General features: G+C 54.3%; 11 non-coding genes and 1 pseudogene across 11 annotated transcripts; 7 read left to right on the top strand and 5 right to left on the bottom strand.

Annotated features, from left to right (window-relative positions):
- Window positions 1-653: 653 nt before the first annotated feature.
- On the top strand, window positions 654-906 carry LOC120376482 (annotated as a pseudogene).
- A 12,021-nt stretch (window positions 907-12,927) lies between these two features.
- Window positions 12,928-13,001, bottom strand: TRNAT-AGU. Its single transcript has one exon. It is a non-coding gene; the product is annotated as a tRNA-Thr (tRNA).
- A 5,039-nt stretch (window positions 13,002-18,040) lies between these two features.
- Window positions 18,041-18,113, bottom strand: TRNAK-CUU. The gene has a single exon. It is a non-coding gene; the product is annotated as a tRNA-Lys (tRNA).
- A 1,249-nt stretch (window positions 18,114-19,362) lies between these two features.
- TRNAQ-UUG lies at window positions 19,363-19,434 on the bottom strand. Its single transcript has one exon. It is a non-coding gene; the product is annotated as a tRNA-Gln (tRNA).
- Window positions 19,435-22,251: 2,817 nt separating this feature from the next.
- Window positions 22,252-22,324, bottom strand: TRNAR-CCG. The gene has a single exon. It is a non-coding gene; the product is annotated as a tRNA-Arg (tRNA).
- Window positions 22,325-23,493: 1,169 nt separating this feature from the next.
- Window positions 23,494-23,566, top strand: TRNAF-GAA. Its single transcript has one exon. It is a non-coding gene; the product is annotated as a tRNA-Phe (tRNA).
- A 1,646-nt stretch (window positions 23,567-25,212) lies between these two features.
- Window positions 25,213-25,284, top strand: TRNAQ-CUG. Its single transcript has one exon. It is a non-coding gene; the product is annotated as a tRNA-Gln (tRNA).
- Window positions 25,285-26,080: 796 nt separating this feature from the next.
- TRNAI-UAU lies at window positions 26,081-26,174 on the top strand. Its single transcript has 2 exons — window positions 26,081-26,118; window positions 26,139-26,174. It is a non-coding gene; the product is annotated as a tRNA-Ile (tRNA).
- A 1,810-nt stretch (window positions 26,175-27,984) lies between these two features.
- On the bottom strand, window positions 27,985-28,066 carry TRNAS-AGA. Its single transcript has one exon. It is a non-coding gene; the product is annotated as a tRNA-Ser (tRNA).
- Window positions 28,067-36,699: 8,633 nt separating this feature from the next.
- TRNAD-GUC lies at window positions 36,700-36,771 on the top strand. Its single transcript has one exon. It is a non-coding gene; the product is annotated as a tRNA-Asp (tRNA).
- Window positions 36,772-37,933: 1,162 nt separating this feature from the next.
- TRNAD-GUC lies at window positions 37,934-38,005 on the top strand. Its single transcript has one exon. It is a non-coding gene; the product is annotated as a tRNA-Asp (tRNA).
- A 10,850-nt stretch (window positions 38,006-48,855) lies between these two features.
- TRNAS-AGA lies at window positions 48,856-48,937 on the top strand. Its single transcript has one exon. It is a non-coding gene; the product is annotated as a tRNA-Ser (tRNA).
- The last annotated feature ends 4,910 nt before the right edge of the window (window positions 48,938-53,847 follow it).

The raw sequence follows: 53,847 nt of genomic DNA on the forward strand, positions 1-53,847 counted from the left end.
GACACCCTGCGAGCAAAGGGCTACGAGGTCTACACCGACGCTCTGATCGTTGGGGCCTTGGGTGCCTGGGACCCCCTTAATGAGCGCGTGCTGCGGACCTGTGGGGTGGGCCGTCGCTACGCGCGGCTCATGAGATGCCTAATGGTCTCGGACGCTATTCGGTGGTCCAGAGACATTTACACAGAGCACGTCACCGGCCACCGTCAATACCAAGAGTGAGCCGGCGTGACTCCACGCACCCGCAAGGGGGAAGAGACCTGTAAACTTCCCCTGTTGGACTTTATCCCCTGAGCCCTGAACCAACCACACTGAACTCTGCCCTGTGAGGGGCACCCTATCATCATTACCCAGTCCGCTCATTTACTCACGCCCACGACTATCCATAACCTGTTTGTATGAGTGATGTGCCCTCACTGCTTGCTGGCTGTACCTTGAACTCTCTCACCGTATACCCCGCATTGGGGACATGACAGACTGTGTATCTGTATATGCTGCCTAACACCAAAATGCTAACATCCCCCCACAACCTGTATGTTACCCCCAATGACACAATAACTAACGCTTCAAACACTTTGTATCGTTTATTTTAAATATTCTCTAATAAAATTTAAATCTGTTCTTATCAGTTGGCTCGTTGAGCTCAGATGGGGTGAGTAGTCTCTTGGCCTATCCAAGGCCGTGATCAATTGTCTTGATGTTATTGGTCTTTTGGCCTCGAGATGAAAACCTGGTCTGTGTCTTGGGAACCTTGAAGAAACATTATCTAAAGTTGTATCTGATAGGTCCTTTATTTGAGGACTGTATATTAAATTGATTTTTGAAACAAGGGGATGGAATAGGGGCTTGCTCTGTCCACCCCATGCATTGACCTGGTATTGCAGTGTCTCCAGGACCAGTGCCTCTCCTTCTGCGGAGAATTGTCTGGTTAAAAAGCAGAAAAAGTTTCAGTTTAAAGATGCTGATTTGAGAAGATTTTTTTAAAGTAGTTGAAAAATCAGGTTTCTTTATCACTTTGGTTTCTTCATAACAACATATTGTTAAAATTTCTTGGGAGTGTTTTCTGAGTCTACAGATGTGAGTTTCTTTGTCTTGCTAGAGGATTGTTTTAAAAGCTGGGATTCTTCTGTTTCCTTTGAATCTTTTTAACAATATGAGGGATGAATGCTTTCCGGACTGAGGGTCTGTTTGGGAGATGGTTGGTTGGGGGGGGGGGGGTTGTGTGTGGGGGGACACACAGATTGGTAATATTTGAGGTCACATGTATATCAATAACTGGATGAGTTACACAGACTTCTCCCCACCCAGCCTACGTTCCATGTATCTTGACTGAGCCTGCCGCCCACCATCCCAGAGCAGAAGCCTGAAGCCTGAGCCCCACCGCACTCCCTCAGTTACAGCCCGGGAGGCTGTGGCCACAATAAAAGCCCCTGGTGGCCACATGAGAAATGCTGGAGCCTCACAGTAAACAAATCCCAGCAGGTTTGTCACACCCTGTCCCCCACCCTGGGGATTTCCTGCCCTCTCCCACCCAGACCAACCTTCCTGGAAGTTCCCACCCCCTATGTATTTACGGCCCTTTCTCCCCGCAAAGGGAACCCGCCAGCAACTCCCTGCTAATCCCTCCCTCAACTGGCTCCACCGCAGCCATTTCCCTTCCCCGGCCCCTGGGAGGACGGAATGAGCTGGAGCAAAACATGGATGTTGCGCTGCAGCCTGTTAGGGCAAAAAGGGCAATTGGGGACATGTCAGAACAGGAAACCATTTCACAGCACAATTCCCCCCAGGCTCCTGCGACTGTGGGGCTTGTTTCCGATCCTTAGTCCGTTCACGTATCCGGGCAGAGTTCCTCTGGGCGGCATCCGCTGGCTCCCTTGACGCCTTCGAGGAGCAGTGGAGGCTGCTTCTCTGCTTCTCTGCTCAGTGTCCCCGTCAGGCTCCCTTCTTATGACCCTTTGACCGCACTCCTGTCCCTGTTCTTTTATTAGTTGTCCCCCGCAATTAGTGGGTTTCTGAGGCCCTGTGGAACCTCCCCTTACGCTGGGGGGGGGGATGCGTTAGCATGGGGCGGGCTTTGGGTTTTCCGGAAACCCAATAGACACAGCTATTCCAGCTTGTCCTGCATGTGACAGAAAAATTCAAATCTAGGGCTGTCAATTAATCGCAGTTAACTTACACAATCAACTTTAAAAAAATCACGATTAATCTCTTTTAATCACATTGTTAAACAATAGAATACCAATTTAAATTTATTTTTGTTTTTCTACATTTTCAATATATTGATTTCAATTACAACACAGAATCCGAAGTGTACAGTGCTCACTATATATAGTTTTATTACAAATATTTACACTGTAAAATATAAAGTACTGCAGTGCAATCTCTTTATCATTAAAGTGCAACTTGCATATGTAGATTTTTTTTGTTGCATAAGTGGACTCAAAAAGAAAACAATGTAAAACTTTAGAGTCCAGTCAGTCCTACTTCTTGTTCAGCCAATCGCTAAGACAAACAAGTTTGTTTACATTTACTAGAATAATGCTGCCCGTGTCTTATATACGTCACCTAAAAGTGAGAACAGGCTCTCTCATGGCACTTTTGTAGCCAGCGTTGCAAGGTATTAACGTGCCAGATATGCTAACATCCATATGCCTTCATACTTCAACCACCATTCCAGAGGACATGCTTCCATGCTGATAACGCTCGTTAAAAAAATAATGCGTTAATTTGTGACTGAAGACCTTGATGAAGAACTGTATGTCTCCTGCTCCATGGTTCTATCCGCATTCTGCCGTATATTTCGTTTTATGGCAGTCTTGGGTGATGCCCCAGCACATGTTGTTCACTTTAAGAACACTTTCAATGCAAACTTGACAAAACACAAAGAAGGTACAACGGGAGATTTCTAGAGATAGCTACAGCGCTCGAGCCAAGGTTTAAGAATCTGAAGAGCCTTCCAAAATCCAAGAGGGACGAGGTGTGAAACATGTTGTCAGAAGTCCTCAAAGAGCAACACTCTGATGCAGACACTACAGAACCTGAACCACTAGACAGGAAAATCAATCTTCAGTTGGTGGCATCTGACTCAGATGAGGAATATGAAGGTACTTTGGATCGTTATCGAGCAGTACCTGTCATCAGCATGGAAGCATGTCCCTGGCCTCTGATTGCTAGAAGCTGGGAGGGGAGAACAGGGGCTGGAGCTCTCCATGGCCGCCAGGTCTGCTCACTCCCTCTGAAGCCCATAGCCAGGGCCAGCCTTAGGGGTGGGTGCCACCAGGGAATTGCCCAGGGGTACCATGGTCAAGGGCAGTGCTGTACGGTAGCAGAGAGGCGTGTGCTGCTGGTGTAAAATCAGAAACTGCTCCCGGCTGGCAGGGGAGTGCTGCTTGGGGTGGTGCCCAGATTTCTGCCTGCTCCCTCCCGGCATAGGAACATGCGGGGAGGGAGGGGAAGAGAAGGGGTAGAGAGCGGTGATGAGTGGATACTGCTCCCCCCAATGTTCCTCCATGCCCCCCTAGGGGGCTGTGAGAGGGGGAGCAAGGAGCGACATCAGGGCTCCCTGCATCCAGGTCACCTTCCCCACCTGGGCTGCATAAGGGGAGGACAGAGAGCAGCAGCCCAGGTGGGGAAGGTGACCTGGATGCAGGGAGCCCTGATGTCGCTCCTTGCTCCCCCCTCACAGCCCCCTAGCCATGTGCAGAAGAGCAGTATTCAGGGGCGGCGGGGGGGAGCGAGCAGCAATGCCAGCTACTCCGTGCATCCAAGTCAGTTTCCCCAAGTGGGCACAGGAGGGGGTGCAGGGGTTAGGGGAAAGGGGTCTCTGTGCTGGGTTTTGGGGGGTGGGAGGTGGCTGGGGTTTGGGGGGCAGAGCTTGGGGTGCAGCGCTTGGGGGCACCAGAGGGGGTTCAGGGGTTGGGTGCCAGAGGGGGAGCGCAGGGGTTAGGGGACAGGAGTGGGCACAGGGGTTAGGGGTGAATAGGTTAGGAGGCAGGGTGAGGGGTGCAGGAGGGGGATGCAGGAGGGTGTGTAGGGGGGAGCACAGGGTTAGGGGTCCAGAGGTTGGGGTGCCAGAGGTTGGGGATGTAGGGGTTAGTGCAGGGGGGAGCACAGGGTTAGGGGTGCAGAGGTTAGGGGTGCCAGAGGGGGGCACAGGGTTAGGGGCGTGGGGGAGGACGCAGGGTGAACCGTGCAGGGTTAGAAGCACAGGAAGGGGCATGGGGCTCGCCTGTGGCCCAACCCCATAGGAGATTGACCCCATGTTTAAAGAACAAACCTCTATACCAAGGGCTGCAATATCCACTGGGGTGAGAAAAACTGCATCAGCTCCTTGCTGCCCAGCCTGTGAGAGTTTTGACCGTGCTTATGAAGGGAACAGCGAATGGAAGTTAAATTGCTCCGGTACGCGCTCTCCTGTGCAGGGCCAGCTCCAGCTTTTCTGCCGCCCCAAGCAGGAGGGGGAAAAAAAAAAGCTGTGGCTCTTCGGCGGCAGCTCAAGCACACTGCTTCTTCTACGGCAGTTCGGCGGCGAGTCCTCCCTCCCTTCCTCTTCGGTAGACATTTGGCAGCAGCTCAAAGACTAAGACAAGGAATGAGGGACCCGCCGCCGAATTTCCGCCAAAGACCCAGACGTGCTGCCCCGATACCGGACGGGCCGCACCTCTGAATTGGCCGCTCCAAGCACCTGCTTGCTTCACCGGTGCCTGGAGCCAGCCCGTGACAAGCAGGGGCTGGTGCAGAGCGTGGCAGGGCCGGGAGATGACATCTCCCCTAAGGGCGGGGCCTTTTCACAGCAAGGGCAGCACCTCCCCGCAGTAGCACAGACCCCACCTACTCCTCCTGCTTTCTCCTGACACCAGCACCACCCTTCCCAGCACTGCCTCATGGCAGCATCTGCTTCCAGACTCACACCAGAAATGGGAAGTCTGGGCTGGGCATGGCAGCGGCTGTCAGGAAATGGAAGCAGGAGACACAACCACTCCCATGGTGCTGTGGGGCCCGTCGTGGCTGGTGGGAGATGGAGGCAGTGGACACTACCACTCCTATGGTGCAGGAGGGCCCACCCTGGCTGGTGGGAGATGGAGGCAGTGGACACTACCACTCCCATGGTGCCGTAGGGTTTTCAGGTGAGGTGCCCCCCTCCAGGGTTGGGCTCCAGGGGAGGTTTGGCAGCTTAAGGGACAGCAATGAGGTCTCCCCGAAGATAGGGGGTGGGAGGAGCAACCCCCTTATCCTGGCAGGCAGGACACATCCTTCCCAGTATGGCAGAGACCTTGCCCGTGGGCAGATAGACCCAGCTGAGCCCATAGGAGACTGGGGGAGGGGGAGCAGAGGAAGAGGATGCAGGCAACTGAATATGACAGGTGTCCATGAAAGGAGAGAGAGAGTTTGAGTGTAAGTTGGCCAACACAGACAGAGAAACCTCGGAGGAAGAAAGAAACTCAGAACGGGGGGAGTCACCCTCATGGATCCAACTTTCTGCTAGGGAGCACACACCACTCCGGGCCAGAGAGATGATCAGCCCCCGCAAATGGCAACATCATCTCCCTTGAAGCCACAGCTAGTCCGGAAACCCACACCCAGGTAACGGGACGTCCCTGCCTGGAGCCAGGGGGGCTGTGACCAGAGCCCTTCCCAAACCAGATACTTCTCTCACCGATAGAGACAGCTACTCTCATCCCAGCTGGGTAGGTCTTGCCTGGCATCAACAGGATTCACGAGGTTACTGCTCTCGCTCACTTTCCATCTCACCTCGGGGCTGGACTCCGTCCCCGCGACTTCTTTTCCCTTGGTATGAAACACAACACAAAAGGAAAAGAAAAAGCAATGGTGGCGAGGCTCCTCTTCTCGCTACTCCGGCACCCCAGGGCTCCGGCTTCAACCCTCCTCCCATTCTGCCATCACAGCTACAATTAGAAATCTGAGCCCTGGGCTCACACCTGGTTGTCTCCCCAATCCTTGGCGCTGTCCAGCATGTCTCCCTCCACAGAAGTCACCTGGCCTCGTCTTAGACTCCATCTTCATATTGCTCTTCTCCTTCCCAGAGCTGCTGCTCTGCTCCTCAGACCTGTCTGTGCTCAGCTCTGCAGGTTGGGGGGCAGCAGAGATTGGAGATGAGGAACCCCCCACCCTGGGGATGGACTGGGGCAGTGGGGGGATGGGAAAGTGGGGCCCAGCAATGGGGAAATGGGCTGGAATCAATTCGGGGCAGGGCGCTGAGGACGGGGAGGGGCAGGAGGAAGGGGGGATGGGGTGCTGAGGACAGGGGGGAGGAGGAGGAGAAGGTCATCGGGGGTGGGGTGAGAGGAGGAGGTCGGCGTCGGGGCACTGAGGATGGGGGGAGCAGGGGAGGAGGAGGAGGGCAAAGGAAAGGCCAGGCAGAGTGTACAGGATGGGGAGGGGACGCTGGGGCTGAGGATCCCCACAGATGGGGTGGGGCTGGCGAGAGGTCACAACAGAAGGGGAGACACGGGGGCTGTCGGGGCCCTACAGAGGGGAGGAGGGGAGGAGTGCTGAGGATGGGGATGGGGGAGGAGGAGGAGGAAGGGGCCGGGGTGCTGAGGATGGGGGGAGGAGAAGGAGGGTGGGGTGCTGGGGCGGACGGGGAGGGGATGTCGGGGTGGGGCGGGAGGAGGAGGTCGGGGCGCTGAGGGGGCAGGGCGCTGAGGACAGGGATGGGGGGAGGAGGCGGGGGCGAAGGACAGGCCGGGCAGAGCGGACAGGGTGGGGAGGGCGCCGGGGCAGGGCTGGCGGGAGGGTCACAGCGGGGGACACTGCGGGGCAGGTTGGGGGCTGAGGGCCCGCGGCCCCAGGCTGCCGCTTGTGGGGCTGCTCCCAGGCAGCTCAGCCCCCCCCCGCTGCTGCCCCCCAGGCCCAGCTGGGGGGGGTGAAGCCCTTTCACTCCGCGCTGCCTCTGCCCTGCGCCCCCCCAGCCCGGATCCCACGCGGTTCGAATCCCAACGGCCGCAGCGCGCCCGGGGCGGGGCAGCGGCCTCGGGCGAGGAAACGGGCCTCCCCCCACGCGCCGAGTCTCTGTCCCGCGCTCTCTCCGCCAATCAGGGAGCGGGGAGGGGCGCGGCGAAGTGACGAGCTACGGCCCCTCCTCCAATAGAGGCCGGGCGTGTGAGAGAGAGAGAGAACTACGCTTCCCAGAGTGCACCGGGAGGGCGCGTTGTCTCAGCTCCCGTTCCGTCACTTCCGCTCTGAGACGAGCCAGGAACTACAACTCCCAGCCTGCCCCGGGGCGCCTCCTTCTCTCCAGCCCAGGTGAGGGCGGGTCCCTGGGTCAACCTGACACCTCCCGCCCAACGCAACTCCTCATCCCCGCCCCGCCCCCCAGAGAGCCCCGGCCCCGCCCCCCTGCGGCTCCTGACGCGAACTCGCGTGTCTCGGGTCTCGGCCCTGCCTCCCCCGCCCTGCAGCGCCCTCCCCCCACCTGCTTCTCCCCTGGCCTCGTCTCGCCCCACTCGTGGGGGGGGCAGCTGTTGGATGGAGCCATATGGAAATATGGGGGAGGGGCAGGGCTGGGAGCCAGGACTCCTGGGTTCTCCCCCAGCTCTGGGAGGGGGGTAGAGTGGGGGAGGGGCTGGGGTGCCTGCTGCCCTCGCGGCGACCAGCAGAGCCCCCCCCCTGCAGCTTGCCCCCCCCCCCCACACCATGCCCTTGGTGTGCTGGTGCCTGGAGCCGCCCCTGGTTCCAGCCCCTCTGCCCAGGCAGCTCCCCCAGCCTGACACACACACACAGCCCCTGCACCCGCCCACCCCAGGGCTCCTCAGCCCAGAGGGGAGCCCCCCGGCTGAGTGGGGAATCAGAACCCCCCGAAATTACCCTGGGACCAGCATGATCTGCCTCCGCCCTGCCCTGCTCCACATGTATTCGGAGTGAGTCAGTTTCCCTGTCCCAACATGTGTCCTGCCCTGTGTCTCTTCTCCTCCCCAGTTCCCTCCAAACCAGCCCATTTCCCCTGCACCCTGGGCTGGGTCTCTGCCAACCCCCCTTCTCTCCTCCTGCCCCCTATATCTCCCTGCTCCTACAGGTCTATGGGGCTGGATCCCTCCCTCCCCCCTTCTCCCCTCATTTCCTGTCTATGGAGATGGGTGTCTTCTCTGTCATCCCCTCTCCTACCCCGCCCCATATCCCGCTGCCTCTAGGGGTCTATGAGGCTGGGTCTCTCCTCCCTCCATCCCCTCCCCTGCCCCCAATATCCCTCTGGGGCTCTGTGGGGCTGGGGCTCTCTCCCTGCCCCTGTGCTCGCCCCTGCACACGATGTCCTGGGAGTGACTCAGTTTCCCTGGACCAACAGTTCACACACCCCACCCCCACCCGACATGTCTCCCTCCACCCCACCCCATTTCCCCTGCACCCGAGGCTGGGTCTCTGCCAACCCCCCTTCTCCCCCCCTGACCCCAAGATCCCCTGCTCCTGCAGGTCTATGGGGCTGGGTCTCTCCCTTCCCCCTTCTCCCCCCAACCCCGCATCCCCTCCCCCAATATCTCCCTGCCCCAGGCTGTCTATGGGGCTGGGTCTCTCCCTGAAGCCCCGCCCCCAGCGCGGGGCTCACAGACAGTCCCCGCCCGGCAGCTGTGACGTGCGCTGGGGCTGTGACGTGCGGTGACGGGCTCACTCCCCGCAGGCAACTCATTCACTAGAGACCAAAACGACAGAAGGTGTCACGTGTCCATGGGCGGGGCTATGCAGATGAGCAGTGTCTGGCGGCAGGACGGGGAGCAGCGAGAGGAACCGAAGGAGCCCGGCGGAGAGAATTCTCTGCGTGTGGACAGAATCCGGTGTGGGGAGTTCGTGCTGTGGGTGCCTGCGCCGGAGTCACTTCGGGGCAGTGATTGCTGCATAGTGACCAAAGGATTTTGTATCCTGCAGCAAGTGACACACACACACACATTGACGCACAACGGGACTCTCAATCCCAAGAACACTCACACACAACGCACCCAGAGGGGCATGCTAGCCCAACCCCCAAAGAAAGAAACAATCACACCCCCAGCCACACTCACAATCACACACACACACACACCAGAATATTTGCAATTGTGCTCAGAGACACAACTGCACACATTTCACTCCCACTCCTCCCAACACAAGGACCTCCTGCCCCACACAGCCTGTGCCGAGGCCTGTGGAACTCACTGCCACTGGACAGCTACCCATGAGAATGGACCTTTCCAGGAGACCAATAGACATGGCCATGGCGACAGAGGGGGCTGGGCTGCCAGGGTCTGACCCGGGCTGAGACTGGTTCTGACCTAGAGGGGTCTATCCAGCAGGGGGCAGCGTGACCCACACACAGACCCACCAGAAGCGCCTTTCTTAGCGGGTCTCCCAGGCCATCCCCCACCCTGCCCTGGGTTGGGTAACAAAGGGGCAGTACGGGACTCTGGGCTGTGTCACAACCCGGCCCCAGCCCCTCACTCCCACACGCTGGTGAGTTGGGTAACTGCCAAGGGATTGCACAAGAGAGAGTCAGAGCCAGGGAGAGAACCCAGGAGTCCTGGCTCCCCCCCCGACACACACCCTAACGACTGGACCCGCTCCTCCCAGGGCTGGAGAGAGAACCCAGGAATTCTGATCACCAACCCCCCTCCCCCGTTCTGACCACTAGACCCCACACTCCCCTTTTAGATTTTAGTCCCGCTGCCTCTTCTATCCACCCACCCCACCTGTCCATCCCTTTGCTGCAGGTTTCTGGGGTGTCACCCCTGCTCTGCATTCCCCCAGTGCAGCCCAAGGCTTTTCCTCCCCCCAACCACACATCCTCTCCCCCCTCGTGCTGGATCATCTGCTTGGCCCCCTGTCCCCTCTCGGGGCGCGCTGTGCGGCGTGGCTGGGGATTGTGCAATGGCCCAGCACCAGGCAACGCAGAACAGACACCACATGCCCTACCCCACCTCATCGTAGCTGCTTTCCAGGTGCATCAGAGCCCAGTGCCCCACACCTGGGCCCTCCTGCCCCACAGAGGGTGAGCTGCAGCCCCCGCCACACTCCACAGAGGGGAGAAGGGTCAGGCCAGCCAGCCCTTGTAAGATGGGGAAATCACCACCGGAGTCGACGGTATGGGGGCTGTGACATATAGAGAAATGGTTGTTGCACCGGCAGAGGGCAGCTGAGCATTCGCACACACATACACACACACACACAATTGCAAACATACACGAACACATGCATGAATCCAGCCACACACACACACACAATTGCTAATATACACAAACACCCACATAAATCCAGCCAAAATCAACACAACTACTAACAGATGCAAACACATGCACAAATCCAGCCACATGAACACACACACATTTTCACAGCCACAAACACAACCCCCAGAGCTGTAATAACACCTCCCCCGCACAAAACCCTTGCAGAAAACCACACAAACACATGCAGAAATCAATTCATCCATCCATCCATCCACCCACCCACACATACACCATCCCCATTCTGTGCACACACCTTGGGTCACTGTGACACTGAAGACTTCAGTTGGATTGGGGGCTCAGCACCATGTGTCTTTCCAAGCAAGGTTGAGCAATTCCCCATGTGTGGTCTCATTCAGGTGATGGCTGTTTCCCCAACTTACAGCCAGTGGTGAGCTCCAGCCAGTTCACACCCATTCACAAGAACCGGTTGTTAAATTTAGAAGCTTTTTTAGAACCCGTGGTTCCGGGACAACCGGTTCTAAAAAGCTTTTAAATTTAACAAAGGCTCAGGCAGCTGTCTGCCGGGCCCCAGCTCACCTCCCTCTCTCCCCTGAATGCTCCGCCCTCCTTCTCCTCTGCTTCCCGCAAATCAAATGTTCATGGGAAACCAGAAAAAAGCAGCAGGCAGGTAAGCTGGGCGCGGGGGCAGAATGGCTCCCTCTGGTCCTGGCCAAGTGCCCCAGCCCGGTCCCAGCCAAGCACCCCCAGCTCAGGCCCAGCCCGGGGAGTTGGGCCCCGCGGCTCCGGCCCCGGTGCCGGCAGAGCGGCTCCGGCCCCGGTGCCGGCGGAGCGGCTCTGGCCCCGGTGCCGTCCCGGCCTGGAGAGTCGGGCCCCACAGGGCCGGTTGAGGTCCCAGCGGAGTGGACCCGGTCCCGGTCCCAGGCAGTGTGGTAAGGGGCAGGGAGCAGGGAGGGTATTTGGTTGGCTGTGGAGGTGTGGATAGGGGTCAGGGCGGTCAGAGGGCAGGGAACAGGGGATTGAATGGGGGCAAGGATCCCGGGGGGCAATCAGGAAGGAACAGGGGTTGGATGAGGTGGTGGGGGCACTCAGGGACAGAGCGACGGGGTGGTTGGATGGGGCAGGGGTCCCGGGGGGCCGTCACGAATGAGAGGAGGGGTTGGATGGGGCTGCAAAGGGCAGTCAGGGGACAGGGAAAGGGGGGGATGGGTCAGGGGTCCTGGGTGGGGTGTCAAAAACATGGGGGGTTGGATGGGGCATGACCTCCTGGGGGGGCACGACCCCCTCGTGAGGTGAGAAGGAGGGAACCGGTTGTTAATATTTTGGCAGCTCATCACTGCTTACAGCATAGTGACAACCATACTACACAATTCTCATAACTTCATATGCATGAATGGTATACATCTATGGGTAGAGAAATGACTTTCAGCAGATCATATCCTCTCCCCTGATACCTTACAAGTCATGCTCTATATGTAAGATCACGATTATATGAAAATGAGGAATATGGGGGTTACAGCCGCTCCCCGAAAGGTCTAGAATGTCACACTAAGATTCTATTTTCATTTACGTAACCAGCTTTGACCTCTCTGCCTAACACTTATAATCACTTACAATCTATCTTTCTGTAGTTAATAAACTTATTTTAATGTTTTATACTTACTTGTGAAATTGTCCAAAGTGCTTGGGAAAGCTGCTCAGATTAAAAAGGCTGGTGCATGTTCACTTTCTTTTTGAGGAAGTGGTGAATTAATTAATGAGCTTGCACTTTTTAAGAGGTTTTGAGCAGTGTAAGACGGTACATTTCTGAGGTGCAAGGCTGAGGGCTGGGGAGATATGCTGGTGTCTCTCTACGTATAATTGAGGAGTGGCTTATAGAGCATTCATGCAACTTAGCAGGGTGCATTGCTGCATGTTGTTGGCTGAGTGATCACAGCACATGGAGCGGGTTTTGCTGCTTGCTACTAGTGCAGCATTGTAAGACACAGCCCAGGCTGGAGAGATAAGAGGACAGAGCAGTTCCACAGTTTGGGATTGTACCCCACGGATCCCCCCACACAGAGATCCTGCTGTGACCAGCCGTGCTAATACTGTGCTTAGTGCTCTGCCTTGTAGCTTCAACAGCTGCACATGCAAGATGAGTTACAGTGACCTTGACCTTGTTTCCATGTTTATCCAAAGCCTCCTTTTGACAGTTGTCAGCAAAAAGACCCGTTTCTTTTGCAAGCATTTGTATGGCTAGCCAGAGTCGGGCTTCTCCATTAACAAAAAAGATTGACCAAAAGGTGACAAGAGGAGGCACGTTCAGCAAGGCAGCACTGGATGCTGGATCCTGAATCTGCTCTTTATCCAGCAGCTCTCTTGGCAAGCTCTGCCATGGTGCCACGCTCTGGGACTTCTCCCCGAACTGCTCCATTTTTCATCAACAATAACATGAAAAGTGAAAGGACAGTCACTCTCCATTTCCTGCAAGCCCTGCAGAGAACCCTCTAGAAGGGGCTCTGTGCACAGATATCCCCAGTGAATTGCATGGCCGCACAACACAGGGTCTCCTGTCACAGCAAATTGCAGCGGAAGCAACCTCCTTGCCAATGCCAATAACCTTTTCATCAACACCAGACTGAGGATTTTATTCTCTCCAATGCTCCGTTGGAAAGAAGCCTTTTCCTTCACAAGCAATTACTTGGATTGTCAAGGGAGGTCTCTTCTGTTTCCTAGGAAGACACAGGAAAATGTGAGCAGAGGAGACAAAAGCTCTAGAACAAGGCACCACTGGGAGTTGAACCCAGGATCTCCTGTTTACTAGACAGGTGCTTTAGCCTACTAAGCCATGGTGCCTTCCCCAACAGCCCCTTTGTAACCACTCCACTTGATGGTCCAAGACTACACCTTCAAATTCCAAAGTAAAAATGTTCCCCATTTCCCTCAAGACTTGCAGACCTTGAGCAGGCTGGCTCAGTGCACAGAAAGCCACAGCTGAGCTGACAGAGGGCTTCTAACATGCACTTCTCCCACAAGCTGCTGTGATCAAATACTGATTAGTGCTCTGTGTTTCAGTCACAGCAGCTTTAGCTCAACTCTGAGTCATGGTAACCTTTCCATCAGCTCCAGATTTACCACTTAACACTTTCCAAGACTTAGTTGCAAGGAAGGGTCTCTGTGTCTTGGACAAGCACTTACAAGGACTGTGCAGTGAAGTCTTTTATTTTCATTAGAAGAAATAAAAGAAAGGAGCCTGATAGAAAAGCCAGATTCAGCAAGGAAGAACTGGCAGGCCAAGCCAGGATCTCCTGGTGAGTAGGAAGGCTCTTCAACCAGGTCTTCCCAAAGATCACTATCCAGAGGCCACTTCCCACAGAGTCCAGTTATGGTTACAGACCCATACTGAAATTAGAGCAGGATATTTTAAAGCTTATTCTCACAGTAAAGTAACACAATTCAGCCATGTTGGCACAGAGGAGAAAGCACTCCGTCATTTCATAGTTATTGCTACTGATCTCACTGACAAACTTCCTTTTCTCAGGGCTGCTCCCAGCACTTTAGGGAGTTTTTCCTCTTCTCCCTTCCAGCTGTGGTGATGGGACTGCAGCAGCTCCCCAGATGGCCAGCTTTGCTCTTTCACTTATATCCTTCTCTTCTTTGGCTGAAGCTGTGTTTGCCACCAGTTTAATCCATAGCTGAGACCTCAGGTACCAGCAGCTAGTTACAAAGGCTCAATTCCCATTGTCATCAGTGGGAGGTTATCCAGGGCTGCAGGATTTGGCCCATGGACAGTCAAGGTGCTACAGCAGCTACATTCTTACGTGGTGAGTCCTGCAGCCTATTACCAAACTGCTCTGCCATAGTCTGCAGGGGGCCTGACTTTTTGAGAATCTGGCAGAAGAGAGACCCTGGAGCAGAGAAGGAAAATGCCCTCAGCAGTCACAGCTGGCAGCAGCAGCAAAGACTGAATATCAGACACACTTTTTCACCAGGACAATAAATGTGCACAACCCCCTGATATATTCTCAATTCACGCCCACACCCAAGGAAGCCCTATTCTGCTCTATTACACTCTCATGGGATAAGAGGGAAGGTCCTCTCATGGGTAAATAACTGGTTACAAGGTAGGAATAAATGATCAGTTTTCAAAATGCAGAGAGGTCAATAGTGGTGCCCCCCAGGGGGTCTGGGACAAGTGCTATTCAACATATTCATAAATCATCTGGAAAAAGGGGTAAACAGCGAGGTGGCTAAATTTGCAGATGATCCAAAACTACTCAGGAAAGTTAAGTCCAAAGCAGCCTGCGAAGAGTTACTAAAAGAGCTCACAAAACTGGGTGAAAGGGCAACAAAATGGCAGATTTGTTGATAAATGCAAAGTGATGCACATTGGAAAACATAATCCCAACTATACATATAAAATGACGAGGTCAAAAATAGTTGTTGCCACTCAAGTGAGGGATTTTGGAGTCACTGCGGATAGTTCTCTGAAAACATCCACTCAGTGTGCAACGACGGGCAAAAAAGCAAAGAGAATCTTGGGAATCATTAAGAAAGGGATAGAGAATAGAACAGAAAATATCATATTGCTTATGGCCGACCACATGCATTGGCCTCCCCTCAGACAGGGGACTTATAGGCCCTTCTGTCAGTTGGTGTTGGCAGCAGCAAGGGCTGGGTTCAGTGTCTAGGGGAGGAGAGCAGCAGAGAGGGAGGAGGAGAGAGAGTCCCAAGAGCAGAGTGCAAACCAACCAGCTGAGGGTCTCACAGGAGTCCTGAAATAACAGTAGCTCCAGCTCCCATCAGGGCCGCCCAGATGGGGGAGTAAGTGGGGCAATTTGCCATGGTGCCCACAGGGGCCCCCACAAGAGTTTTTTGTGGCTCCTGGAGCGGGGTCCCTTCACTAATTCCGGGAGCTCTGGAAAACTCTCGTGGGGTCCAGGCCTCCGGAGATTCTTCCACTCTGGGTCTTCGGCGGCAATTCGGCGGCGGGGGGTCCTTCATGAATGAAAAGTGACTTCATTGAAGTGTTGAAGGGCCTTAATGGAGAGAAAAGATTGGGCGTGAAAGGGCTCTTTAATCTCGCAGAGAAAGGCATAACAAGACCCAATGGCTGGAAGGTGAAAAGAGACAAATTCATATTACAACTAAGGCACAAATATTCAACAGCGAGGATGAACAAGCTACGCAGGAACAAGCTACCAAGGAAAGTGGTGGATTCTCCATCTCTTGATGTCATTTAATGAAGACTAGCTGCCTTTCTGGAATGTGTTGCCCCCAAAAGTAGCTCTGGTGTCATACAGGAGGCCTGTGATATGCAGGGGGTCAGATTAGATGCTCTAATGGTCTCTTCTGGCCATAAAGTCGACTAATTTCTGAAAAACTGAGTGTAGCTTTGGGAGCAGTGTCTGATGTTTTCCTGTCTAGCCGGCTTGCTTCCTAGAACGAACCCTTCTTGAGTGGGGTGATCCACAGGGAGCAGCTCAAACCTCCAAAGTGCCTGGCCAGGGGCAGGACATTAGCACAGCAAGGGAGGGGTGTGGCAGTGACATCACAAAGGCCTTTTGCAGGACCTCAGACTATTGGTCAAAGGTGGTGGGGAGGTGGTGACCTCACAGAGAGATGCTGACATCAGCCAGGCAGGACAGGGGTGAGAGGCCAGGGAAACCTCAGAGACCCTGTGGCTTTGCTTCAGCAAGTCTCCTTCTCCAGGTCTCTCTTTGAGGACTGAGAGAGTATTCGGGTTCACGGACGTGAGCGCCAGGAGGAACCTCTTTCGAGTTTTCTCCTTCCCTATTAGTGATTTTACTAGAAAACAGACGTCCCTGTTTAGAAGGTAAGAGCCTCCTTGATGGAAGGGGTGTCATGGGGGCATCACAGTTCGGATGCTGGTGCCCCCCCCCGCCACTATGTATGGAAGTTCCCGCCACCCTGCTCTGTGTTCACAGTGCAGGAGAGAGCAGCATCCATGGCAGTGATTTGCTCCTGGCTGCCGGAGCAGAGCAGCAGGCTCAGCTGTCAGAACTTCCCAGAGCGATGAAAGGGGAGGGGCCCATGGCTCTGTAGCAGGAATGCAGGGCAAGCGAGTTCACGGCAGGCATTGTGGGATACTGGAGGAGGCCAGTTATGGTGATATAATGAACAGCAGCGTCTACACTGACACTCTGTCACTTTAAGTTTGCTGCAAAAAGCTCTAGACCTCTCATCGAAGTCGTTTTATTTTGTCAGCAAAACAGGGCAGTTTTGTCACCAGACGTGGCATTGCAGTGTGTACACCAGCCACAAGCTGCCAACCGAGGGAGCATAGTGTGTTTTTCACACACCTGAGCAATATAATTCTGCTGAAACAACTTTGTAGTGCAGACCTGGCCAAAGATTGACTCACACACAACTTGCAAGGAAAACCTCACCTGCTCCTCTGCTTTGCAGAAGCCAAACACAAGTAAAGCTTGTCAAGCCCTGGTAGAGATGGCAGGGAGTCAGGTGTGGGCAGGGCCGGCTCTGGCTTTATTGCCACCCCAAGCAACAAAAGGGGGGTGGGGCCACCGGAGCAACAAAACAGCGGGGAAAAAAATGGCACGGCTGGAGCGGCAAAGCAGGGGGGGGGATACAGCGCGGCTGGAGCGGCAAAGCGGGGGGCTCACGGTGCAGCTGGAGTGGCAAAGTGCGGGGGGGACAACACAAAAACGGTGGGGCTGGAGCAACAAAGCAGGGCACGGGGGGGAAAAACAACGGTGTGGCTGGCAAAGGAGGGGCAAAACAAAACAAAAAACCCCACAGGGCGGCCGGAGCCAGGGGACTCCCTGTGCTGCAGAGTGCGCGCCCGGTCTAGTGGGGGGGAAGGGGAGGGAGCGGGAGGAGAGAGAAGGGGGGCGGCCAGTGCTTCAGCGGGGCACTCACCACGCGGCCCCGACCGCTGCGCCGCCTGGCACCCTCACTCCCTCTCTAGACTAACCAGTCCTAATATACTGTAACATGGTTATATTCCACCACCTTCACTGGTTACACCCAAGAAAATTAATTATACAGCAGACAGAAACAATCACAGAACCAGACAGAGACCATGCAAATAAACATACAAAACAATACAGAAGGGAGGATTTCACAACTACATCTATACAGACATAAGGGTTTTCCAGCTGTGTCTATTGATAAGTGAGTTCTTACCAGACAGGAGGCTACCAAACTAAGTTTCCCTTTCTCTGGAGGTGATGGAATATCAGGACAGGATTGTATTCCTAACAGCCCAATAGCACCTTATTTCAATGTGACTAGTTGGGAATGTGAGGATGTGACCATACACTTCCCAGCTCATGGCTGCCTTTGCTGCTTAGCCGAAGAACCAGGCCTCAGACTGTCACAGTAAGAGAAGGGCATTACACAGACAGACAGTGATTTTTTATTCTTTCTTTTATATCTTTATAACTAGCTAAGTGATAAAAATACACCTAAATTCTTAAAGTACAGGCCTTTGCAGACAGGCCTGAATCTCTGTATCCTAACAGTCCTCGAGGTCAGGCAACCTCTGGGTAAGGGGGTGGGGACTCAGATCCTTCCGCTGGCCAATTCCACCAGGGTCGTTTATAAACCAGGGAAGTTCCCCACAATAGCCAGACCAGATGCCCCCTGTACACTTGTGCTCTGTCCTCATTGCTTCTCTGTCTCTCTTCCCCTCATCTCTGCTGCTCCCCCTCTGGGCTTTCTCAGCACCTGGCCCCACAGCACTTCCTGGCAGCCAGAGACTGTGTGTTCTAGGCCTGCTCCTGTGGATGTGGCCTCTCTCCTGATTGCTAAGGAAAGGAACCTTTCCAGGAAATGGCCACAGCTTCTGGGAATCCGCATGTGGCTGTGAACAGAGTTTGGCTCCTGGCACACAAGGCAATTTAAAAGCTGAGCGCCCAGAGAGGGGCTTGAACCCTGGACCCTCAGATTAAGAGCCTGATGCTCTACCAACTGAGCTACCTGGGCTTGTTGGAAAACATATTCATTGCTCACCACAAGAGTGAGCAGGCAGGCAAAAGCGAGGCAAAAAAAGTCCCTCCTCTTTTTCTGCACAGCCACTGCCTGTCAGCAGGATTCCTCCTCCTCCTCAGTGCGACTAAATCTCCGCACCTAGACAGCCGCTCTGTCCGCTGCACCCCAATCCCCCATGCCTGAGCCTCCCTGCCAAAGCCCTGCACCTGGCTCCAGAGAATTAAGTCTCACGTGTCGCTGGGAACTCGGATTCTTGTGCCCAGAGCGTCTCGGCCCCCTCAGTAGATGACCTGAGAAACACAGTGTCCGGCTTTTCCAAAGAAGAGCTTAGACCCCCCTCATCATGTGGCCTAAAGGATAAGGCATCTCCCAGTGGATCAGATGATTCAGGATTTGAGTCCCCTCATGGTTGTGCTCACTTTGTGCTGCAAGTCCTGCTCCCTTCAGGTCTGGAACCTCTTCTTGGTCACTCAGGCCAATGCTCTGGCTTCAGCTAGAGCCCCAGGAAAGAGTTGTGGGGTGGGCGTCACAAAGGCTGGGGCATGAGTCCCAGGTGCTTCCAGTCTCGGCTTTGCCATTCCTGATTTGCCAAAAAAATGGGCAGCTCCACTTCCAAAGTGAGCACCTTGAGTGGGAACGGTCAGACGCCCCATCAGGGGGCCTGGCCCTGCTTTCCTACCCTCTTCTGATGTTGGCCACAGAGCATCAGCAGCCGCCCTGCATGCTGGCCTGAGGGTGGCCTTCAGTGGGGGTTCGGCATGGCAGGAGCAGCCTGGCCAGGTGTCTTTGTGGCTGTCTGCTGGCCACGCATAGGCATGGTCCTGCCCTCCTCTTGCCCTGCCTTCCATTGCTCTGTGGCTTTTAAACCTTCCCTTGGAGCTGTCAGCACCAGCCGCCTCTTCTCCAGGTGCCCAGAGGAGGAGAGGTGCTGGGCTCCAGCCTGGGACTCTTCCTCCATCCTGCCCAGCCCTGACTATGAAGTCTGGCCCTGGCCCTCCTTCCTTCAAGCGCCAGGTGGGCAAGAGGAAAAGCACAGAGGCAAGTGCCAAACTTGCGAGCAGCAGGTGAAGCCCTGAGAATCCCAACCCTCAGGTGTCAGTAGCCAGTTCTAGAGCCCTAACCCACTGCAGCTGTCCCACCCCGAGCCTGAGGCACCCAACAGGATGGGAAAAACTTGTTCTTGTACAACAGGACAGAGAAGTTGAGCACTGTGAGCTCCAGGGCTTTACCACAAGCCAACACAAGGTCCCACTGAGATTTGAACTCAGATTGTAGGATTCAAAGTCCTGAGTGCTGCCCATTACACCATGGGACCAGCTCATGTTGCCTTCTCTGCACATTTGTGACTCTCTTGGGGCTGGCTTGTGTTAAGGCCTGTTGGCCCCTTACTAAAACTTAGTGGGGGGGGTATTGGTTGGCTAGTTCCCAGTCCCAGTAGAAGGGGGAAGGGCCAATGGGAAATCAGGACCCTGAGACTGACAGTCCCCAGGGGCAATGGGGAGAGACCAAAGCTCCAAGTTAGCCGCACTGACAGGACAGGCAGTGTAATGAGGGAGTCACCAGGCCAGGGGATCCCATCCTCCGTGGGAGCTGGAACTGCCTGGGTCAGAGTGGGGCAGAGCTAAGGAGAGAGCAGGAGCCCGAGAAGAGCCGGGGAACAGAGCTGTGCAGGTGTAGTGCCAGAAACTGCTCCCTGTAGGACTTTGCTACCTGCAGCAGTTACTGAGACCTGAGGTTGTTCTTATTTGCTGACTTGTCCTAATTGGCTAAAACTTGACAGTGGTGGGGGATGGAAGCATAAAGGCTTCGTCCTCCAAACGACCCTGCCTGGTGTCCATATGTATCTATTACCTCTTAATACCGGATTGTAAAAAATAGAGTGAGGTCATTTAAACATCATTTATTTTGCAGCTTCATTTACTGTGCTAACAATGTAGCATCCTGACACTGATACTTCTGCCCACGTGCCCTGTGGGTTGGATTCATTTTAGTGGGACGTGGAACGTGTGAACGATAATTTAAACTCTGCAAAGAATCCTGTGGCACCTTATAGACTAACGGACGTTTTGCAGCATGAGCTTTTGTGGGTGAATACTCATTTCTTCTTGCATCCAAAGAAGTGGGTATTCACCCACGAAAGCTCATGCTGCAAAACGTCTGTTAGTCTATAAGGTGCCACAGGATTCTTTGCTGCTTTTACAGATCCAGACTAACATGGCTACCCCTCTGATAATTTAAACTCTTAATTTCCTTAGGGTTTCCCTTCAATATATTTCTGTGCTGGTGCGATTTCTGACCATTCCACGTCTATTGTATTTATTACAATAGCACAAGTAAGTCACACAAGTGACATAGTCTAGGGCAGGAGTCGGCAACCTTTCAGAAGTGGGGTGCCGAGTCTTCATTTATTCACTCTAATTTAAGGTTTTGCGTGCCAGTGATACATTTTAATATTTTTAGAAGGTCTCTTTCTATAAGTCTATAATATATAACTAAACTATTGTTGTATGTAAAGTAACTAAGGTTTTTTAAATGTTTAAGAAGCTTAATTTAAAATTAAAGTAAAATGCAGAGTCCCCCAGACTGGTGGCCAGGACCTGGGCAGTGTGAGTGCCACTGAAAATCAGCTCGCGTGCCACCTTCGGCACACGTGCCATAGATTGCCTACCTCTGGTCGAGGGGCTTGGCTACATTGGAAGTTAGAGCTCATTAAAGCAGCCCCGGGTGCCCTAACTCCTGAGGTGTCCACACTCGCAAGGCACATGGAGCGCCTGGGCTCTGCAGCTGGAGCGCTCCTGGTAATCCACCTCCATGAGAAGCATAAAGCTCGCTGAGCCTTGGCTGAAACACCCAGGCGTCAGGATGGATGACGTGTTGTGTTACTGCACTGTGATTGGCCTCAGGAAACATCCCATAATCCCCTGAAGTCAAGTGCCCACTCTGGTCATTGTTTTGAAATCGGCTGCAGGCATGCGGATATCCCCTTTCAAAGCTCTGTTTCCTACAGCGGGCTGCTTATCTGCTCCGGGACAAAGCAACCATTAGTGTGGAGTGCTGCTGTTGTGAGTGTGTGTGAGAGAGGGGGGGTCTGCTGCTGTCCGAACACACAAGACAGCATGCTGACACACTCTCAGCCCCCAAACACACTGTCGCTCCCCCCACGTACACACAACACACTCCCTGTCACACTCCAACCCCGTCCTCCATTTGAAAAGCACGTTGCAGCCACTTGCACACTGGGATAGTTACCACAGTGCACTGCTCTCTGTGGCATTGCCAGAGCTGCTAATGTGGCCACTCCAGTGCACTTGCAGCTGTCAGTGTGAACACACGGCAGCGGTTTCCCTGCTGTGGTTTAACTCCCAGCGCTCTACCTCTGCAAGTGTAGCCAAGCCCTAAATTTGCCAGACCAACCGAACTCAGTGACTGCCCTCCACCACCATGTGCAGTGAGTAGGGGCACAGTGAAGCACACACCATACTTGCTGGCTCAGCCTTGTGCATGGTGGGGTGGTCACCTCCCTGCTGATGAGACCTGGTCCCACCATCTCCGTGGAGCTCCAGTCTGCCCTGCTGCCATCCCTGTCTGTGTTGTCTTCTCTAGCAGTTGACTGGAAGGTGAGCACTGGCCACATGCCATGTAGCCGCGTTGTCTCAAAGAGCGAAAGCAGGACGAATGGTGCCTTCATAGCCCACCCAATATTCCATAACATAGTTAAGGGAAATATTTCTCAATGAACTCTCAGTAAAAGATCAGAAGCAGCCAGTGTCTGCATCAGTCTACAAGCATTGGTATTTTCTTGAAATTTGTCAGACCAACCTAACTAACACCTAACACACATTTGAAGTTCTTCTTTTCACACTGTTGCTCATTCTCAGGTTCTGCTTTGTCTCCAGGCAGATCCATTCTCTTTCAGTCTCTGTCACTCACTGAGGTGTCGGAGTAAACGCTCCCCCTTCCCTCTATTCTCAGACAAACACTAGTATTAACTGTTTGCTACTGATGAGTATAGAAAGCATTTGTCAAGGGTGATTGTTCCCAAGGTCCAGTACTTTGTGTTCAAATGCATCCCAGCTTCCTTGGTGAAAATAACACTGGTTTCTTTGCAATATACAAGAAGCAAGGAGTTTTCCACCCCAGATGGGACTTGAACCCACAATCTCTGGCTTCGGAAGCCAATGCCTTATCCATTAGGCCACTGGGGCCCTGAAAAGCAGTGGAAAAAGGATGGAAATTCCCTCTCATGATTGCACATTCCTCACATTCACTCAGAAGCCAAATACCCATTTAATCGCCTTACTGAAACGTCTGCATCCCCTGGCAGCGAGGCTACTGACAGAGCTGAGCACCACCTTTCTGCCAGCCATCTTTAGAGAAGAACCCCACCCTAGAGTCACCCCTTCCTCCTTCAGCACCTCCACGGCTGTGGCTCTGAGTGGCAGTAGCATGATTAGGGGGCGAATCCGGGGCTGGAAGGGGGGTAAGGTCGGCCTGTAAGGAGTAACCAGATGGGGCAGACCCAGGGGGAGGCTGTGGGCTTCTGGTCAGTTGTTGGGATCCGAGCTCTAGGTCAAAGCTGCACAGTGACCTGACACCCAGGGTTATAAGGCCGACATAGTGACCCCCTCGGTGACCCCCAAACCCTTGTTACTAAGGGCATTGAGGAGTCTCTGTCCCTTAATAACTTCTGGGAGCTCCCCAGCAGGCTGCGGGCGTCAGCCGCCTCCTGCCTCACAGGTTAGACTCTTGGTGCTGTGCCAGCCGCCCCCTCGCTTGCAGGCCCAGTGTAAGAAGAAGGAGGCCCGGTGCTGGCAGAAGAGGGCTTTGATTAATCGAGCTCTGTGTGATGGGCACAGGATGCTTCCACTCAGTAGCACAGCTGGGGGGGAGCAGGGGGAGCAGCTAAGGGCGCCGGGTTCCTCTGGTGGGGGAGTGGAGCAGCCATTCATTTTCCTGTTCGCACTCCTCTGCGGTGTGAAAATCGGGGAGGGGAGGCAGAAGCCCCACTTCCCTCCCGAAATGACGCCCAGTGGGGGAAGCCAGGACAACAGGGTGGGGCGGCAAGTGGTTGCCAGACTCTCACTGCCAGGGTCTAGTCTAGCTCAGGGTCCAGCTCAACTTCCTCCCCACACCACTGGCCCCCAGTCCCCTTCCACCACCAGATCAACCCGGGAACTGAGGCAGGAACAGGGTGAGGCAGCAAGTCAAGCTGAGCAAGGCAGGAACAGGGTGAGGCAGGAATTCAAGCTGAGCAAGGCAGGCAAAAGCGAGTCCTGTCTTCATGGGCCGCTCACAATGACGGCCTTTTTGTGTGCAACTGCTGCAAAAATATCTCGGGCAGAGAAGCAACAGGCCAAAATACTGCCATGCAGCTGCCAAAGTAGCTCAGTTGGGAGAGCGTTAGACTGAAGTTCTAAAGGTCCCTGGTTCAATCCCAGGCTTTGGCAGGCCCTTTCATCCCTCTTGGCACAGTGGTGGCTTGTTTTCTGGGAGCACAGAGGTCCCTGCACCCAAGGTGAGTCCCTGAGCTTGGGCTCTGCAGTAGGAAAAGATATTGTGGGCTTCTGCCCCTAATTGGCTGGCCTGACATTTAACAATGAGGGACAGGAGCTGTCTCTCCTAAGTGAGTTATTGGTGGACCCAATATGGCAGGAAGAGAGTGCTAGAGGGGGTGCTGGGCAGTGACAGGCAGGTATAGAGGATGAAAACTCTTCTGTGCAGCTGAGTGAGGGCAGTACCAGGGAAGGAGCATGTGTGAAAGTGACCCTGTGGAAGGGAGTTGGGGGCCCAGGAGGAGGCACTTGATGTTCAGTGTCTTGGAGCAGCTGGGCTTGGCCGTGGTGGGTGTTCAGGAAATGCACATTAACAAGTCTAGGGTAGTTTGATGGGCAGAGGGTGATTGGGGGAAGGGCCCATCTCTCTGGTCCTCCAGGCCAGGGAAGAATGATGGGGTTGGAGTCTTGTTCTTCACATTAGCAGTGCAAGTACAGAAGGGGCTGGAGCTCCGACCAGGGAGGGCATTACTGGTGGCTTTGTGCCCCATGGCACTGGTTACTGCTATATTAGTGTGTATGGTCCCCAGTTAAGGCATGAAAGGAAAGTTCTGCAAAGGAACTGACACCCTTCCTCTGGACCACACGGTGTTTGGTGTTGGGGGGGATTTCAATTGTTGCACCGGCCTGAGGACTGCTGGTCCTGTTTTCCCGACCGTCAGAGGAAACTCTTCTACGATGAGCACTACCTGGCGCAGGTCTGTAGTGAGGTCGGCTTAGAGGACATGTTTCTCCACAGTGGAACCAGTGGAGGGTGGGCAGTAACCTCCTATTCCTCTGACCCGAGCTCACACCAGCCGCAGAGGGGATACACCTTTCTGTGGGGACAGGGCAGGAGTCGCACTGACCGGATTTCCGTGAAGGAGAGCACGTCGACAGCCCAGGGCAGGGTGGTGCCAATGGACTGTTCGGATCATGCAGCTCTCACCGTGTGCTCAATGTGGGCAATTCCCTGACCCAGGGCAGAGGATATTGGAAGCTGAACATCCAGAGCTTGCAAGATAAAGGAGCAGGGGGGCGAAGCCTGGCGGTGTTGGCAGAACGGGAAAGCATCAGAGGGTCCTATGGCAACCAGGGGGATTGGTGGGAGTCGGTGAGGGAGGAGTTGGCGGCTTTGTTCCGGCGTCTGGGGAAACATCACAACATTAAAGAAACCAACAGTGCAAAGTCCTGCAGCATCGCCTGTGGGATTTCCACAAGAGCATCCAGGCAGGGGAGCCAGTCAGCGTGTGACTGTACGATTGGATCAAGCGACAGGTGCCTGAGTTCCAGGAGATGAGGCTCCAGCTGGCCGATATGAGCGGGAGCATCGAGTGAAGGGAGGAGCAGACTCCCCTGACATTTTTGCAGCCTGCAGGGAATGGAGACAAAGCAGGGGGTTGCAGGGACTCAGGGCAGGACCCACAGATCCGGTACTGCAGGACCACAGTCACTGGAGGAGGAGAGAGAGTCCCGCGAGAGGAAGCTGATGGTGGGAAGCAATAAGTGCAGAGTGCAAACCAGCCAAGAGTCACAGGGGTCTAGAAAACAAAACAGCAGCAGGTCCCATGGTGTAATGGGCAGCACTCAGGACTCTGAATCCTGGAATCTGAGTTCAAATCTCAGTGGGACCTCATGGTGATATGTTGCTTTGCTGCAAACACTGGAGCTCAATGTGTTTGGCTACCTTCTCTCAGGGTGAACTAGAGTGAGGTTTTTTCCCCCTCACGCTGGGTGACTGATGCCCACTGGAGATAGGTCTTTGGTCCGGCTTGTTCAGTGGACTGGCCACTGTAGGTTGGGGGTCCCAGAACTTAACAGTCTGGCTAGAGATTCCTGCGGGTTGACTGGTTGCTTCTCGCTGCTTCACCTGATGTCCACAACTTTGGTCCCTGCAGCTGCCACACTCTTCCTCTTGCTCACATGGCATTTAGAGGAAGGAGGGCCAGGGCCAGGCTTCACAGTCAGGGCTAGGCAGGAGGGAGGCAGAGTCCCAGGCTGGAGCCCAGCACCTCTCCTCCTCTGGGCACCTGGGGTGTTGTTCCCCCCTGTTCAGGCACCCCTGGGGCCCTGCACTTCACACAGCTCTCCCTGATTTCAGCTGTTAGTGAGGGAGCCTCACTGCTAGCGCAGACTGGGCAGTTTGTTGCATGAGAGACACTGTCCCAAAGCAGGACTAATGCTTAGAGCTGGTTATCAGTGATTTCAGATCTGTTGGTCTGCAGCAAGACTCTCCATTGAGTCTTAACCAGCTCTGTTATTACACAGGGAAGAACAAAAGGGTCAAATGGTGCCTGGAAGCCTTAAGAAGAATCCACCCCACCGAGTACAACACTTGTTGCTACCGGCTCTCAGCTCCACTGAGAATGTTTTGGGGTCACTCCTTGGCTGTATCAACCTAGGAGTCTCAGAGAGTCCTAATTAACAGGTGCTCCAGTGGCACAGTTGGCTAGCACACAGTACTTATAAGGCTGTGCTGAGAGGAGCTATGCTGAGGTTGTGAGTTCAAACCTCACCTGGAGCACTGGTTTTCATTAACCAAGTGGTGTCACCCCCTCATTTGGCCCTGTGGAATGTAGAATTCCAGCCCTGGGGACACTGAGGAGGGGGCTAGTAAATAAATGCCCCCTTCACTTATTACCTCCTCTCCAGGTCAGAATCTACCATCCTTTCTCCCCCCCAGCCCCTGTGCCAGGATCCCTCAAGCAGAGCCTGGAGTCCTGCCCAGGGCGTCTGTACTATTGACACAGACTAAGTGACAGGGACAAAATACTCAAATCCCGCCTGGTGCGGGGAGCCAGGTTTGCTCTTCAAATTCTGTCGTTGGTACATTGCCAGGCCTGGGAATGTCCCCCAACAGCATTTAATGGGAAGCTGCCTGCAGAACAGTGACACTGCACAGAGCTCCTGCGGAGGAGGGGTGGGAATTAGTAACATTTTGAGGATGGTTTGGGAAATGAGCCTTTGCTGACAAGGTTTGTCTCTGTTCATATTTCACCTTCAGGTGTTATGTTGAGGGATCTTTAGTATATTTTTGGGAGGTTAATAACTATCTCCTCAACTTTATTTACTCAACTTAAAAATTGGTGTCACTTGATTTTTGCATCTCCCTGTGAAAATGCAACTGACACGTGTGGCTTTCTACAGGGGGTCATGATGTTAAAGTTGGGGAATTCAGTCTCTGTACTTCTGGGGGGGGGCGTTGCTTTTTTACAGCTGCCTCACGGCCAGGCACACTGGGCTGTTAGCTGCACCCACGGTCCTTGCCAGGGGCCCCTGCTGAACCCTGGGCGGCTGCACTGCCGTGCTGGGGTGACTCTGCCGGGGGAGAAGCTGCTGTGGAGCAATGTAGAGCAGGTGCAGGAAGGAGACGAGGTCCCTATTCACATTCTGAAGTGCACAATTTTCCAAATTTGGGAATAGATTCATAGACTTAAGGTCAGAAGGGACCATTATGATCATCTAGTCTGACCTCCTGCACAATGAACAGTGCAGGCCACAGAATCTCACCCACCCACTCTTGTAACAGACCCCTAACCTATGTCTGAGTTATTGAAGTCCTCAAATCGTGGCTTAAAGACCTCAACGTGCAGGGAATCCTCCAGCAAGTGACCTGTGCCCCATGCTGCAGAGGAATAAATGTCGAGAACAATTCTAGGGAAGGTGAATGCAGAGCAATGACACTGGAGATGCCCAGACCTCCAATGGGGGCAGCGTGGACATTAATAATGGGAAGATCATTTGTGAAATTAGTCGTCACTGACAAGATTTGTCTCTGTTCCTATTTCACGCTGTGGTGTTAGTTAGATGAATCAGGACAGATTTTTACTTAATTTTATTTACCCAAGCCAAAAACTTTAGACTCGCTTATTTTTTCTCTCTCCTAGCAAGAATGAATTGAATTTTGTGACTTTCTGGAAAGTGCAGCGAGATTAAATGTGGGGAATTCAGTCTCTGTGTTTGTGAGCTGATGTTTTCCTCTCACAGGTCAGTGCCTGCTTTGAAATACCACGAGGGATCTAAGGGCTGGTGTACGCTCAGCACTGAACTGGCAGAGCGACGTCTCTCAGGGTGTGACACCCCTGCAAACCCATAGAGTTAAGGTGACCTAAGCCCTGGTTAGATAGTGCTAAAGAAAAGGAAGAATTGTTCTGTCCATGTAGCTATTACAGGGATGGGGAAAACCGTCCAGTCACTGTTTACTCCAAAGTGCTATAGCAGTGCCACAGCAGGATTTTAAGTTTAGACAGAGTGAAACTAGATCTGGCTCCAGTTCGCACTGTGGATGCTCAGGTACTAAGGCTACAATAATAACAACAGCAGCACAGTGCTTGCGTAGTTGGCAGGATTTGAACCTGCGCAGGGAGACCCCAATGGATTTCTAGTCCATCGCCTTAACCACTCGGCCACAACTACTTAACATGCGCTTATTTTGCTACATAATGATTCTGTTCTCACTGAATTGTCACTTCAAATTGTTTGCTCAGACCAGCTTCTCCAGCACACTCATGGCTGCGTTAGTGTAAGAGTGTCCTTGGCTGAACAGCGAGAATTCCTGCCCATTTCCCTTCCGGTTGGAGCAGGATTAGAGTGTGTTTGTGTGAACGACATTGCTGTAGATTGTTGTTCATTCCCCACTCTGACAATTCAGACAGTCCCTTTCCTAGTCAAATCTCCAGCACATCGTTCCAATAGCAGGGGGCAGGATTTCTCTGGGGCACTGAGGGCTGGTGCGTGAACTCAGCCTTGCATTCCACCCTTGATGTTTCCTGGACTAACAACAGCAGCAGAAAGAAAGAGCCGAGCCAATATCTCCCTGGCAGGGATGCAGGTGCCACGACCCCTCTGTCTGACCATCGCCATTTGCAGGAGAGAAGGGTTCACTGGAATCGAATGCCCTGGCTCAGACCAGAGACACAGGGAGGTTTTGCTGTTCATGGCTCTGTGCAAAGGAAATTGTGTCTGTGTGAAATTGAGGCGGGAAATGAAACGTCCACATGGTGGCCCAATGCTCTAGGCAATGTGGGTGAAGGACTCAGGCTGAGAAATGATTTAACAGAGGTTTGTATTTATTGCCCTGATTAAAATCTATGGCTAAAAGGCAGCCACTGTTGTTAGTACTTGTACCTGTGTAGGGACACCCCAGTGGGTGTCAAGTCCATTGCCTTCACCAGGGGCAGTCGATTATTTTATCAAGGTACAAATTTCTTGGTCAAGGCCTGGACGCCAGAGAAAACAATACACTGCTGATAAGAAGAAGTACATCAAAAGATTTTGCAGCCACCATGGGCATAACTATGATGTGTCGTGTTTCACTCTTTATATCTGGCGCCACCTCCTTTCTCTGTAGACTTGTAGTTGACCAAGGGCAAAGCTGAACATCTCCTCAGATACCAGGGAGTGTTTATGTCCATTCCTGCGAGCTACACAGGGGTTTGATGTTGCTGCTTTCAATCCTCTGGCTCTGCCGGGATAAGGAACAATTCAGGCTGTCACTGAACTGAAGGAGGAAGATCAGGTTTTGACAGGCAGAGGGTCGCCTCCTCTTAAAGGTGTTTGCCTGGCTGGCAGCCCTGGTTCCCAGGTCTCGCCCGTGGGGCTCCAGCAGTTTTGGGACCAGGTCACTCACTTGGCCCCACCTGCTGCCCCAGGTGCTTCCCAGGGGCCCGGCAGTGCAGCAGAGCTGAGCAGCATCTGTCTGCTCGCTCCAGAGGCTGCTGGCCCCTCCCCATGGCAGGGCAGGGTGGGGCTGTGCCTCTGCGTGCTGCCCCCGCCCCAAGCCCCTGCAGCCAATGGGACACTGTGGCGGCGGTGTCTGGGGGCAGCAGCATGCGGAGGCCCCCCCGCCCCCCCCCCCGTGGGGCCCCAGGTCAGCGCCACCCGCCTGACCCACTTCCCTAGCCTGCACCGCCACCCCCTCCTCACCTCCCCCTTCCTCCCCCCCAACTCTCTCCGCGACCCTGCACCCCAATCCCCAGCCCCGACCCTGCACCCCACTCCCCAGCCCCAGCCCAGGGCCTGCACCTAGATCTCCTCCCCCCACCCAAACTCCCTCCCAGAGCCTTAGGCAGGTGAGGGGAAGAGTTTTGGGGGGCAGGGTCTGGGTGGTATGAGTGACATTATTGGCCCACTGAGAGGACTGAAGGACTGGCACTAGCGCTAAGGTAAATTGAGGTTGAGACCCTGCTTTAAGGGATTGGAGCAATGCTGGAGAGACTGACGGGCAGGGAGCTGGGGAGCTGTGTGTGCCCCAAGGAGAGTTGTTGTTGTGCTCTGGTGACACAGAGCGGGGGTGGGGAGTTTGTAAGCTGTGGTGTTTGTACAGAGATAAAGTTTACTAACCCCCAGGTTAAAAACTGTTCCTGCTCTAGGCTATCCCTGACAATCTCTGTTGTGAGTGTAGGTCAGTGGGTGAATGTTTCCTTCTAGGATAATAGGTTTGTAGTTCCAATCCAAGTTATTCCCTTTAAAAACTTTTTCAAATGAAAATCAATTTCCAGACCCATCTCCAGTATGTTCAGGAATTCGCTGAATGGGGGTGGGGCTTGAAATGAATTTAAACACTCAGCATTTTCCTGTGCAAATGAATAAAGACCTAGCAGAGCTGTCCAGCAGCTGAAATCAGTTCCAGTCCTCGGCGTCTCTAAGAGGGACACTCGGTAGCTAAGGCATGTGGGACACCTCTGTGGTGATGACAGGTGAAAAAATGCTGGATTCAATGAAAGCTGAGCCCATAGGAGGGGAAGGTGAACGGCAGCACCACACAGGGTCATAACACTCAGACATGGGGCTTCACTGTCACTGGCCCTGTGTTTTCCAGTATTTCTATCCTAAGGAACACACCCTCCCTCTCCCCCACACACTGTCACACACAACCTTCTCCCCTTGAGCCCCATCCCACCCCTACCCCTCTCCCCCACACACGCCATGGGACACAGCCTCTCGGTGACTCACCCAGATGGGGGCTTGTCTCTGCATCTCCCCAACAGGGGAGCAGAGAGCCGAAAGGGCCACAGGAGACCAATGGAGCTAGGCAGGGATAGAAAAGACTTCCCCTCCCTTCCCAAAAGTCCCGTTAATCTCACCCATGAGACATTCCAGCACCAACCTTCCCCTCAGAAATGGAAGGGGGAACCAGCTCTAGCACATGGAAGGAGGCTCCCCACCTCTGCTGCTGCCATCATGCAGCCTTTAATATGGATTTGTTTTAGCTAATGCAACCCCCCCACACACACTCCGCTAATCCATCCATAAAACATGGAGACAAGCTCCTGAAAACAGAGTCCAATAGTGCAATGGGTTAGTGTCCAGTACTTCCAGAGCAGTGCTGAGTCAAGTCATGCTGAGGTTGTGAGTTCAAACCTCACCTACAGCACTAGTTTCCTTTAAGCAAATGGCTTCTGCCAATCATTTTGCCCTGCAGAAAATACAATTGCAGTTCAGAAGACACCGAGGTCCCCTTGCTTTACAGAGAGCAGGGCAGAGTCCACAGATCTACCAGGCTCTGCTCTTCACCAGCCGCCTGTGTCAGGAGGGGCCGAGCAGAGCCCAGAGCACTGCCCCCGACTCCCCCTCAGTCTTTGCTCCCCAAACCACCTATGTGCTCACCCTCTTCGCTGTGAGACTCAAACCCTGCCTGGCTTTCTGTATGTTGGGTTTTTGTTGTCTGTCGTGTTAATGTGCATGTGGGTCCTGTGTGATTTTTGTGGATGCCATGCATAGTTTTGTGTGTGTGTGTGTGTGTGACTTTTGCATGCAGATTGTTTTTTGCTAAGTATTCTTTTGGTATGTGGTTTTGTGCTTTCTTGTTGTGGGCTTTGCTGTATTTTTGGTGTGGATTTGTTCTATGTTTTGTGTGGCTTTCCCTTAGGTGTATATGGCTCTGTGTGCTGTGTGGGTTTGGTTTTTGTTTATGTCTGTGTGGGCCTGTGCAGTCTGTTATGTTCTCTTTCTCTCTAGTTGTCTCTCTGTTTGTATCTTCATGTGTAAATTCACTGGAACTTTTCAAACTCTCCACAGCTTTGCCAATTTTCACCAGGAATTTTACTCATTAACAAATTCTCACTTGTTCCCTACCAGTTGGTGACCATTGCCCCAGGGGCCTGTCAGTCTCAGGGTCCTGATTTCCCATTGACCCTTCCCCCTTCTATTGGGACTGGGAACTAGCCAACCAAAAAACCCCACTCAGTTTTAGTAAAGGGCCAACAGTCCCTTACACAAGCTGGGCCTGTGAGGGAGGGAGAGCTCAGTGGTTTGAGTATTGGATGGCTAAACCCAGGTTTGTGAGCTCAGTCCTCAAGAGGGCCATTTAGGGATCTAGGATAAAAATCTGTCTGTGGATTGGCCCTGCTTTGAGCAGAGGTTGGACTAGATACCTCCTGAGGTCCCTTCCAACCCTGGTATTCTATGATAGGGTCACCAATGTTCAGAGAAACTAGCACAAGCTGGTCCCATGGTGTAAGGGTTGGCATGCTGAAATCTGAGTTCAAATCTCAGTGGGACCTTGTGGTAAATCCCTGGAGATCCAAGTGCTTTCCTATCTCCAGCTGTCTAAGAATGAATTGTTAACCTTGTGCTGAGTGACTCATACCCACTGGAGCCAGGTCTTTGGTTGGAATGGGGTCTAGAAGTGGCTATGGTTTGACTGGGTGTTTGGGATTTCTGATGCCCACAAGTTTTGCCCTAGTGCTTTCTACCACACTTTTCCTCTTGCCCACATGGCGCTTGAAGAAAGGAGTGTCAGGGCCAGGTTTCATAGTCAGGGAAAGGCAGGAGGGAGGCAGAGTCCCAGGCTGGAGCCCAGCACCTCTCCTCCTCTGGGCACCTAGGACAGAGGTGGCTGGTGCTGACAACTCCAAGGGAAGGCTTAAAAGCCACAGAGCAACCAAGGGTAGGGCAAGAGGAGGGGAGAACCATGCCTATGTGTGGCCAGCAGACAGCCACAGAGACACCCAGCCAGGCTGCTCCCTGCTCCCTGCCATGCCGAACCCCCACTGAAAACCACCCACAGCCAGCTGCTGATGTGGCCAACATGAGAAGATGATAGGAAAGCAGGGCCAGCGCCCCTGGTGGGGCCTCTTACCGTTCCCACTCATGGTGCTGACTTTGGCAGTGGGGCAGGAGATTTTACCCCAAGAGGCTTTTCCCCAGCTGGCGACAAGCAGAGAAACACCCAGGCTCCCAAGGTGCTATTTAGCAAGTACCCTCCAGCACAGGGACAGGCGCACACTTGGAAGAGGGAAACTGCTCCACACTCTAGCCCGGGCAGCCGCCCATTTTCTTTGGCAAGTCAGGAAGGGCAAAGGCAAGACTGGAAGCACCTGGGGCTCATGCCCCAGCCTTTGTGACACCCAACCCCCAACTCCTTCCCGGGGCTCTAGCTGAAGCCAGAGCATTGGCCTGAGCGGCCAAGAAGAGGTTCTAGCCCTGAAGGGAGCAGGACTTTCAGCACAAAGGTAAAACTGGACAAACACAACCACGAAGGGACTTGAACCCTCAATCGTCTGATCCAAAGTCAGACAACTTACCCATTAGGCCATGTGGTCACAGGAACAAAACCCTTCCAAGTACTTCTTTGTAAAAGGCAGACACTGTGTTTCTCAGGTCCTCTACTGAGGGGGGCCAAGACTCTCTGGGCACAAGAAGTCGAGTTCCCAGCGAGATGTGAGACAATTCTCTGGAGCCAGGTGCAGGACTTTGGCAGGGAGGCTCAGGCATGAGGGATTGGGGTGCAGCAGACAGACCAGCTATCTAGGTGCTTAGATTTGGTCTCACTGAGGAGAAGGAGGAACCCTGCTGATAGGCAGTGGCTGTGGAGAAAAAGTGGGATGTCCAGGCTGCTCAGGTCTCCTTCTTCCAGCTCCTCATCTGGCTGAGCTACTTCACCGGCCTAGACAAGTCCTCTGCATGCACAGCAAATAGCCCAAGAGCCATTGCTGCCCAAACCTGTGCTGGGGGGTGAGCTTCTGTCTTCCCTGTCCCATCTGCCCTAGAACAGACCTCTAGATTGAGAGAGACAGTCAACAACGATTAAGGCTAAGATTATAGAAAGGGGGTCACAGAAACTGTGACTTTCAGAGATCTCAGTGACATTTTCCACCTCAACCCTGGGGCAGCAAGACTGGAGCTGTTGGCCGGTGGGGGCCCCACAGCTATCAGCCACCAGTGGCGGAAGGGGCTCCCACAGGCCCATGCCACCACGGATGGACCCCACAGCTCCCAGCTGTTGTGGGGGGATCCCAGAGCTCCCAGGTACCACATGTGACAGGGGGACCCTGGAGCTCCCAGTGGGATGAACAGGTTATAAGTCCGGTCAGCGGTGCTGTGGGGCTCAGGCAGGCTGGTCCCTACGTGTCCTAGGGCACCGCGCTGCGCCCTGGAAATGGCCAGTAGGTCCCCCCTGCTGCACCGCTGACCAGGAGCCGCCCGAGGTAAGTCTGCACCCCAACCCCCTGCCCCAGCCCTGAACCCCCCCAAACCCAGAGCCCCTCTTGCACCCCAGAGCCCTCACCCCTGCCCCAGCCCAGAGCTTCCTCCCACACCTGGAACCCTCATCCCTGCCCCCACCCCAGAGCCATCACCCGTCCTGGACCCCGACCCCTGCCTCAACCCACAGCCCCTCCTGCACTCTGAATCCTCGGCCCCATCCTGCAGGCTGGAGCCCCTCCTCCACCCCAAACCCCTCATCTCCCACAGCTCCCACAGGCAGACCCTGGGGCTCCCAGCAGCCATGGGTGGCCGGGAGCCCCCAGCCCCACCCCACTGCGTATGGACCCTGCAGCTCCTACGAGCGGACCCCAGAGCTCCCAGCCGCTGCGGATGGACCCAGGGTTTCCCAACAGGCCTTGATGGCGGGAGGGCCCGCAGCCCCACGTCATTGCTCACAGACCCTGCAGCGCCGCAGCCCGGGAGCTCCCAGTCACCGGGGTGGGGTGAGGAGGAGCCGCAGCCCGGAGCTCCCGGCCGCCCGGGCAGGAGAGGAGCCCCGCGCTCAGACACCGCAGGCAGAGCCCGGAGCTCCCAGTCACCGGGGTGAGGAGGAGCCGCAGCCCCGGAGCTCCCGGCCGCCCGGGCAGGAGAGGAGCCCCGGCGCTCAGACACCGCAGGCAGAGCCCGGAGCTCCCAGTCACGGGGGTGAGGAGGAGCCGCAGCCCCGGAGCTCCCGGCCGCCCGGGCAGGAGAGGAGCCCCGGCGCTCAGACACCGCAGGCAGAGCCCGGAGCTCCCAGTCACCGGGGGCGGGGAGGAGGAGCGCAGCCCCGGGAGCTCCCGGCAGCCCCGGGCAGGAGAGGAGCCCCGGCGCTCAGACACCGCAGGCGGAGCCCAGAGCTCCCAGTCACCGGGGTGGGGTGAGGAGGAGCCGCAGCCCCCGGCCAGTGCAGGGGGCCCGCAGCTCCCAGCCTCCGCGGGCGGGCGGACGCCAGAGCCCCCCGCTGCCATCGGGACCCCGCGGCCGCCCCGGGCAGGACCCGTCACCCCGCGACCGGCAGGAAACAGCCGCGCGCGGAAGCGCCTCGCGCCCTGTGACCCCCCCCGGTGCTGCGGCTTCTCGCCAGGCGGGAGGCGGCGCCGCTGCTGCGGTCTCGGTCCCTCCGCCCGGCAGCGGGACCCGCCCCGCGCGGCCTCGCGCCGCTTCTCGCGGGCGGCGCTGAGCTCTGAGCGCACAAGGCCCTGGCGGCTCCGCCCCGCATCGCTGTCAGACAACGTCACCAATGGGAGCTGAGCCCGTCAGAAACGTCAGGTGGGGAGAGCCCAATGGGAGACCAGCTTTCAGAGACCCGACCCGCACGAGGGCCAATGGGAGATCAGCTGTCAGAAAACACTAGGCAGGCCGGCACCAGCCAACCAGGAACCGCCCCTCATCTCAAGGACCCAGACAGCCCCGCCCCTACCTGTCCTATGCCCCACAGCAGCAGCCAGCGGCGGGTGGCTCGTGTCACGCCCCACAGCAACCCCCAAAGCAGAGTCTCAATTCCCCTCCCCCACCACTGCTCTGCATTAGGTAACGAGACACCCACTCAAACACGGGGGGGGGGGGGCTTTTCACAACCAACTTTCTCCCTCCCTCCTTTCCCCCCGCAGCCCCTTCCCCATGTCTGGCCACACGCTCCCAGCTCAGGGTGACCACACACCCCCCGTCGGGGCAGGCTCTGCTCAGCCCGGCTCCCCACAGCCTGCACTAAACATGTGGGGCCCAACCCCAAAACTTACTCCTATTTTACCCCAATGGCCCAAAACTGCTGCTTTTAATTTATGCAAATAAGGTGCTGCCACACTCAGGCCTCTCCCCAGCTCTCCAGTGGAGCCACCCAGGAGAGAACCAGGTGATATTTAAATTAGCCAGGACGTCGCTCAGTCATTGCCCTCTGCTCCCAGCAGGTGGCGCCGGAGAGCTCCGAGCTCGCTCCCTTCCCTTTCTCACGTCGGCTTCAGCCCCCGGGTTACAAACGCACCAGCCGGGGAGCAGGAGTGCGGGGCTGCTCCAGGGTGACCAGATGTCCCATGTTTAAAGGGACAGGCCGGTCTGGGAGGACTTTTTCTTATATAGGAGCCTATTACCCCCCACACCCCCGTCCCGTTTTCCACAGTTTCTTCAATGTCACCCTATGGGGCAGCTCTGCGGGGACGGACTTGCACATTTGGGAGCCATCAGCCGGATCTGCGTGCCAGGGAAGCTGCGTCCCTCCAGAGGCGCTTGAGAAGCCAAAGGGGCCGTGGGTGAGTTTGTGATGAGGTGAGTGTGAAGTGTGGAAGCGGGAGGGTGGCAAGAGGAGATTTTGAGAGGAAAAACGGTGCTGCTGAGCTGGTAGGGGAGGGCAAGGTCCCAGGCGGGTGTTGTGTGAGGAGCTGTGTAGGCCCGGAAAGGCGTCCTGCTGGGCAAGGGCAGGTGAGGAGGGCCAGGGCTTTTCCCAGGGCTGTTGCTGCGGCCAAAGCCTTTGGGAAGCAGAAGAGGGCCAGGGGTGTTGTTGCCTGCTGGGGCCCATGCGACGGTGTAGGTGTACGCTGACCATAGCTGGTCTGTGGGAGCTGGGGCCACACCATGTGCCCCTTTCCTCCTTAGTATAGTGGTGAGTATCCCCGCCTGTCACGCGGGAGACCGGGGTTCGATTCCCCGACGGGGAGGGTGACTCCTTTTGAAGGGGGGACAAAGAAATCCCTGGCCTGCCCGCCACATGCCTTGCATTCTCCTTCGACGGCCACTTCCCTTCGCACCCCGCACTGATGACTTTCACCTCCAGAGAGACAATTACCGCGCAAGGACACGCTCGCCCTAGCCAAAGCCTCCCCCGGGGCCTGCACGTGGGGGCACGTTTCAGAGCGGCAAAGGGAAATAGGCTGGCCAGGGCCATGAGGACAATGGCCCAGACAAACGGGGAGGGACTTGGTCCAGGGGTGGAGGAAGACAGAAAAAGGGACAGGCATGGGATTGGCTTCCTCTCTTTTTTCCTTTGCTCAGCATTTGACCTGTGACTGTAATGGGGAGACTTGAGAAAGACCTGTGGCCGCCGGCGAGGTAGGTGGCTGCCCCGAGAGCGCAGAGCTGAGCATTTTCCACTGGACTGCTAGCCTGCACCTCCAGCGCCTGGCCGTGATCGTATAGTGGTTAGTACTCTGCGCCGTGGCCGCAGCAACCTCGGTTCGAATCCGGGTCACGGCATTGCTTTTTGGTAGGGAGGGGCTATCCTGCAGCACGCCTCGTGGCTCAGTCTGATGGCGTCCGTTTGCAAAGAGAGCCATCAGCCGGTCCTCAGTTTCTGCTTGGTAAAGGCAAGTCAGTGGGGTCCATCGGTCAGAAAAAGAGTCCCAGGACTTCTTGCTGGGTGCCAGGGTCCAAAAGCAGCGCATTCCCTCCTGGAAAGGGCTGTGTATCGAATGTCCGTCCAGTGCGCGTTGAAGGGAAGGATCTGCGTGCCAGGGAAGCTTCGTCCCTCCAGAGGCGCTTGAGAAGCCAAAGGGGCCGTGGGTGAGTTTGTGATGAGGTGAGTGTGAAGTGTGGAAGGGGGAGGGTGGCAAGAGGAGGTTTTGAGAGGAAAAAAGGTGCTGCTGAGCTGGTAGGGGAGGGCAAGGTCCCAGGCGGGTGTTGTGTGAGGAGCTGTGTAGGCCCGAAAAGGCGTCCTGCTGGGCAAGGGCAGGTGAGGAGGGCCAGGGCTGTTGCTGCAGCCAAAGCCTTTGGGAAGCAGAAGAGGGCCAGGGGTGTTGTTGCCTGCTGGGGCCCATGCGACGGTGTAGGTGTACGCTGACCATAGCTGGTCTGTGGGAGCTGGGGCCACTCACTGTGCCCCTTTCCTCGTTAGTATAGTGGTGAGTATCCCCGTCTGTCACGCGGGAGACCAGGGTTCGATTCCCCGACGGGGAGGGTGACCCCTTTTGAAGGGAGGACAAAGAGATCCCTGGCCTGCCCGCCACATTCCTTGCATTCTCCTTCAACGGCCACTTCCCTTCGCACCCCGCACTGATGACTTTCACCTCCAGAGAGACAATTACCTCGCAAGGACACGCTCGCCCTGTCCTTCCCCCCCCGGGCCCAGCTTCAGGGCCTGCATGTGGGGGCACGTTTCAGAGCGGTAAAGGGAAATAGGCTGCCCAGGGGCATGAGCAGTGATTTCCCAACACCCCCCCCAGTTTTGTGAACTAGTTTCATGCCAAACCTGGTGGCTGAACTTCGCTACTTTGTCCTCACCCACAACTATTTCACATTGAGGACAATATATATCTTCAAGTCAGCTGCACTGCTATGGGTACCCACATGGCCCCACAGTATGCCAACATTTTTATGGCTGACTTAAAATAACGCTTCCTTAGCTCTCGTCTCCTAATGCCCCTATTGTACTTGCACTACACTGAAGACATCTTCATCATCTGGACTCATGGAAAAGAAGCCCTTGAGGAATTCCACTGTGATTTTAACAATTTCCATCCCACCATCAACCTCAGCCTAGATCAATTCACTCAAGTGATCCATTTCCTTGACAGTACTCTGCTGATAAACTCCACCAGAGAGGTCCTTTGGGGCCATCTGCCTGTCCCAAGTCAGGGTAAAGGAGGAGGGTTGGGCGTGGGGCTAGCAACTCCACCCTGTAAAAATCAGCTTGCTACAGAAACGCCAACAATAGAGTTAACAGAGACTTTTAGCCTGGAAAAAGAAGGGTCTTCAACTCGAAGATGCATGACGCTGGGTGGTGAAAGCCGCGAGGAAGCCACTAAGCCGATCACCCTTCTTGCAGCCAGGAGGATTACCATCGGCACATGGAACGTGAGGACCATGTACGAGTCAGGAAAGACGGCGCAGGTTGCAGCAGAGATGAGGCTTACTGTATGGAGCTGAAACCTGGAGGACAACCAAAACAACCACAAGGAAGATCCAGACCTTCATTAATAGCTGCCTCAGAAGGATTCTCCAGATCCGCTGGCCAGACACCATCAGTAACATCCACCTCTTGGAGAGGACCCATCAACTCCCAGCAGAGGAAGAAATTAGAAGGAGAAGGTGGGGCTGGATAGGACATACACTACGCAAGCAGCCAACCAACATCACCAGACAGGCACTGCAGTGGAACCCCCAAGGCAAGCGGAAAAGAGGCCGCCCAAGAAATACCTGGCGACGCGACCTTCAGGTTGATAGCAAAAAAATGGGCTATACCTGGAACCAGCTAGAGCGAATGGCCCAGGATAGAAGACTATGGAGATCTGTTGTTGGCGGCCCATACCCCGGTTGGGGTGACGGGCATGAATGAATGAATGACTCTGCTGATAAGCGATGGTCACATAAACACAACCCTATACCGGAAACCCACTGACCGCTGTACTTACCTACATGCCTCCAGCTTCCATCCAGGACACACCACATGATCCATTGTCTATGGCCAAGCTCTAAGATACAACCGTATTTGCTCCAATCCCTCAGACAGAGATAAACACCTACAAGATCTCTATCAAGCATTCTTAAACTACAATACTCACCTGCTGATGTGAAAAAACAGGTTGACAGAGCCAGAAGAGTACCCAGAAGTCACCTACTACAAGACAGGCCCAACATAGAAAATAACAGAACACCACTGGCCTTTACATTCATCCCCCAATTAAAACCTCTCTAGCGAATCATCAAAGATCTACAACCTATCCTGAAAGATGATCCCTCACTCTCCCAGATCATGGGAGACAGGCCAGTCCTTGCTTACAGACAACCCCCAAACCTGAAGCAAATCCTCACCAGCAACCACAGAACAACAACACTAACCCAGGAATCTATCCTTGCAACAAAGCCTGATGCCAACTCTGTCCACATATCTATTCAAGTGACACCATAATACGACCTAATCACATCAGCCATGCCATCAGGGGTTCGTTCACCTCCACATCTACCAATGTGATATATGCCATTATGTGCCAGCAATGCCCCTCTGCCATGTACATTGGCCAAACCAGACAGTCTCTGTGCAAAAGAATAAATGGGATGCAAATCAGACGTCAGGAAATATAACATTCAAACACCAGTAGGAGAACACTTCAACCTCTGGCCGTTCAGTAACAGATTTAAAGGTGGCAATTTTGCAACAGAAAGCTTCAAAAACAGACTCCAACGAGAAACTGATGAACTTGATATGCAAACTAGATACAATCAATTTAGGCTTAAATAGAGACTGGAAATGGCTGAGCCATTACACACATTGAATCCATTTCCCCATGTTAAGTATCCTCACACCTTCTTGTCAAACTATCTTAAATGGGTCATCTTGATTATCACTACAAAAGTTTTTTTTTCTCCTGCTGAGAATAGCTCATCTTAATTAATTAGCCTCTTAGAGTTGGTTGGGCAACTCCCACCTTTTCATGTTCTCTGTGTGTATGTGTGTGTGCATATACATATATCCTCACTATATGTTCCATTCTATGCATCCGATGAAGCCATTTATCAACATTGAATTTCATCTGCCATTTTGTTGCCCAATCACCCAGTTTTGTGTGATCCCTTTGTAACTCTTCGCAGTCTGCCTGGGACTTAACTCTCTTGAACAGTTTTGTATCATCTGCAAATTTTGTCACCTCACTGTTTACCCATTTTTCCAGATCATTTATGAGTATGTTGAACAGCACTGGTCCCAGTACTGACCCCTCTGGGATACCACTATTTCTCTCTCTCCATTCTGAAAACTGATAATTTATTCCTACCCTTTGTTTCCAAGATTTTAACCAGTTACTGATCCATGAGAGGACTTCCCTCTTATCCCATGATGGCTTACTTTTCAAAAGTCAATTTAAATTAAATACATTTTTTTAAAATTATATATATTTTTAGAAATCTAGACCTGTTATGTGTAACTTGCATTATCCTTATATTAAATTTGCATTATCCTAACAAAACATTTACTTTATTCACATCTCTTTATATATCTCATTGGCCCTGACACCCTGTAAATTCAAACACCCCTAATTTCAATTCCTGGGAAACTACTGGCGCCGCCTCCTGCCTGGCGAGAAGCCGCAGCACCGGGGCGGGGGTCACAGGGCGCGATGGGTTTCTGCGCACCTCTGTTTTCTGCTGCTCGAAGGGTGACGGTTCCTGCCCGTGGGGGCCGGGGGGTCCCGATGGCAGCTGGGGGCTCTGGCATCCACCTGCAGCGGCTGGGAGCTGCGGGGCCACCTGCAATGGCCGGGGGCTGCGGCTTCTCCTCACCCCCCCCCCCCCCCCGGTGACTGGGAGCTCCTGGCTCTGCCTGCAGTGTCTGAGCGCTGGGGGCTCCCTCTCTTGCCTGTGGCGGCCGGGAGCTCCCGGGGCTTCGGAGCTGCAGGGTCTATTAGCAATGACATGGGGCTGCAGGGTCCTCCCGCCATCAGTGCCTGTTGGGAAATCCTGGGTCCATCCGCAGCGGCTGGGAGCTCTGGGGTCCGCTCGTAGGAGCTGCAGGGTCCATACGCAGTGGGGTGGGGCTGTGGGGGCTCCCCGGCCACCCATGGCTGCTGGGAGCCCCAGGGTCTGCCTGTGGGAGCTGTGGGGAGATGAGGGGTTTGGGGTGGAGGAGGGGGCTCCAGGCTGCAGGGTGGGGCCGAGGGATTCAGAGTGCAGGAGGGGGCTGTGGGTTGAGACAGGGGGTCGGGGTCCAGGACCGGGTGATGGCTCTGGGGTGGGGGCAGGGATGAGGGGTTCCATGTGTGGGAGGAAGCTCTGGGCTTGGGCAGGGGGGTGAGGGCTCTGGGGTGCAAGAGGGGGCTCTGGGTTTGGGGGGGTTCAGGGCTGGGGCAGGGGGTTGGGGTGCAGACTTACCTCGGGCGGCTCCTGGTCAGCGGTGCAGCAGGGGGGACCTACTGGCCACTTCCAGGGCACAGTGCGGTGCCCTAGGACACGTAGGGACCAGCCTGCCTGAGCCCCGCAGCACCGCTGACCGGACTTTATAACCTAGTCACCCCACTGGGAGCTCCAGGGTCCCCCTGTCCCATGTGGTGGCTGGGAGCTCTGGGATCCACCCACAACAGCTGGGAGCTCTGGGGGCCTCCCGCTGCTCACAGTAGCTGGGAGCTGTGGGGTCCATCCATGGTGGCATGGGCCTGTGGGAGCCCCTTCCGCCACTGGTGGCTGATAGCTGTGAGGCCCCCACCGGCCGACAGCTCCAGTCTTCCTGCCCCAGGGCTGAGGCGGAAAATGTCACTGAGATCTCTGAAAGTCACAGTTTCTGTGACCCCCTTTATATAATCTTAGCCTTAATTGTTGTTGACTGTCTCTCTCAATCTCTAGGTCTGTTCTAGGGCAGATGGGACAGGGAAGACAGAAGCTCACCCCCCAGCACAGGTTTGGGCAGCAATGGCTCTTGGGCTATTTGCTGTGCATGCAGAGGACTTGTCCAGGCCGGTGGAGCAGCCCAGCCAGATGAGGAGCTGGAAGAAGGAGACCTGAGCAGCTTGGACATCCCACTTTTTCTCCACAGCCACTGCCTATCAGCAGGATTCCTCCTCCTCCTCAGTGAGACCAAATCTAAGCACCTAGACAGCCGGTCCGTCCGCTGCACCCCAATCCCTCATGCCTGAGCCTCCCTGCCAAAGTCCTGTACCTGGCTCCAGAGAATTGTCTCACATCTCACTGGGAACTCGACTTCTTGTACCCAGAGAGTCTCGGCCCCACTCAGTAGAGGACCTGAGAAACACAGTGTCTGCCTTTTCCAAATAAGTGCTTGGAAAGGCTTTGTTTATGTGGCCTAATGGATAAGGCGTCTGACTTCGGATCAGGCAGTTGAGGGTTCAAGTCCCTTCGTGGTTGTGCTTGTGCAATTTTACCTTTGGGCTGAAAGTCCTGCTCCCTTCAGGGCTGGAACCTCTTCTTGGCCACTCAGGCCAATGCTCTGCCTTCAGCTAGAGCCCCGGGAAGGAGTTGGGGGTTGGGTGTCACAAAGGCTGGGGCATGAGCCCCAGGTGCTTTCAGTCTCGCCTTTGCCATTCCTGACTTGCCAAAGAAAATGGGTGGCTGCCCGGGCTAGCGTGTGGAGCAGTTTCCCTCTTCCAAGTGTGTGCCTGTCCCTGTGCTTGAGGGGGGTTGCTACATAGCCCCTTGGGAGCCTGGGTGTTTCTCTGCTTCTCGCCAGCTGGGGAAAAGCCTCTTGGGGAAAAATCTCCTGCCCCACTGCCAAAGTGAGCACCATGAGTGGGAACGGTAAGAGGCCCCACCAGGGGGGCTGGCCCTGCTTTCCTACCATCTTCTGATGTTGGCCACATAGCATCAGCAGCTGGTTGTGGGTGGTTTTCAGTGGGGGTTCGGCATGCCAGGGAGCAGCCTGGCTGGGTGTCTCTGTGGCTGTCTGCTGGCTACGCATAGGCATGGTTCTCCCCTCCTCTTGCCCTGCCCTTGGTTGCTCTGTGGCTTTTAAGCCTTCCCTTGGAGCTGTCAGCACCCGCCGCCTCTGTCCTAGGTGCCCAGAGGAGGAGAGGTGCTGGGCTCCAGCCTGGGACTCTGCCTTCCTCCTGCCTTTCCCTGACTATGAAACCTGGCCCTGACACTCCTTTCTTCAAGCGCCATGTGGGCAAGAGGAAAAGTGTGGTAGAAAGCACAAGGGCCAAACTTGTGGGCATCAGAAATCCCAAACACCCAGTCAAACCATAGCCACTTCTAGACCCCATTCCAACCAAAGACCTGGCTCCAGTGGGTATGAGTCACTCAGCACAAGGTAAACAACTCATTCTTAGACAGCTGGAGATAGGAAAGCGCTTGGATCTCCAGGGATTTACCACAAGGTCCCACTGAGATTTGAACTCAGATTTCAGCATGCCGACCATTACACCATGGGCCCAGCTTGTGCTAGTTTCTCTGAACATTGGTGACCCTATCATAGAATACCAGGGTTGGAAGGGACCTCAGGAGGTATCTAGTCCAACCCCCTGCTCAAAGCAAGCCCAATCCGCAGACAGATTTTTATCCTAGGTCCCTAAATGGCCCTCTCAAGGACTGAGCTCACACACCTGGGTTTAGCCGGCCAATACTCAAACCACTAAGCTCCCCCTCCCTCACAGGCCCAGTTTGTGTAAGGGGACTGTTGGCCCTTTACTAAAAGTGAGTGGGGTTTTTTTAGGTTGGCTAGTTCCCAGTCCCAATAGAAGGGGGAAGGGTCAATGGGAAATCAGGCCCCTGAGACTGACAGGCCCCTGGGGCAATGGTCACCAACTGGTAGGGAACAAGTGAGAATTTGTTAATGAGTAAAATTCCTGGTGAAAATTGGCAAAGCTGTGGAGAGTTTGAAAAGTTCCAGTGAATTTACACATGAAGATACAAACAGAGAGACAAATAGAGAGAAAGAGAACATCACAGACTGCACAGGCCCACACAGACATAAACAAAAACCAAACCCATACAAACCCACACAGCACACAGAGCCATATACACAGCGGTGAGCTCCAGCCGGTTTGCACCGGTTTGCAAGAACCGGTTGTTAAATTTAAAAGTAGAATTGTTCCAGGACAACCGGTTCTAAAAAGCTTTTAAGTTTAACAAAGGCTCGGGCAGCTGTCCACCCGGCCCCCGGCCCCAGCTCACCTCCCCCTTCTCCCCTGAATGCTCCGCCCTCCTTCTCCTCCCCTTCCCCTGCTTCCCGCGAATCAAATGTTCACGGGAAGCCTGAAAAAAGCAGCAGCAGCAGCAGGCAGGTAAGCCGGGTGCGGGCGGGACGGCTCCCCCTGGCCCCGGCCGTGTGTCCCAGCCAAGCACCCCTGGCTCGGGCTGCTTCCGGCTGCGCGGCTCGGACCCAGCCCAGCTCGGGACCGAGGCTCCGGCCCTGGTGCCGGCAGAGCGGCTCCAGCCCCGGTGCCGGCCCGGCCAAGGGAGTCGGGGCCTGCGGCTCCTGCCCCGGTGCCGGCCCAGCCCGGGGAGTCGGGCCCGGTGGCTCCAGCCCCGGTGCCGGCCCGGCCCGGGGAGTCGGGCCCCGTGGCTCTGGCCCCGGTGCCGGCCCGGCCCGGAGAGTCGGACCCCACGGCCCGGCCCCAGGCAGTGTGGTAAGGGGCAGGGAGCAGGGAGGGGTATTTGCTGGGTTGTGGGGTGGATAGGGGTCAGGCCGGGCTGAGGGCAGGGAACAGGGGGATTGAATGGGGCAAGGATCCCAGGGGCAATCAGGAAAGAGCAGGGTTGGATGAGGTGGTGGGAGCACTCAGGGACAGAGAGAAGGGGTGGTTGGATGGGGCAGGGGTCCCGGGGGGGCCATCAAGAATGAGAGGAGGGGTTGGATGGGGCTGCAAAGGGCAGTCAGGGGACAGGGAAGGGGGGATGGGTCAGGGGTCCCGGGCGGGGGTGTCAAAAAACATGGGGGGTTGGATGGGGCATGACCTCCCAGGGGGGCACGACCCCCTCGTGAGGTGAGAAGGAGGGAACCAGTTGTTACTATTTTGGCAGCTCATCAGTGCATAAGGGAAAAGCCACACAAAACATAGAACGAATCCACACCAAAAATACAGCAAAAGCCCACAACAGGAAAGCACAAAAACCACATACCAAAAGAATACTTAGCAAAAAACAATCTGCATGCAAAAGTTATACACACACCAACGCACACAAAACTACACAAGGCATCCACCAAAATCACACAGGACCCACATGCACATCAACACAACAGATGAAAACCACATCAACATAGAGAAAGCCAGGCAGGGTTTGAGTCTCACAGCGAAGAGGGTGAGCACACAGGTGGTTTGGGGAGCAAAGACTGAGGGGGAGTCGGGGGCAGTGCTCTGGGCTCTGCTCGACCCCTCCTGACACAGGCAGCGGGTGGAGAGCAGAGCCTGGTAGATCTGTGGAATCTGCCCTGCTCTCTGTAAAGCAAGGGGACCTCAGTGTCTTCTGAGCTGCAATTGTATTTTCTGCAGGGCAAAATGATTGGCAGAAGCCATTTGCTTAAAGGAAACTAGTGCTGTAGGTGAGGTTTGAACTCATAAACTCAGCATGACTCCACTCAGCACTGCAAGTACTGGGCACTAACCCAATGCACCACTGGACCCTGTTTTCAGGAGCTTGTCTCCATGTTTCATGGATGGATTAGCGGAGTGGGGGGGTTGCATTAACTAAAACAAATCCACATTAAAGGCTGCAGGATGGCAGCAGCAGAGGTGGGGAGCCTCCTTCCATGTGATAGAGCTGGTTCCCCCTTCCGTTGCTGAGGGGAAGGTTGGTGCTTTGAGCCCACCTGGTGCTGGAATGTCCCATGGGTGAGATTAACGGGACTCTTGGGAAGGGAGGGGAAGTCTTTTCTATCCCTGCCTAGCTCCATTGGTCTCCTGTGGCCCTTTTGGCTCTCTGCTCCCCTGTTGGGGAGATGCAGAGACAAGCCCCCATCTGGGTGAGTCACCGAGAGGCTGTGTCCCATGGCGTGTGGGGGGGAGAGGGGTAGGGATGGGATGGGGCTCAAGGAGAGAAGGTTGTGTGTGACAGTGTGTGGGGGAGGGGGAGGGTGTGTTCCTTAGGATAGAAATGATGGAAAACACAGGGGCAGTGACAGTGAAGCCCCGTGTCTGAGTGTTATGACCCTGTGTGGTGCTGCCGTTCACCTTCCCCTCCTATGGGCTCATCTTTCATTGAATCCAGCATTTTTTCACCTGTCATCACCACAGAGGTGACCCACATGCCTCAGCTACTGAGTGTCCCTCTTAGAGACGCCGAGGACTGGAACTGATTTCAGCTGCTGGACAGCTCTGCTAGGTCTTTATTCATTTGTACAGGAAAATGCTGAGTGTTTAAATTCATTTCAAGCCCCCTGCCCCCATTCAGAGAACTCCTGAACATACTGGAGATGGGTCTGGAAATTGATTTTCATTCGAAAAAGTTTTTAAAGGGAATCACTTGAATTGGAACTAGAAATCTATTATCCTGCAGGGAAATATTCACCCACTGACCTACCCTCACAACAGAGAGTGTCCTGTATAGCCCAGAGCAGGAACAGTTTTTAACCTGGGGGTTAGTAAACTTTCTCTCTATACAAACACCACAGCTTACAAAGTCCCCACCCCCGCTCTGTGTCACCAGAGCACAACAACAACTCTCCTTGGAGCACACACGGCTCCCCAGCTCCCTGCCCGTCAGTCTCCCCAGCATTGCTCCAATCCCTTAAAGCAGGGTCTCAATCACAATTTACCTTAGGGCCGGTGCCAGTCCTCCAGTCCTCCCAGCGGCCAATAAAGTCACTCATACCGCCCAGAACCAGCCCCCCAAAACTCCACCCCCCACCTGCCTAAGGCTCTGGGAGGGAGTTTGTGTGGGGGAAGGAGATCTAGGGTGCAGGCCCTGGGCTGGGGATTGGGGTGCAGGAGGGGTGCAGGCTCTGGGAGGGAGTTTGGGTGCAGAAGGGGTGAGAGGCTGGTCTCTGGGAGGGAGTTTGGGTGGGGGAGGGGTTCTGGGGTGCAGGCTCTGGGGGGAGTTTGGGTGCAGAAGGGGTGAGAGGCTGGTCTCTGGGAGGGAGTTTGGGTGGGGGAGGGGTTCTGGGGGGCAGACTCTGGGATGGAGTTTGCAGCGCTGTAACAAGGGTGAGGCGAGTGAGGCACTTGCCTCGGGCGCGCAAAGTGGAGGGGCGCAGCTCTACCCCGATCAGCGGCGCTTCGGTGGCAGCTCTACCGCTGCTGCTTCTTTGGCAGCAATTCGGCAGTGGGTCCTTCCCTCCAACAGGGACTCAGGGACCCGCTGCGAAATTGCCACTGAAGGATGAATGAAGCAGCGGTGGCAATTCAGCGGCAGGTCCTTCCCTCCGACAGGGATTCAGGGACCTGCCGCCAAAGAGCCTGGAGCCGGCCCTTGCCTCGGGCACAAAAATTCCTTGTCATGGCTCTGGGAGTTTGGGTGCTGGGTGCAGGCTCTGGGCTGGGGCAGGGGGAACAGGAGGAGGGGTGGGGGTGCAGGCTCTGGGAGGGAGATTGGGGCGGGCGGGAGGGGGTGTGTGGAGGGCGAGGGCGCAGGCTGTGGGAAGGAGTTGGGGGCAGGCATGTGTGGAGGGGGGTGCAGGCTCTGGGAGGGAGTCAGGAGTGTGGCGCTTACCTGGGGCTCCAAGGTGGGGCAGGCTGGGGGGTCTCCATGTGCTGCTGCCCCCAGGCATCACCCCCGCAGTGTCCCATTGGCTGCAGGGGCTCAGGGTGGGGGTAGCGCGCGGAGGCACAGACCCACCCTGCCCTGCCATGGGGAGGGGCCAGCAGCCACTGGAGCGAGCAGGCAGATGCTGCTCAGCTCCGCTGCACTGACAGGGCCCCTGGGGGGGAGCGCCTGGGGGCAGCAGGTGGGGCCAAGGGAGTGACCAGTGAACCCTTCTCTCCTGCAATGGCGACGGTCAGACAGAGGGGACGTGGCACCTGCATCCCTGCCAAGGAGATATTGGCTCGGCTCTTTCTTTCTGCTGCTGTTGTTAGTCCATGAAACATCAAGGGTGGAATGCAAGACTGAATTCATGCACCAGCCCCCAGTGCCCCAGAGAAATCCTGCCCCCTGCTATTGGAAGGATGTGCTGGGGATTTGACTAGGAAAGGGACTGTCTGAATTGTCAGAGTGGGGAATGAACAACAATCTACAGCAATGTCGTTCACACAAACACACTCTAATCCTGCTCCAGCCGGAAGGGAAATGGGCAGGAATTCTCGCTGTTCAGCCAAGGACACTCTTACACTAATGCAGCCATGAGTGTGCTGGGGAAGCTGGTCTGAGCAAAGAATTTAAAGTGACAATTCTGTGAGAACAGAATCATCATGTAATGAAATGTACATCAAGTAGTTGTGGCCGAGTGGTTAAGGCGATGGACTAGAAATCCATTGGGGTCTCCCTGCGCAGGTTCAAATCCTGCCAACTACGCAAGCTCTGCACTGTTGTTGCTGTTATTATAGTTTTTAATCAATATAGTAAAAATCTGTCCTGATTCCTCTAACTAACACCACAGCGTGAAATAGGAACAGAGACAAATCTTGTTGGTGACGAATAATTTTGCAAATGATCTTCCCATTATTAATTTCCACGCTGCCCCCACTGGAGGTCTGGGCATCTCCAGTGTCATTGCTCTGCGTTCACTTTCCCCTTAGAATTTGTCTCGGACATTCGCCTTCCTCTGCAGCATGGGGCTCGGGTCACTTGCTGGAGGATTCCCTGCACCTTGAGGTCTTTAAGCCACGATTTGAGGATTTCAATAATTCAGACATAGGTTATGGGTTTGTTACAGGAGTGGGTGGGTGAGATTCTGTGGCCTGCATTGTGCAGGAGGTCAGACTAGATGATCATAATGGTCCCTTCTGACCTTAAGTCTATGAATCTATTCATCTATTCCCAAATTTGGAAAATTGTGCAGTTCAGAATGTGAATAGTGACCCCGTCTCCTTCCTGCACCTGCTCTACATTGCTCCTCAGCAGCTTCTCCACCTGCAGAGTCACCCCAGCACGGCAGTGCAGCCGCCCAGGGTTCAGCAGGGGCCCCTGGCAAGGACCGTGGGTGCAGCTAACAGCCCGGTGTGCCTGGCCATGAAGCAGCTGTAAAAAAGCAACACCCCTCCCCAGAAGTACAGAGACTGAATTCCCCAACTTTAACATCATGACCCCCTGTATAAAGCCACACGTGTCAGTTGTATTGTCACAGGGAGATGCAAAAATCAGGTGACACCAATTTGTAAGTTGAGTAAATAAAGTTGAGGAGATAGTTATTAACCTCACAAAAATATACTAAAGATCCCTCAAAATAACACCTGAAGGTGAAATATGAACAGAGACAAACCTTGTCAGCAAAGGCTCATTTCCCAAACGATCCTCAAAATGTTACTAATTCCCACCCCTCCTCCACAGGAGCTCTGTGCAGTGTAACTGTTCTGCAGGCAGCTTCCCATTAAATGCTGTTGTGGGACATTCCCAGGCCTGGAAATGTACCAACGACAGAATTTGAAGAACAAACCTGGCTCCCCGCACCAGGTGGGATTTGAGTGTTTTGTCCTCGTCACTTAGTCTTTGTCAATAGTACAGACGCCAGGGGCAGGACTCCAGGCATCCTGGCACAGGGTCTGGTGTGGGAGAAAGGATTGTAGATTCTCACCTGTGCTCTGGAGAGGAGGTAATAAGTGAAGGGGGCATTTTTGACTCCTCCTCAGTGTCCCAGGTCTGGAATTCTACATCCCAAAGGGCCAAATGAGGGGGTGATGCCATTTGGCTAATGAAGACCACTGTTTTAGGTGAGGCTTGAATTCACAACCTCAGCATAGCTTCTCTCAGCACTGCCCTATAAGTACTGGGCACTAACCAATTGCACCACTGGAGCACCTGCTAGCTAGAATTTTCTGAGACCCCCTAGGCTGATAAAGCCAAGGAGTGACCCCAAAACATTCTCAGTGGGGTTGAGAGCAGGTAGCGACAAGTGTTGGTACTTGGTGGGGTGGATTCTTCTTAAGGGTTCCAGGCCCCATTTGACCCTTTTGTTCTTCCCTGTGTAATAACAGAGCTGGTTAAGACTCAATGGAGAGTCTTGCTGCAGACCAACAGGTCTGAAATCACTGATAACCAGCTCTAAGCATTAGTCCTGCTTTGGGACAGTGTCTCTCATGCAAGAAACTGCCCAGTCTGCGCTAGCAGTGAGGCTCCCTCACTAACAGCTGAAATCAGGGAGAGCTGTGTGAAGTGCAGGGCCCCAGGGGTGCCTGAACAGGGGGGAACAACACCCCAGGGCTTTTAAAAATGGGAGGGCTCTGCCTTGCCACTTTGTAATGACCGAAAGGGTGAGGGGGGAGAGCCTTGAGGAGAGGGGCGTGATCATGGGTGTCAAGGTTCTTTCCCCACTCTGAACTTTAGGGTACAGATGTGGCGACCTGCATGGACAACTCTAAGCTTAATTACCAGCTTAGATCTGGTATCGCTGCCACCATCCAGATCCCTCCATCTGGAACTCCCCCTTTCCCCCCAAAACCTTCCCCTCCCAGGGCAGCCTGGAGACATAGGCGGCAGGTTTGTATAATTTTTGGTGGGGCCCAAAATGGTGGTGCCCTCCCGCTCCTGCCCTGTAAGCCAATATAAAATGAAGCTACAACGCGTCAGTGCCACAAGATTACAAGGGTCAATTAAAAGTGGAAAGTCAGAAGCAGCACTTGCCTACTTCAATATACAGTATTATATTTTGTTGCACCTGTTGTGACAAAGTGGGAATGTTCTTAATATTTTCTCTGAATACTGTGTGGGTGCCTCAGTTTTCCCTGCAAGATGCCAACTGAAGGTGTTGGGGACAAAGAGATCAGGTGGCCTCCTTGTCCGGAAGAGAGACAGAGGCCAGAGGAGGGAGTGTCAGTTTGGAGCTGGCTGGGGAAATGGGGAGAGACCCAGAACTTGGTTCTGGGCTCCCCACCCCGCAAGATGGACCTGACAGAGGGGTTCTGTTTTCTGTACCAACAAGCTCTGTTTAAACTGTGTTCCCGTCATCTAATAAACCTTCTGTTTTACAGTCTGGCTGAGAGTCACATCTGAGTGCGGAGTTGGGGTGCAGGGACCTCTGGCTGCCCCAGGACCCCGCCTGGGCGGACTCACTGCGGAAAGTGCATGGTGTGGAAGGGCTGAATGCTCTGAGGTCAGACCCAGGAAGGTGTAAGCTTCTTGCCCTGGAGACAGTCTGCTCAGAGAAGAGGCTCCCCCCAGAGTCCTGACTGGCTTTGTATGGAGTTGTTCCAGAGCATCCCAGCATCCCCTTCCACACCGTGCACTTCCCAGAAGTCCACACAGGCACTAACACTCTCTCCTCTGGCCTTTGTCAAGAAGGCTAACAGCATTTTGGGCTGTATAAGTAGGGGCATTGCCAGCAGATCGAGGGACATGATCATTCTCCTCTATTCAACATCGGTGAGTACTACGTGCAGTTTTGGGCCCCACATTGCAAGAAGGATGTGGAAAAGGGAGGGCGAAAACTCGAAAGAGGTTCCTCCTGGCACTCATATACGTGAAGCCGAATACTCTCTCAGTCCTCAAAGAGAGACCTGGAGAAGGAGACTTGCTGAAGCAAAGCCACAGGGGTCTCTGAGGTTTCCCTGGCCCCTCGCCCCTGTCCTGCCTGGCTGATGTCAGCATCTCTCTGTGAGGTCACCACCTCCCCACCACCTTTGACCAATAATCTGAGGTCCTGCAAAAAGCCTTTGTGATGTCACTGCCACACCCCTCCCTTGCTGTGCTAATGTCCTGCCCCTGCCCAGGCACTTTGGAGGTTTGAGCTACTCCCTGTGGATCACCCCACTCAAGGAGCATTCATTCTAGGAAGCAAGCCGGCTAGACAGGAAAACATCGGACACAGTTCCCAATGCAACACTCAGTTTTTCAGAAATTAGTCGACTTTATGGCCAGAAGAGACCATTAGAGCATCTAATCTGACCCCCTGCATATCACAGGCCTCCTGTATGACACAAGAGCTACTTTTGGGGCAAACACATTCCAGAAAGGCATCTAGTCTCCATTAGATGACATCAGGAGATGGCAAATCCACCACTTTCCTTGGTAGCTTGTTCTTGTGGTGAATCATCCTCGCTGTTGAATATTTGTGTCTTATTTCTAATATGAATTTGTCTCTTTTCACCTTGCAGCCACTGGGTCTTGTTATGCCTTTCTCTGCTCGATTAAAAAGCCCTTTAATATCCAATCTTTTGTCTCCATTAAGGCCCTTCAACACTTCAATGAAGTCACCTTTCAATCTTCTTTTGATAAGCTAAACAGGTTGAGCTCATTCAATAGCTCACTAGAAGGCATTTTTCTCCAGCCCTCAGAACATTTGTCATCAGACTCCTGAACTGCAACTGGATGTGGCTCTTGTTCTTCTGCACAGCACAGCCCTGGAGAAGAGGGATCTGCAAATGTACATTCGTATGATACCTTTGTTTAACTGATGAAAACATAAACTAGACACTAGACATCAGGACTGGAACTGATTTCAGCTGATGGACAGCTTTGCTAGGTTTTTATGCATTTGGACAGCGAAATGTTGAGTGTTTACATTGATATCAAGCACTCCTGTATAGAGGAGCCCCTGAACATAATGGAGAATGGAAATGAAAATGTTTTCCTTTTTTAAAAAAAAAGAAAGAGGGTTCTAAGAGAACACGGGGGTTTGAACTGAAGACTACTTGAACTGCAATCAAGCACTCTAACACTGAGCAATATCCCCATAACAACAGGAGTATGGAATCGTGATGTCCAGGACTTTGAAGGACAAACCCTGATTCATCGAGCTCCGTTGCCATTCCCAGACCACAGGTGGTTTAAAAATGGGGTTTGATTAAACTTCTTAAATGTGGCAAACACCACAGCTTGCACACCCACCGATATAGCTTCTCCCACTGACATAGCTGCCACCTCTTGGGAAGTGGATTAACTACACCCACAGAAAACTCTCTCCCCTCAGCATAGAGCAGTGGTTCTCAAACTGAAAGTCAGGACCCCAAAGTGGGTCATAACCCTGTTTTAATGGGGTCGCCAGGGCTGGCATTAGACTTGTTGGTTCCTGGGGCTGAAACCAAAAGTCTGAGCCCCACCACCCAGGGCTGAATCCCTCAAGCTCTGGTTTTGCCCTCCCCTAACTGGGGCAGGGCTCAGGCTTTGTCTCCTCTGCCTGTGCTCAGTGTAGAGGGGCTTGGTGCATCTTTCTGGGGTCATGTAGTAAGTTGGTTTTTTTTTTTGGCAGAAGGGGGGTTGCAGTGAAAGGAAGTTTGAGAAACCCTGGCATAGAGCCTCTGAATATGTCTAGACTTGGCTCCCTGTGGGGG

This window comes from Mauremys reevesii, linkage group 12 (assembly GCF_016161935.1).
Source record: "Mauremys reevesii isolate NIE-2019 linkage group 12, ASM1616193v1, whole genome shotgun sequence".
NCBI classification, from domain to species: Eukaryota; Metazoa; Chordata; order Testudines; family Geoemydidae; genus Mauremys; species Mauremys reevesii.